Below are 66,306 nucleotides of genomic sequence, written 5' to 3' on the forward strand. Positions count from 1 at the left end.
TCAACAATTTTTGGTTTTGTTGCTTATACCCAGTGTCTTTGCTGGACATTCTGCACACATACCAGGATCACAGTGTTACTGTGCTCGACACACAGGTGTAAAACCTCTTTTATTAGCAGTAACCATAGTGTGCATGCTACATGGCACATACACACACACCCTTGCCCAGGAGAAATAGAGAAGCCCAGCTGCTATGGAAGTCAGCCCCTTAGAAAATAACTGACTTTGAAACAATTAGATAGGAATACAATTGGTTCTAGGGCTTAAGAAAATAAACAAAATAGGTTTATCTACTGCCATTGCAGTTTTAAGATAACATTTTCTCTTCTGGGTATGCAATCAGGAAACAGTGCTGTAGGCCAGAACCTGGAGTGGCCCCAATATCAGTTCATCTCTTGGAACTTTTGTCTGGCAGATGCTGCATGAAAAAATAGAGTTTTGTACCATCTACCTGCAGCACATGCTGCTGTGGGTTCAGTGGGGTGGTTCTGATTTACTGTGACTGGCCAGTGAACAGGACACTGAGCAGGGCAAGTCTCTGCAGCCAGGCGAGGAGCAGGACAGACAGGAACCTAGTGAGGCACATCATTCTCAACAACAGTCTCTAATGCAGAATGAAGTGGCAGAAACAGTACATTATGGGCATTATCATCATTATCTCTTGCTACCTCTAATAGGTTCTTATATCATTTTGCTCATTTTTATAGCTTGCTGGCTCAGAACTGACATTCTTCGTAATTCACTGGAAGAAATGCTTGATTTCAGCTCCTCTTGTTCTAACCATACACAGAATGGATGAAATAGGGATGTGTCTGCTGGAGTAGATCAACCCTTTCTTGCATAATTCTAATGAAGAAATTTCTAAAGTGTGGTATTGTTTACATAAAAAGGGATAAAGTAATATTCTTTTGGGCTAGCCTTTCTTTTTAAATTTCTTTCTGTTGATTAAAAAAACAACAAAAAGGAGAAAACTAGGCAAAGCATGGTCCTCGTGCAGCTGCAAAGATGGATTCAGCAGAAAAAAAGTCTCAGAAGACTATGTAAAATGGTTACACAAATTCCTGAACTACTATCTGTAGGATTTTCCCAGAATATAACTGATAGTCTGCCTCTTTCAAACTGCCTTAGGACATGAAAGAGAATGATACCTCATTACAGAAATGTCATAAATTGTTCCAGTATTTTTATCATCTGAATATGAAAGCTCCTCTATGAGATGGCTAACAACAGGTTAGTCATCTGTGTTATGATAGAAACTCCTCTGGAAACACAAAATAATTTAAAATCACCACTATCCTGCAGTGGTGCCAAGAGCCTGCATGGGGGCAGCTCTGAAGACCAGAAAACGTGTGCTACTTTCTACCTCCTTCTTCAGCAGTTTATTGTTTTTCCCTTGTATCTGCTGACACAAGCAGTGCCCTGGGTTTCTGCACGATCTGCAGGGGTTCACACCCCAAGGAGGAGGCTCTAGAAAGCAGGGAGATCCCAGATTGGGGATGGAGGGAATGGGGGGGAAAGGGGCATTGCAGAGCATGGGTGAGGGAAAGCAGAAACACTGGGCTTGCAGAGTGGGAGCCAGGCTGGAAGAGCCATAAGAGCAGAGAGGCATGGGTGTGCGGTCTTGAGGGAGGAAAGCCAAGTCTGGGCACCTGGAGCAAACATGGGAGCTCAGTGGGAAAACAGGATTCTGCACGAAGTGTCTGAGAGGTAGGAGGTTTGAGAAGAAAGAAAAGGAATCTGCTATGGATATAGGAGAAAGCAAAGATACTGCCACCAGCAACATTCCACTGTGCAAAATAAAACAAAATTTACCTAGTGAGTGTTATTACTGAAAGAGGCAGTTTTGGGTGTCACATCCACTGATGTCTCACACTGTCCAGTCTTCATTAACCTACCCACACTTATTTCTTTTTATACCCCAGTCATACTGGTATTTCTGAGTGTTCTGTTGTACCTGTCCTTATTATACTCAATAAGTATTCTTCAAAAGTATTGTTTGCTCTGTTGTGAGAAAAGAAATAACTCACTGAGGAATGGAGCTGAGTTTTCTACCTTGCCTGCTCTGTATTCTTTTCTAGACTGCATCACTCTTATTTTCTTTTTTTAAGTACAGCCAATTCCTTACAGTGTCTCTCCCTTAGCAATTTTTCTTATGCTGTTTATTACTGACAGTGTTCTTTGCTATATCCCTCTAGTCTTATTTACAGCTGGGCTGGGCCAGTGCTGTTCCAACTGTTCTAGCTGAGGTCATGAGTGACATGACAGACAGCAGTCACACACCCCCTGAAATACCACATACACATACATTGTGTGTTCAGTGTTTGGTTTTGGTAGGAGTTTATGCATCATCTGTACATCTGATTGTGCCTCTTAGACAAGTACAAAGACTTGCACTTGAGAAGGAAGACAGCAGGTTTGGGATTATCCTCATCTGCTGTGGGTGCTTGGTCTAATCTTAGACAGGCTGCCAAGAAACCTCTATTCTCAACACAGACAACATAACCTTTATCTGTAGGAAGTTCTGTTTTGCTGGAGACATAGAAACCTTGTGCGCAGTCCTTATCACAAAGCTTTTGTTAGCTATGTGTAAACTGAACCCCAGCCATCAGAGGTCAGAAGCACGAGGTCCAAAGCCTTGAATTTTATTTGGACTTCTGCAGGTTGGTTTGGGGAAGAGAAAAGATATTATGTTGTGTGGGTTCATGTTTTTTTCTGCAATGTGCTGGAATGGTCAGAGTGCCAACCCTCTCCACACTTCCTATATATTTATCAGAGATAACATCCTGCTACAAAGTGCTTCTTTTATTCTGGGGTTCCTGTATGCAATGAAACAAACAGCAGCAAGGAAGCACAGATATATCTGCCAAATACTGTTTTCTTCTTCAAGTTCTGAAATTTTTTTAATTTGATGAACAAATATAGATGCGATTATTACTTTAAGATCTTTTATTTCATTTGAGAGCTGGACGTTTATGTAAGAATGTATTTAAGATCTGTAGTGGACTCTTTTTTCTGCATGTTTTGGGAAAAGAGGCAGTCAAAACATTTTTTCCTTTTCAGTTCTCCCTATTAAAGTGGATGTTGAAAATTTGGTTTTATGTCTTGTTATTGACAATATATTAAGGTCACACACCATTGGGAGTTTGCTCATGAATACCACATAACTGGGAGAAGCACATTTTTAAACTGGTGTCTTCTTACACCACTGGAATTCTCTTCCAACACTGGAACAAACTTCTGATGAAAGGGAGGCACTTAGGCAGTAGTTAGACAAGAGCTCACAGCTGTACAAAGTAATGGACCTCTGTCCACAGATTTCTCCCAGATACCAGTAAATGCACCAGTCCATGTGTATTTTTCTTGGAGTTACTGATATACTATTTTTCACAAATGAAAATATCTATTAATCCTGTCTGTAAATCAATCAGCTATAATTTTCAGCCTCAACAGCAGTACAATGCGATAGATAAAATACCTTGCCAATCCAATTTCTTGATCACAGCTGACTGTCTTGGACAATGCTGTGAGGAGTAAGAAAACAAAGCATTCCTATTTCATAGTAATGCCATGGCTCTTTAACGACAGTGAAGATTGTTGCTAAGAATCCTCTTTATAACACTGACTTCATACACCTTTATCTTAGGATATGTTTTTCAAGTCATGATTATCTAACTGTGCATTCATTCAAGAACTTTGTCTTCACACGAAAAGATATAGTATCATACAGTTTTAAATAAAATGTAGAACTGCAACCATGTATTTTACTTTTGCTTGCAATGACAGAATACACAGTTATGCTAGCTTTTCAGAGGAAGCACAAATTAAAAATGCATAGTATGAAATGCAGTTCATGTGAACAAATGTCAAAATGGCATACAGTTTCACCACTCAACTAAGTTAAAGAATTAATTTAATATATTAAAATGAAACTACATAAATTACAACAGAGAAAATATTGCAGAATAGCAAATTCAGATTATTATCACCTGCTGTCTTACAGAGATTGCCTAAAAATGAAGGATTATATATTCTTGTTTTTCTCCTACTTCAACTCACCATCCATCCCACTCACGGTTAGAAATCACATTTAGTTTAAGAAAGATATACTGGGGTGGCAGATGTAGTTCACACAAGCCTATGGGTGAGCTGTAATGCAGAGTTGTTAAATCTTAGGAGCAACACTGCGCATTACAACCTCTGCATCACACAGCCCAGCGCCGAGACTGCAGGGATGCTGCAGGGTGAGGGTGCACCAAAGGTACAGCTCTCTTTAAAAGCCCTTCACTGTACTTCAGTAATACAAATTACAGTGAGACAGAAAAGATAGCATAGATTACCCTGTGCCACATTTCCTACAGCTGTGGTTTTTTTAAAGGGTAAGCAGAATCTGAAATCGGTTTTGCTTTTAAAAGATGAGAAAGGGCTAAAGCATCTGCACACATACAGCAGGTAGCTAATTTCAGTCCTTTTCCCTACATATATTTGGGAGAAACTAACGTAATTATTAATAGCAGAATCCTCATCTTGGAAGCTTTTTCCACCACAATTAAGTGTGTAATAACACTATCTCATGGACACTAAATGCACACAGGACATGAGAAGAAGCTAGAGAAAACAGTTCAAATAGGAAAGCACACCGAGTTTAGCAGCTGTTTTTCTCAGCCTGGATCCCATTCAATCCATTAAATAAGGGCATAAATAGTTAAATAATAGCATCTTCTGAAGGTGCTCAGCTTGCTCCAGGGTGACCCAGAACAGGCTACCTAACCAATGGCCATTTACGCCTCCCTCCTGATCCTCTTACTGAAATGTTTCTCCCCACTGATAAAGGCAGTTAAGCATGATTTTCCTTGCACCTGCTTTGGGGACTTGCACAGCTCTGTAACCAGTTCAGCTACACAGGGGAAAGGCTATAAGAAACTTGGGTTTCATAGTTTAAATTTTTTAAGCATTCATTAGGGTCAGGTGAGGTCAGACCTCATCCCAAGAGAGAACAAAAGTGAACAATGATAAGACTGAATGAGATACGAGTATTTAGGAAGAAGAGACTTCGTCCTTGCAAAGGGGAAATGACAGAGACAGAAACTGCTTTCTGCTGGGAAAAAAAAAATGCACTGCATATGCAAAGCTGGAAGATGCCTAGGGGAAAAGACAAAGTTGATATCAGTGTGAGTGGCATCTTGGGGAAAACCCCAGCTGACAGAAGGAGGCTGCATAGAGGGAAGAGTGCTGGGAACTACTAGACGACTGACTGGCACATATGTGCTTTCTGGTGATTAAAATAAGCCATTTAAAAACAGACCTGCCTGAAAAGCAAAAAAGTAAATTACATTATACTGGATGGAACAGCTACCAGATGGTCCAGTTACCAGCAGCTACTAGATTTTGGGTTTGTTTTTTTTAAATGCACACATGCACTCACACGAGCAAACGCTCATGGGCCAAACTGGACTGTAAAAGCCATCTGGCACTGCCTGTGTAAGTTTACTACACTGTGAAACCTCATTCTCTCTGACATTATTTGTGATTAGAAGACTAATTCCAGTTTCAGCCAGGCAACTAGACTGCAATCTGGAGCATAAGAATCAGAGGGCAACAGAAACGAAGGGGGAGCCATAGGGTAGATTTTCAGCTATGAAGAAGCAACTTCCAAAAGGAAAATGAACTTTATTCTCTCAGTTCCTAAAATGAGTAATGGATGGTAAAAATAAAATTGCCTCCATTCTTTGCTAAATCAAATACTGTAAAACACACATATACACCTTTACACGTGGCAGAGGTCCACAATCCTCTTCCAAATAGGATTTGTATTTTTTACAGTCACGTACTGCTTTAGTCACCTAATGTGCATTAGGACATCACAGTATTAGATGAGTTTCTATTCTCTGTTTACTCATCTATAATTCCAGTTCAATTCCATTTCCCTACTCTGGCATATTAAGGGGCCTGTAATCAAATCCAGGTATGTCCTAAAAATAAAGAAGTATCTGCCACCACGCACAAATGACATTTGATATGTCATCACAAAGCATTTATAAAATATGCTTATAGCACTCATCATATTAACACCTCCTATGCACCTTTTTCCTAACTTTTAAGGAAGGTGTTTAAAAATGAGTATTCCTAAAGAATTTCATTCTGATAGTAACTAGGAATTATTTTATAAAACAATCAAGGCAATAAGAAAAAGTTGAACATGCACCTATTGTTGCACTAGAGACAATATCCTTGCCCTGAGATCTAATCTGGCAAATAACTCAATACAGTCAGAATTCAGCTTAGTTTCATTAAATACTCTCCTTGGCTATAATTTTTTTTTTTTTTGGTCATAAAGAAGGAAAAAGAAACGAAATGCAAACAACAAATTTCAGATCTACAAATATGCACCAACAATCAGTATAGAGCTAGTTTTCTACCATATTAAAAGCTACATCTGCATCATATATGTTATGGGTACCTTCCCAGCTGAGGATGTAATACCAGTGCTTCAATAGTGATGCTAGACCAATGTCCAGAGTCCAAGCTGAGATTCAACATACAGTACAAACACAGCCCAAAGTAAATGCTTGGCCCATGTTTATCTTCCAGTCCCCAGAATTCATTCACACAGCTGTGAATTGTTTGAATGTGAAATATCTCTGATCTTCAGAGCATCCTGACAAAGCTTAAAGCACTGCAACCAATGGACAAGCTACTAACACTGCCATGTGCTCCACCTGCGAGGGCAAAGAGGCTCAGGCTTGTTGTATTCATCTATATAGACTTGTCCTTGCTGTACGTCACAAAGAAATTCTAATAACCTAAATTGTGGCTGAGCATTTACACAGGCACTGGATGTAGTTCAGTTTGTTTCCAATATTCTGAGATGGCAGTTTAGAACTCTGATTAGAAGGTTATAAAATTTATGAGTCTTCAATATAAGAAGAAAAATACTTGTGAAGGAGATAGTGGAAGCCTCAAGCTCCCCCCTGTACGTCTACTAACTCTTTGCAACCAATTCAACCCAAAATGTTCCTAGGAGAGTAGCAAGTCAGATAAAATGTTATAAAAGGCCAATTATCACTATATAACTCATTCTTAAATTAATTCAAGTTACAGATAATGCTCTGGTCAAAAAAAAGATGACACTTGCAATGCTTCTTAGCCATTTTCTCCTCAGAAACACTCTAGAAAAGTAAAGCAAACAACTAATGTGAAAGCTAGGATAGCTCACTGGGATTTCCATAATCCCCTTTCCTCTCCTTCCCATCTTAAAAACATTGTTTTCATGCTTGAAAACATCTGCTGAGGAGGCTCATCCACAGAGCTTCAACCCAATTGTCTCCAGAGGTCAGGGTAGGCTCAGTCCTACATCTGATTATTGCCTATATTTTAGAACTGAGATATCAGCTATGTATAATAGACTAACTTTAAAAAGCAGAAATATCAATATTTTGATTACAGCAATTTGATTATAGTCAGGCTGTAGGTATTTCATTTTACAGCAGTAGAAGTACTAAGCTTTCATTATGATAATTCTGTGGAATTTAGAGAGAAAGATCTATTCCCCAAGGATCTGTGAATCCCTCCACCAAATGTTAGAGCAGGCCTCTGAATTCTAAAACCTGAAACCCACTAAGTCTTCACACGTACTTATGATGCCTTTAATGGAATTTCACTGATGGAGGATAGCTCTTCAAAACTTCTTGTTGTAGGACCAGAAGATGACAAAGGTATTTCTTTGCTTGAACTCCTGAGAAGCTGTATACAAAAATGTTCATGAGTCACTGTGAGGGGGCTGGAATTTCTCAGCCCTCTCCCAGTCCCACCACAAAAAAAGTGGGCTGGAGGTCTCACTTCTTCAACTTGTAACAACCCCTCTCATTTAAAAAATACAGCTTGCAGCAGATTTGGCGTATTTTAATGATTTCTGGTTCGTTTGTGCTCATTTTCTGATCACACAAACTAAGAGACATCCCTTTGGATTTTTAAGTTTTTGACAAATCCTTGGGGTGCACTGGTAATCTTTTAGGTAAGCCCAAAAGATCAGATCTGAGCACATTTTCCCAAGGAAGACACAATCATATTTGCCATAGCACAGAATGCTCTGTTCCCATGGTCCTGGAATCCCTGGTTACTCAATGCACGACCTCCTATTTAAAATGCTCCCTCTAAAAGAAAACACATACATTCACAGTCAACCTACCCTTCTGCAGGCATCTCCTTGTCTTTTCTACTTGCAGCTACATGCATTTTCTGGAGGGAAAAGAAAGAGTTAAAAGAAAAGCAGCCTAATCGCCACTCACACATTTGTCAACTTCCCCAAAATAGCTGCAGAATTTAAGCATAGGATGCCATTTTCCTCCCTGACAGGTTAATCCGTTTATTATTCATCCATTTAATGAAAATACCATGTCTCCATGCTAAGAACAAAACAAAACCTCCAACAACATTGGTTCTCTTTAAATCATATTAATAATCTTGCACAATTTGATTTGTCTTTGAATTCCGTTTCATTTTTAACTCCAATTTAGAAGCAGGAAACCTATTCCTTCAGATTTCATATTGCTGCCTCTAGCCACATTTATGGAATGTTTTCTGCAAAATTATCAGCATTTCATTACCTGCTTCTGCAACAGTCATGTATCTACTGTGAAAAGGTCACCCAAAAGTTAATGAACCTCATGCTTATCCAAGCTGCTCTTCTCCAGTGGGACAGAAATTTTCATGAAACTCTGCAAGGCTCATCTTGCAAAGTTTCCTGAATATGCTCTAAAAAAAGAATACTTAGTAAGTCATGGAGAAAATCGGTCTCCTTTTCACAGGCTCCATTAAGCTTTCTGGAAAAACATGGGGCTTAAGCTCTCAATGGCATTACTTCTAAAGGGAAGCTACAGCAGTGTTTTGAACCAGTCACAGAACTATTATGACCATGTGGCTACACAGAACAATCATACTCCTTTTCAGGATTTAATTCTTCTGCAGGACTCCCTGTCTTACCTGGAAGTACCACCTTTAATACAAAAATGTGGGGTTTTTTACAGATTAATCACATTAGTAAACAGGATTCATGATCCATTCAGGTAGCATGCCTAGAACTTTCTAGCCCAGCTCCATCCAACCAGCATGGTTCTCTATGTTTCGTTAATGAAGAGAAGAAACAGGAATGTTTCTTTTAATCAAATATTTGATTATCTCTCTGGTACTTCTTTCTCCAGTACTGATGACTGTTGCCATGGTCTCTGCCTTCCAGTTCCTTCAGGTAGCCTCTACTGCAGCAGTTTTCACTTCAAGACCATACCAAAAGTTTGCTTTTATCAAGGGGTGACATGAGAGAAGTCCAGCACAATCTGTTCTTTCTGAACCTCTTTTATTATATGTCACTTGCCTTGATTAGGTCCCAACACCAGAGAAAAACCTGTGGCCATTTACTGCATGTTCAGTTGGAGCTCACAATACTCTGAAACGTCTTTGTGGAGCCTGACACTGTCTCAAAAGTGAAACACTGCAGTGACTTAGATTTTGAATCTGATCTACTGCTTAGACAGAAGATGAGTCTGAACAAATTGCTGGGAAAAAAAGACGATGAAAGGATGATGATGAGGAGGATGAGGATTATTAAATTTTTTGAAGACAATTTCTCGTATCAAGGATGACATTTAAAAGGAAAACACAAAATTAAGAAAAAAAATAAAAGTCAAAGGCAGTTGTTTTGGAATAGTTTCTGCTTTGCATTACAGGCAAATTGCTCCAATAAGAAGAGGGATGTTTTGTCTTTTACTCTCAGAGGAAATGATTACAGCACTAAATGTCTGTAAGCAACTACAAATAGAACAAGACTTGAGTTTAAGGATTGTTAACTCAACTGAATGCAAATTCTGCTAGACTCTGTGGAGTCTGGATTTCATTCACTGATATCCAGAGTTTCTAGTTCAAGTGAACTGTGATTTCCACCTGCATTGGCCTCTCAGTTCAAACAATGTCATTTGCACAAGAGACTATGTTGACTAATGCTTTCAGTTCACAATTAGGAACTGGTGTTTCCCAGCTGGATGAGGTTATGGAATTGAACAAAAGGTCACCAGAGACTATGTTTACTAATGCTTTCAGCTCACAATTAGGAACTGGTGTTTCCCAGCTGGATGAGGTTATGGAATTGAACAAAAGGTATGTTCTGATAAAAAAACAGATTAGCATCAAGGGAAAATGTAATAGGACTAGATAGATAGATAGATAGATAGATAGATAGATAGATAGATAGATTTTTTTTTAGGGGGGAGGATGGAGAAAGCTGAGTAAATTTGTAGAAGCTATAAAAGCTTCTGGTAGCCACTAGAAAAAGACTAGGCAAATCCAGAATTTAGGTCAAAAAATCCATGGTGTTTCTCATTAGCCCAGAGATGGCAACCTTGTCTATTATATGTCCTGCCAGTGCACCTCTCAGTTATCGGTTATTCTTGGATCTGAATAAAAGAAAAAAAAATCCTTTCCCTATCTTGTCTTTGAAATGTCCAGATTTCATCCTAGTACAAAACAAGAAATTAATTTGGAGTGGAAAAATGGTTCCATCTCCAGCTGCATTACTCTATCTTGTCTTTGAAATGTCCAGAACAAAACAAGAAATTAATTTGGAGTGGAAAAATGGTTCCATCTCCAGCTGCATTACCAGATCCCAATCTCAGCCCTCATGGAGGTCTCCCTGGGGCTTCAGCCAGGGTCACTTATTTCATAGTTTTCCCAACAGTAATATGGGAAAACAGCTCACAGAATGACTGAAGGCTTAAGTGTTGTCTGAAGTACAGCTTGGAAATGACTGGCACTTGCAGATGTCTTAGGGCCAGGACTCAGAGGCACAGCAGGGCTTGTCAAGGTTCAAGGCTCGAGGCATTGCAGAGGTCCATGTGCATGATCACAACCACTCAGGCTGGAAGGGACCTCCAGCAGGCTCCAGACCAACCTCCTTATCAAAGCTGGGTCAGCTGTGAGATCAGACCAGGGGTTTAGCTACTCTCCAAGGACAGAGACTGTAGAACCACTCTAGCCAAAATGTGTATTTAAAATACATGTTGTTCAAGGGCTGCCTCAGAACAGCAGTTATGCCAGGGCTGAATATCCCACTGGTTTTAAGTCAGCAACCCTTCCTACTTATCTGTCTTGACAAGAGTTGTCACCATGGCATCCAAGCACCTGAAACAACTACCTAAGGAACAATACCGAAATTGCAAGGCAGCTCCCAGCACAGCTATAAGAACTCAACGACAACACAATACCCAGTGCATTTGCAGGCTGCCAAGGGCTAACAGGATGCTCTTATTCTCCCTAAACATGGGTGACCCCGCTCCTGCATGAAACCTCCAGGTTCCTGCCTGTGGTGAAAGCCAGCAGCGCTTCCCAGGCTGCCAGCAGATGCTCATTATTCATCACAAGCAGCACAACTGTGGGTGGAGCAATGAGACAGGTCATAAACAAAGCAGGTGAGGCTCTTAAAAAAAGGCAACTCTCTTTGAGAAGTTACACTAGAAAATGTCATGAACTGCACTTTTTCCTTATCTGCTGCTGTAACTACAAACTGCATAAAGCTCTCACCTCAGTCTTTAACTGAACAAAAATAATGTTTCCTACTATGCTTTTGACCACCAGACAGAATGAATCTGTGCAGGTTCATTGGTTCAGGTGGACTGCATGCCTTTAGCATAATTATTTAACTTAACTGTAATATAATTTCCTAATAATCCTCATCAAATTTCCTCAAGCTGCCAAAATACAAACCATATTTAACTAGTAAATCCTAGATATTAACAGTCCAGAGCAAATGGCAGTTAAACAATGAAAAACCTATTTTTTTTCTTGACACTGCCAATAGACAAGCAATCACAATATTTTAGCTTGCTTATATATCTCAGACAGAAAGGCTAAGATCAAAATACCTGTTGTAAAAAGACATACATATGTCTCTCCCCATTTCAAAGAGAAATTCAAATATTCCACAAAGTTAAAGCAAAAAAAAAAAATCAGTATTAAATCATTTTCATAAGAAACTATGACTGCTGTAACATTTTGGTATGCAAAAGAGGTCTCAGAATGGGGCAGGGAGAGGGAACATCAGTACTGAAAGAACCTTAGAGCTGGTTTGAAACACTGCACTTACACAGCAGAGCTCAAGGACTTGCTGACCTTGGGTACACTTACTGGCCAATTGTTCCTCAAGGAAAGGACATGACATTGCTTGGACCTAATACGTGAGGCAAACACTTAACAACAGGCATGGAAAATACCTGCTTCTTTTTTCTCATTCCATTACCTGTTTACAAGATTAATTTAAAATATTAATAAGTAACATTAAGTCTGGATGTTTGAACATGAAGTTTATGAGGTCGGAGTACTGGCATATTAATTAATGTCTGTGGTTCACAGTAAAAGATATGATACACACAACTCGATTTATATTTGAGTTTTGAATTGTGGGAGTTTCTGTCTGTAATTGAGAGCTGGGAATGGGAAAGGAACAACTATGACTTATAAAGCAACAGGCTTTCTAAGTTCTGCTTTTAGACATGCTTTGATGACTAAGTAAGCGTTCAAATGTTAAGAGAGATTTGGAATGAGATCTCGCCCCGCTGCCAGTCAGAACACACGACGCAGAGCAGAGGCAGCACTTTGAACAGAGCTGGGGCTGTGGGGCACAACTTTCCCAAAGTTCTCACCGAAAGTAGAGATTGCCACCTCCTGGCCGAACCCAGGGCAGCGCCGGGGACTCGCAGAGACATCCAGGCTCAGTGGAAATTGTGTATGGGGACCTTATAAATGCCTGAACCACAGAGGCAAGGTTCAAACCAGAGCTCCTAAATACCAGAGCTAATCACTGATGGATAATCCGAAGGAAATCAAGCTACATCGGAGCAGTGCCTCACACTTTATCAGGGAGACTAGGCAGCATTATGTTGTGCTAATTCCTTTCCATACCGTCAAGAGAGAACAAATACTCAAGGAAATACTTGCTTTGTTTTCTTGCTGAAACAAAACAGTCTATTCCAACAAGGCATGCATTGTACACGCTACTAGAAATATGTAAAAATATAAACCCTAAAATATAAATTTTGGTATTGTCTTTTCTTTTTTATTTTCCTTTTCTCCCCCACTCCAATTTTGGGGTTTTTTTTTCATTCAGGGTTGAACTGAAAGCAAAATGTTACATTTCTCCAACCTGAAAACGCAGCCTGATGTGCTCAGGGGCAGCTGCAAGAGGCCACTGGACACTGGACTGGGCCTCATTTGTCTCTGAGAACAGAGCCAAACAACACAAAGTAAAAGCATATATGGAGAGAGATTACTTTCATATTGCCCCAAAAGACCTTGTGTGGTCTAGCACCATGTTGTCAGCAGCCAAGCTCTGCATTAAACCCCAGCACAGGAACCATGCTGAATTCCAACTGGCCAAAGGAGTCCCTCCCTTTCTCCCCCAACTCAGGAGCAGCTGGAGAGCTGCCCTGCAGGAGGGGTCTGGGGGTGCTGGCCAACATCATCTCAGTGTGAGCCAGCAATGGCCCTGGCAGCCCCGAGGGCAAACCCCACCCTGGGGTGCATCAAACACAGCACAAGAGCCGGGTAAAACAGGTCACTGTCCTGCTGTGCTCAGCTCTGGGGTGGCCTCACCTGAGCCCTGTGTGCTCTGCTGGGCCCACAGTTCAAGAAGGACGTTCAGGTTTCTGAATGCGTCCAGAGGAGGGGAACAAAGCTGCTGAGAGGGCTGGAAGGAATGTCCTGTGAGGAGTGGCTGAGGACTCAGACTCAAGGCTTGTCTAGTTTGGAGAAAAGGAGGCTGAAGAGTGACCTCATTGCTCTCTGCAGCTTCCTAAGGAGGGGAGATGGAGAAGGAGATGCCAGTCTCTTCTCCCTGGTATCCAGTGACATAGAGTGTGGGAATGGCTCAAAGCTGGGCCAGGGGAGGTTCTCACTGGACATTAGCCAGCATTTCTTTACCAAGAGGGTGACCAAACACTGGAAAAGGCTTTCCAGAGTGTTGGTCAATGCCAAAAGCATGTCAGGGTTTAAACAGCCTTTGGACAGTGCCCTAAACAACATGTTTATAAACTTTTGTTCAGCCCTGAACTGGTAAAACTGCTGGAAAAGAGTTTTTTTGTTGATCCCTTCCAACTGTAGTATGCTATTCTAGTCTAGTCTATTCTATTCAAAACTGTATGTTAAACAAAACAAGGAGCTCCCAAATTGTCAGAAAATAATTTATTATTGTGAAAAAAATGTTGCTGCAATAATGCTGAAAGTGAAAAGAGCTGTCTGTGCTGCAGGTGCAAGCATATATACTGAACCTGCTAGTCTCTCACTGCTAACTTGTATTCATGACTTCTAAGCGAGTTACTTACTTTGTAATTTCATTATTTCATATAGGTAGGTATTGGCCATTCTCCTGCCCTCCTTCCTAGCCAACAGATTATCACCCACTAAAGAAGATGTTGAAGTCTGTCTCAGAGTTGCCATTTTGCAGTAAGTGGCACATAGATCCCAAACTGGCTATTATATGTGTGTTGTTGATGAGGGCATAAGAATCCTGCCTGCTTCAGACTCTTGCCAAAACGCCTAAGTCACACACCAACGCACAAAGTGATTTGTTGTAAAGGTGAATTTAGGGCTGAGGAAAGTTGGAGGAGCTCAGTAGATTACTGCTTATCTCTTCTTACAGAGAACATGGAAACACCTTCCTCAACAACAAATTTAAGTTTTCTGGATATTGGAGGGAATGTGCCCTGTGGTATAAACGTTGGAGAGCTTCTTTCACTGAAGACATGGTTCGAATATATGTAGCTATTGAGTTACACAGGTGTCCTCCATGGAAGACTTTGACACAGCATCTTGGAGAAGACACAAGGAGAAAAAACTAAGAGAACTGTCATCCTGCAAAAAAACATGTGGAGACCATTGCTACAGACTGGAAGAAATTGAATTATATAGTCCTTGTTTGGGAAATAAAGACATTAGATTAAAAAAAAACAACTAAGCCTGTATATCAGCAGAAGAAATAAATATTGGCAATAAATAGACCTGCAAATACTTTTGGTAGAGACAATAGTATGCCTGAACTGTCTAAAGTTTGTTACTTTAAGTCAAACTGCATGAACTGTGAAAAGAGGGCTAAATGAGAAAGCACAAGGAAATAAACAATTGGAAAGTTTTAATGAGTTTTTCAGTCCTTTAAAAAACATGAAAGACCGCTGGAGATTTACAAATTAACAAAGGCAAGATAGAAAAGGAAATCAGGTGCATGTTAGCAGAGATAAGAGCAGCATGCAGCCAAATAGCAAATACTTAAAGAAAATTTTCACCTCATTATGTTTAAACCTCCAAGAGAAACTTTGCTCTTTTACACTATCACAATATAAAGGCTAAAAGTAAAATTGTGCTTTGAGACTTTAAACAGATCATGACTCCCTAGCAATTTTAATTAGGATGCTTCTGTTTATACAAATGTGTCTTTGGGGAGCTCATATGAAGAATAGAATAAGCCTAGATGAATAAATGGAATAAATTTGGTATCCATAACTTAAATTTCCTTTGTCTGCCCAGGAGCAAAAGGACCCAAAAATGCATAAAATTAATTTTTAAATTAGCAAAATCCCTGTTCATTTAATACACTATTTGCATTTTCCTAGCTTGCTCATATGCTAGTGCAAACAGACATCTTAAATAGCATTGCAAGTACACACAGAGCAGTGTCTCAGCAGAATGTAATTGTGAGAAGCAAATTGTAGCTGCACTTAAACAGGGGTTTAAAATTATAGGGGGTGGGGGGAGAGAAAAAAAGGAGATGGAGGGAGAGAGGGAGGGAGGGAGGGAGGGAGGTGGGGAGGAAGGTAAATGAAATCCTTAGCAGGCTCTCTTTGCTATTTTGTAACAGGATGAGAATCTTGATATTAGCTTTTTAGAGGAAACAGATATTGGAGGCCCTCCCTTCCCTATTCACTCTGCCTGGTTTAATAGCAGAAGAGTAATCTATAATATACAATCCCAGGAGAATCTAGAAATACTTCCACCTGTCCAAGAGTTTTGGATTACTTGTCTAATAAATTATTTTAATCCTTCCCTCAGGCAAAGTGAGAAATTTGGCATATGGCAAATCTGTCCTTCCCTCCTCTGCCACATAAAGGTAAACTCCCACTCTGATTTACATGCAGCACTCTACCACTACAATTAATGAAATTGTGTCAGAAAAAGTCAAGGCATAATCTAGTGCTACAGATGTTTTTCAGGAATGGTAGATTTCACAAACTTTCACCATTACCAGCTTTTATTGGGTTCTGAAAGTTCATGTATCTTTCTCCTGACTCCCTTTCTCTTTTGAGATACTTTATCGCAGGCTTGTAAAGAAAGTTCTGTTATGCTGCATAGGATTTTAGTTTATGAGGAGTGATCATATTTTTTATAATCTTGTCTCTTCAGACTCTTCAACAAGAGATAAATCACAATTTTGGCTAAAACAAGCATGTACAGAAGGACATTTTAATTAGAAATAAAATAAAATAAAATAAAATAAAATAAAATAAAATAAAATCCAAATTTTGCTACGGAGATCTTTGTATCAGTTCTTAAATAAAACTGATATTAACAATCACTCAGTATTCAAAGTTGAAAAAAAATACCTTCCAAGCTCATACCAGAAGAGGCACAAAATCATGATATAGAGAGTTGTTCTATTCATATGAATAGACAGATTTTGGGACAATCTAACAGACTGATTTGGAGGCAGCAGTCCTAAGAAGATCCTTTCCTCTTTAGCTTTCTCAATGGCTAAATGTTCTTGCTTCATGTTCTTGCTCCTTTTTATTTTAGAAATCAAGGAAAACTAAAGTATTCTTAAAAAGCTACTGCTTTTTTTCATTTATGTAAATACAATCAAAATTCTGGAACATTTCAGACTGTTTTTCTCACAAGAGAAATCAAACAGTCCTGGGAAAGGAATTCAGACTTATGGAGAATAAAAGAAACAAGTTTTCATCTATTCTCCACACCCAGAATGAGAAAACTGTCACCACTGATCATTTACTTTGATGCCAGCTGTCCTGGCAGGACTAGAACATTTTGTTATCAGTGATAAACACTGCAAAACATCCCACTGCATGTATCACCTGAGGGTAGCAGAGCAGTCTGAGGTCCAGTGAGAGTTGTCCTCGTTTCTCAGGTTAGACACCTCAGCTAGCAGCCTCTGAACCTGACACACACGTTTTCAGCAAGCCAAAGACCACCTTGTCCCCCTGCAGCATGCAGAAGCATTCCCTTCCCTCTACCAAAGCACCCACATTTCTAACTCCAAAAGCACCTACATTTCTACCAAAAGCACCTACATTTCTAACTCCAAAATAAATCTACTGAAGTGCAACTCTGCTCTCTTAAGAATTCATTTTACTAAACAAGCTCTATGACATTAACAAAGCCAGTCAGGTGATGATCACTAACACACAGCAATAAAGACAACAGGACAAAATCTCTAAAGGACCTGTTTGTGATACCCAAGGCTCAGAAAAGGCTGCACACAGAGCAGTCCTGCCCTCTCCTCTCAGAAGGGGCTACAGCCAAGCTGGCTGGATCCAGCAGCTCTGTGACAGCAGAGCTGTTTCAGCCACCCATCTCTCTTCCAGCCAGCATATCTATAAAACAGGGAAAAAAGGATCTTGCAAAGTTGTCTTCTTCCTTTACAGCCTCGCTAGCTCCTTTTTACTGAGCAAAAATGTATTTTTACTAATCCCACTGCTGAAGCAAACATGACACTTCTCCATTTCAGGAAGGTTTAAAATCTTGCTAAGAGCAAATGAAAGCTAAAATCCCAAGACATTCAGGAGAATAAATTTTAAAAATGCTCTCTTCCTACTGTACAATCAAAATTGGGATGCGTGAATGTTGGGGCTTAGCATTGGTAATACTGTTAATACTTTTTCTTGACTTTCTATTCTCCTCTGGTTAAACAAATTAAATAGGAAACCTTGCATTTCTCACACTCCCCAGCGTGCGTCTGGAATTGTTTCCCCTTGTCTGACTCCTATATCAGTTCCTATTCAGAAAGCAGCTGGTCTCTGAATAGATTCTGAGCTGGTTATCTCCACACACAATATATCATAGTCGATCCAAGCTTCAATTATATTTTTTCCCCAGGAAACAATTATTTTACTATTTGTCAGTCTTTCTCCAACCCCTGCCCCATAACTTTTGAAACGGTTGGCCAATTTTAATGAAACCTGGCAAAAAAGCACAAATCTTAAAGACATTACATTCATATCATCTTTGTGCAAATCAATAGGTGAGGAGGAAAGATTTTGAGCAAGCATTATTATTTCTGCTGTTTCACTGAAGGTTTTTTTTTCCTCACATTTTCCACATTCTTCAGAACAAGTCCCAAGGGCTGTCCTTGAAGTGCAATAGCTTGGGGGTACTCCTCTGGGTAGGCAGTAAATCTCAACTCCCATTCAGATACTCCACCTGCATTTACAGTGTGTCAGCCTCAGATGGGCAACACGCTCCTTTCTCTCTGTCCCTGTGGCAGAGAGACAAGCAAGGATGGCAGGCGTGTGCTGGGGGCTCCAGTGGGACCTGCAGCAGACTGGCAAGGGGTGCACCTTGACTGCACGTGAGCCACTGCCCCAGTGTGCAGCCAGACCCAGCAAGGTGGGGTTTCACCTGCAGCCCTTCACCCGGCCCCTTTACACACCCCACCTTAGCAGTGACAGCGTTCCCTGAGTGCTCAGCAGCACCAGGAACCAAGCATGGCAGCAACAGCAACAGTGACCCACCTCCTTCCCTGCCTCCACCCCACCTCTCCTAGAAGAACGCTGTTGATGTGTAACTCAACCATTCCTATTCCTCCAGACCCCTGGCACTCCCAAGATAACAAGACAAAAGCCCAAATTATTGGTTTTTATTTTTTGTTATTTTCCTAAATGACACTTTAAAATTTTTCCACAGAAAATATTATTTTTGAACTACATACAATAACTTATTTTTACTTGAGGATTACAACCAAGGTTGCAGAAATGATGGCATGAGCAGTTTTGAGCACCCTATTATTTAGTAGCAAAGTCCTGCTTTGATCCATCCCCCTGCTGACTTCAATGGAACTACACCAGGTATAAATTAAAGCAAAATTCAGTCCATCAGCTCTACTTTAAGCTTCATGCATTCCATTTAAGCAATGCCTCCACCTTGATTTCACCTTGCTGTAGTCAGCAAAGAATGCTGATATAAAATGTGTCACGCTGTTGTGTATCCATTCACTCTGCTTTCATGTTTAAGCTGTACCATTTTACCTTACCATTAAAATTACATTTAGGCAAAAGTGAAAGAGTGTAGAAAGAACGTGTAATCTCTTGTGCTCTCTCTGGAGAACAAGTTTCCATTAAGTTTTCTCTGTCTCCCTGTACACACATAGCAAAAACATGTACTTTCCAGTCAAAAACAAGCACCAAAGTAAAAACTCTATTAAAAGGAGCACAGTAACTCCTTCTAACATTTTTCACCAGAACAGAGAAATAAAGTGGTATTTCTCCAGCATGCAGGAACCTACATTTCAAAAAAGAAAATAAGAAAGGCAAGGAAAAAGAGAAAAAAAAAAGATATGCTGAGATCATCAATCACATTAGCAGGAATTAGATGTCCGACTCCCTAGATGCCAATAACAATCCAAACAATATTACATCCATTAGTCATTGTTTGCCTGTGAAGAGGTAAGGAAGCTGTAGTGTGCCTGTCCCTTCCCTCAGTGCCATGAAAGTGAACAACACAAACGTTGCATCACCAGCCACAGGCATGGCCACACACATGGGCTTTCCTCTCACAGGCAGGTCAAGGCTCCATCTGCCCTTGAAGATTCCTCGGTTACAACAACAACAACAACAAAAAATCAAGTAACGCTGTGTATGAAAGTTATTTGTGACAGTAATCTTTTTCTGCTCTCAAATGTCACCCTCTAAACAGGCTCTATTCATCTCACAAAACTTGGGCATCCAGAAACTCAATTTCTTGGCTTTGACAGAGACATAAAATAAGACAAATGGAGAAGAGGCATACCTCTACCTTCAAAATAATGTACTTTAAAAAGCATTATGTGTGAGTTTGGTGTCACACTGAAGTTATGAAATTAGAAAAAATAATCCTAACTTTTCAGATACTTACTTCAGTTACTTACTCAGATCTGTAACTTTAAATGCTTCTACCATGTTAAGATAAATAAAATAAAATGAGTTAATGTCTCTGCATAAATAAATAAAAAGCATTAAAAATGCAGGTTGATGAAATGTGACTTATAAGACTTCTCAACTTTTTCTCAAACTTTAATCAGACAATCTTCCCAGAAAATACAACCAGTTATCTATTTAACTTGCTAATTTGAGGAGCCACCAAATGACCATCTCTGCTGAACTTAAGCATTAATAACAACAATTACCTTGCTCTCCCTGCTGGGAGAACCAGGGGCTCATGGTAGTTTTAGTTTTGCTCAAGGAATCTGTTTAGAAGTGACCATAAAGTTCTAGAGATGTCAGTGCAAGATCATTACAGCTTACTCCAAATTAAACATTTCCTTTCATCACTTTAAAATGTGCTGTCTAGTCACTGTTTTCATTTCTGCACTTGCCAAAGGCTTGCCTGTGGAAAACACTTAGGACAGGCAGCCTCCCATTGAAGCAAAATACATTAATTGTTCTACAGATAATTCACTTAAGCCACAAGCTTCACATTTTACACAGGATCTAACTGCCAGCCAAATAAAATATATATATACCTGTTCAAACAAATAAAAACATGACTAACACCTGGAAGAAAACATGGTTACAAAGCCAGAAAGAGCACTTCAAGCACTATTAAATAACAATTTATCCAAATGTTCTTATTTACATACCAAAAAAGAAAGGATGACAGAATCATATCCTCCATTTATGGCAGTCCAATAACATTTTATCTACTGCAACTATTCCCATGTAAGGATATGGACATCACTCCAGTCACTCACAGCTGAAGGTACAGTCCGTGCCTTGGCTACATTTCAGTCTGCAACTACAGCATTTCATGCTGCAGCTTAGCTGAAGCCACATATGCTGTTACTGATGAAGCATAAAACCTCAGCAATGCTGGCACCATTTCTCTGCTGCTCCAAAACTCAGTGGACTAGACTGTGATTACTAGTGCTGCTCCTAGGCATAATTTTGCCTTTTTTTTAGAAAAATCCCGCAACAGTAAGCACCAGAAAATCTGAGGCTTTCTCTAACTAGAGACATTCATAAAAGTATACTGTTTATGCACAGGGAGAAACAAAAATGAAATATGCATCAGGCAATGCACATTCATACAACAAATCAATTCAGCATCCACAGTTCTGGGGTTTATCGTGCCATAACAAACATACCAATAAGCTACACACTAAAAGATAATAAACCTCAGAGAATGGATGGTAACACAGATGGTGCAAGGCACAGACATGCTGCCACATATGTAGAGGAAGAAGTGAGCAATTCACCCAGGACAGATCTCTTGTTGGTGTTGGGCAGCTTTAGAGTTTTTACTATCCAAGAATCAGGCATTTCAGTTATTCCTCTTGAAAAGCCTTGATTTTTACTACAGAACTCAAAATGTTACTAAAGAACTCCCCTTTCTGTGTACTCTTGTCTGTAAAAGACTACAGTGGTTAAAGAGGAACATCACCTTTGTATGCTCAGTACTGACTGCAGTACTTTATCTCTGCAGAGCACAGAATTTTGCAACAGAGTTCATCACAGAGGAAGGGCATCTCCTACCACTACCAAATTTGTTCAGATTAATCCTCGACTCCCATGCAAAGTGAAGGACTTTCACCTTCTTTTTTTACTTTCTTAATCCAGCTGTCATCTGGATTTCAGATACTTCATAAATTTAGATTCATTATCAGCATACACAGCATGAACAAAGTTTTTGAGGAAAAAAACTGTACAAAGTGTTTCACTGAAAAAATGAAACCAGAAAACATCAACTAACCTGTCAAGTTCAGTCACTTTTATCAATTATGGTATGAACTGAACTCAAGAGAGTTTAAGTCTATGAACACTCATAGAATCAGTTGGACACGTTGGCCACTCAGAATTTGATGCTTGTGGTAGGCATCCAGAGAATAAGATTTCTGCAACATTGTCTAAAAAGGAAAGTGAGCTATTTCCAGTGCTTTAATTTTAATTATGCTACTACAAGTAACAGTATTTCCAAATTCATCATAGTTATTCATAATTTTATTCCTATTTCTGCTTCAGGTGAAAATCATGCCATTTGTGCCCCCAGTTAGACAAAAATGAGACAAAAATATGTTACTCTGAAATCACAAGTTGCATGGCTTGCTGAAATGACAGCAATGGCCAAAATGGGCCTGCCCAGCCCTGGAATCATTCTCATATTCAGGGACAAAAAGCAAGCCTAAAGCTAGAAAGAGAAAAAAACACCTTCCCAGTCCCCAGCAGCCCAGAGCAGGCACATTCTGAGCCACAAGCACCTTCCCTGAATTTTGTGACTTGTGCTTTCACCTACTTGTCCAGCCTGCAGCCATGTAACAATTTGTTCCTACAATATCATATACATCTCCTTTCTCTTTGTCTCGTATCTTCGTATTTCCTCAGCAATTTAAATACTGCCTGAAGTTTAGGAACTGCATCTGGAACTACATCTGCTGTCTACTTCATTTAGAAGATATTAGGAAACTTTTAAATATATGTCAAAAATATTTAAAAGTTAGACTGTCCTAAAAGAGAATGCAAAAGCAACTTTGGCCATAACCAGTTGGTAAACATGTATAGCAGGGGCCACAGGTTAAATTGTATCACACAGCACCAGGTCCAGATGCCTCAAACAATTCCAGGGATGGTGGTTCCACCACTTTGCTGGGCAACCCATTGCAATGCCTGACCACCAAAATAGTGAAAAATATGTTTTCTAATATCTAATCTGAACCTCAGCACATTGGACAGTTGGGACCGTAACACTGACACATAAAAACAATGGTTAAGCAGGTAACCAGGAAACAAGAAATTGGTTGAAAACATTTCTTTTACAAGAACACATGAGAATGCACTGGTATGTAAAGGCAGCAAGCTCAAATTCAAGTTAAGCATCATTTTCCAGCCGTTTCCTTCAGGGGCGCGGCGGCAGCGGCCCCTGAGGCCAGACGGGGCGGGAGGGGAGGCAGTGCCCATTGTCAGCCAGGAACAGCCCCCAGGTATCCCGATCCCGGTCCCGGTCCCGGTGCGTTGCCGGTGACCCCGCGCGGCCCCGCCCGTCCCGAGGGCCGGTCCCGGTCCCGATCCCGATCCCGGTCCCGGTCCCGGTCCCGGTCCGTTGCCGGTGACCCCGCGCGGCCCCGCCCCGCGCGGCCCCGCCCCGCCCCTGCGGGAGGAAGCGCGCGGCGCCGCCCGCACCGTGATGGCGGCGGGCGGGCTGCGCGCGGCCCCGCCAGTGCTCGTCCCGCGCCCATGGCGCCGCTCTCGGCGGCGGCGCCTCCGCCTCCCCCCGCGCCGCTTCCTCCCGCCGTCCCCTTCCGCTTCCGGGGTCAGCGCCGCCGCTGCTCGCTGAGCAGCCCCGTCCCGGGGCCCGGCCGGCACCGCCGGCAGCAGCCGCCGCCCCGCCGCCCCCATGGCCACCAACCCCCCGCCCCCTCAGCAGCCGCCGCCGCTGCCGGGGACCGCGGCCGGCGCGGGGGGCGGCACGGCCGAACCCGAGCTGGTCTCCATGATCGTTAACCACCTCAAGAGCCAGGGGCTCTTCGACCAGTTCCGCCGCGACTGCTTGGCCGACGTGGACACCAAGGTGCGGGCGGGCGGGAGCGGAGGCACGGCGGGCTCCCAGCGCTCTGGCCGGTGGGGACGGGCCCGGCCCGGGGCAGCGCGCTCGGCGGAGCGGAGCGGAGCGGCCGGCAGCCGGAGCCCCGCGTTCGGCGGGGAGCGCTTGCTGGCCGGCCGTGCAGGCTCGGCTGTAGCTCCTGGTTCGCGCAGGGTCCGGCCGGGCTGCGTTCAGCGCGCTGCCAGCGCCGCGGGGCAGCGGCTGCGCCTGCACTGCACCGGGGGTCCGGCGGGGCTCCCTGTGTACCAGCCTGGCCGCCGGCAGGATAACAGCCGCTCACATGATCCTTCCAGACCAACAGTCTCTGCTGTTGCTTTCTAGCCGGCCTACCAGAATCTGAGACAGCGCGTTGACAACTTTGTTTCCAACCATTTGGCAACTCATACCTGGAGTCCTCATCTCAACAAGAACCAGCTGAGGAATAACATTAGGCAGCAGGTTCTCAAGTAAGTGACAGCTCGGGGGTTTCTCTGAACATGCCCCTGTTCTGTGATAGGTGACAAAGGGTCTGGGTCAATGTAAAGTAAGTTGCTTTCTTCAGAGAAACCTCTGAAGAAGTTGGGTTGTTTTCCCTTCACAGTGTTTCAAATGTAATACTACTGGAGGTAGAAATTCATCATCAGTATTAGTCAGAATAAGAGTGCAGAAGTTCTTTGATCTGATCCAAGTTTATGCGGCGGGGGGAAACCTCGAGTTTGAATTGGGATGTAACCCCCTAGCTAAAGCTACCTTTTTTTTTAAGAGAGATATTAGTAAAATTGCAATTATCATTTGTAGAGCTGAGGAGAAACATTTCACCAACTAAACTCTGCAACGTATAAAGCTAAAGTCACAAAATAGAAAAACGGATTTAAATCTAGCTGGACACAGAAGAGGTTTTAATAACTGGTGTTGTGTTAAAATTATGTCAGACACTTTAACATGTATTACGTTATTTCATGAAGGTTCCTCCAGTCTTTCTTCTCAAATTTTAGACTCACAAGAAACATTGGGAAATTTCTATAAAGTACCATGAGTTTGGCCATTAAATTAGGTCAAAACACAGATTTGGGAGCAAACTTGTGCTGTGGTGGAGGACTGTTTGGTTTGTAGGGAGGGGGGCAGCCATTCTTTCTCGTTAAAGAAGCAATGACGACAAGACATAGCATGTGTCACACAGGGATGCAACATAGACTACAGGGGTCTAAAGAGATAAGCCTCATAGCTGTGTGGTTTTTTTCTGTTTTATTTTACTGAAGATTAAATGTGTTCTCTAAAGCTGCAGAACTTGCCACCTAACACTGGGCAGAAAGTAACTTAGGGTAGTGATGAGTGGTTTAGTAGTTATTTATGCCTCGTGCTATCTATATTTTATTTTGCTATGGTAATTGCTAATACAAGGTTTCCTCTAATTTTTTTTCCAAAATATGGTTTTTGCAGTTTGATAGCAATTGTAAGTGTAATCACTAATGATGTAACAACAGGCTGCTTAATGTATTAATTCCATGTGCCTGGATTGTTTTGTTTCTCTTTTTCTTATGGGTACGGCACAGGCTAAATGCATAGCTGTGGGAATGCTCAGAAAACATTGGTGTTTCATTGGAGCACATCTAAATTATCATATTTCATTAATATGTTCTTAAAAACTAATTTTTCATACTAATTTACATAACTTTGTTCCAGGTCTGGAATGTTGGAATCGGGAATTGACAGAATTATTTCTCAGGTTGTGGACCCAAAGATCAACCACACATTCAGACCTCAGGTGGAAAAAGCTGTCCATGAATTTTTAGCCACATTGAATCACAAAGAGGAGGCAGGCCCCAGTACAACTCCAAGTGAGGAGAAAGCAGATGCTTCTGTTACAGTACAAGGTATTCTACTATTTCTCTGAGCAGTCTATTAACAAAAGAATGGGTTTTAAGAAAGCAGAATCATTGACTAGGTTTTCTGCTACCATAACACTGTTAGTATCAGTTATTAGCAAGCTGAGCTCCAAGCAGCATGCCAGAGCACTTGTCTCTTACTCTGTGTGTAAAGGTAGAAAGCACAAGAGATGTCACGCTGTCATGACCATGTCACTCTCACTTCTGCTTGAGATTACAAGGAATCATTTTATGGTGGGGAGAAAAGCTGGTCTCAGTATTATAGGATCAGATAAGACATAGAGCTGTAAGAGAAGAATGATGCAATTTTATTGACTGTCAGTAGAGATTAAAGAATTCTTTAACAGGCAGTTACAGTTGCTGTGTGTCGTAAAATTGGGATGGCTAAGGTCCTAATATTACCTGTATCAACTCCTAAACACTCCTGCAGGTGATTGTCCATTCTTTTCTGTTCTAAGAGACTCCACAGCCATCTATCTATTTGTAACCTTTATTTAAATCCAAGCCTTTTTCCTGTGAGGCCCATTTCCTTGAAAATGGGTTAACAAGCCAGCTGCAGTTCTCAGTGCTAGTCTAATTAATGCTTAGTTGTCCATCTTCAGAGCTGGTTCTAAAATTATAGAAAAGTGATAAGGTATTTGTGATAGTCCTGTTGTTACTTAGTCAATATGCTAAGTCAATTTTTCATGACATGGAGATATTGGAGGTGTGAGCTACCGACTTTCTCTTGTAGTGTATATACATAGAATATATATTATATGTGTAGTATTTTAGCCAGGGTCATCATCCTACTTAGGATGTTGGTAAAATTGAGCAAGAGCTGTGTTCAGATGTCCCTCCCATTGACAATCCTCATTTCTCTAGGCAGAGCTCAGGAACAGTGGTGTGTTACAGAGCTGAATGGATCTCTGGTAATCATATGGTGCTTGCTGCAGGAGTGTCTTGGAGATTTTTGTTTGTTTCTTTTTTTTTTTAGCCAAAATCTCTCAAGGCAAAATTAGTCAAATATTTTAGTTAGGTATATGTATTTTGTAGAGGGTGCTTGTTCTGTGTCTTTTCACATGTTTAACCTTCTATCAGAACAGAATTATGGAAACTAGGGTGAAGTAAACCTTTCCATAATTCTAACAGAATTATGGAAACTAGGGTGAAGTAAAACTCTGTTCTTTCTTACTATTCAAGGTGTCTCTGCTACAACTCCAAGTGCTAATGTAGCTAGTGATGCAATGTCCATTTTGGAAACAATAACTTCTCTTAATCAAGAAGCAAGTGCTGCCAGGGCTTCAACAGAGACCTCCAATCCCAAGAACAATGACAAAGTTTCTAAAAAACTCTCATCTCAACAGAGTGTGGATGGTAGCACTGATAAAGAGAGAAATGCAGAGGACTTGTCAGACAAAGAGAAAGCAGTTTGTGACCCTTCTGGAGAAGGGGCTGAAGCACTTGCAAAGTGTGAAGATTTAAATGAGCTTCCCTGCCAAAGTGAAGAAATAAAAAATTCAGCAAAGGATACTAATACGTTTACAAGTAAAGATATTCCACAGGAAAGTGAAGATGTAAAGAGTAAATTATTGGATAAATCTGACAAGAAACCAGAGGGCAGCGAAAAAAGTGAAAGAAGAAAAGAAAAGAAGGAAAAGCTTGACAAGAAATCTGATCATTCAAAGAAAAGTGATGATACTGCAAAGTCAAAAGAAGAAAAGCAAGCAAAAGAGTCAGAACAAATTAAACACTTAGTTCCAGAAAAAAATAGCAATAAACATAAAGCAAATGAAACCACTAAAGAAGGTATGGTGTGGGCAATGCTCTTCAAAATATGGATAAGGAGTGAGGTTTTTAAGTTAATTCAGGAGTTGAATCAGTATATTTGGAATGTAAGTTTTCTGCTAGTTCTGGCAAACTGGTCTGCTAATGACATTTGGATTTGATCCATCTCTCTTAGCTGAGGTACCTGAATTAGGAGTCAGATGACCTTTGATTTCTCAGGTATGTGATTGGTCATCTTAATCTGGCAAGTTCTCTCAACAATTTCAGTCCTCATTTAAAGTTTATAGTTCTACCTCAGACTGATTTTTTGTTTTGAATAAACCTGACTTAGCCTGGTTATTTCATTACAGTGTTATAATTCTGTTTTCTTATTTCTAATTCTTAACATAGTTTTGTTTTCAGTGACAAAATTGATGTTTTGGTAGGAAAACTTTAAGAGACTCAGTGTGCTGCCTTACAGCTCTTTGTTTTTACTTTTTCCTTTGCAAGAAAATATGTTAATAGATTCAGATATGGATGTACTCAGTGACATCACGGTCAGCTCCGTCCATACCAGTGACCTTTCTTCCTTTGAAGAAGAGAGTGAAGAGGAGCCTGTAATTTCTGACAGTACTGAAGAGGGGGAGATCACATCAGGTATAAAATAATTATATTGTTAACTGGAAATAAGGGGTGTGTAATGCTTTTGTTGGGTGTAGCCTGTCATAAATTTGAGGATTTGCAATATTGTACCTACCTATGAGAGAGGCTTTGAATGTGAACTGGATAATAATTGTGCAGTTGCAAAAGTTAAGGAGTGGACTTACTTTTTGAATATTTTTATTAATATAATATAGTATATTCTAAACATTGTAAATCTTTTTTTTATGCTACAGTATTACATAGGTGACAAAAGCACTTAATGGTGAATGTCACTGTTCTGTGGGGTTTCTTTCCCTCCAGCTGCCATGAACTTGGAATAACACCTGGAGTGCTTTGTGATCCCAGGGTAGTGGTTGTAGCTGACTTTGTAGATCAGATCGGGTTTAGAGATTTAGGATTCAGGAGCTTGGCCACAGTAGAAAGGACAGGAATGGATCTAGCTTTAAAAGTTCAGAAACACCAAGTTTTTTCACTGACTGTGTTGCCTTTTTGTGTTCTCCCTCTGTAGTACAGAGTTCAGACTCTGATTTCTGCAGTTAATAAAACTTTCCACTTTATAGTGCAGAAGGCCTTAGTACCTGAATGAGTTCTCTCTAGTATGCTCACAGCCTACCTTTTCTGCTCTAAAAATATAATTTAGAAGCACTGAATCACTTGTGTATTCTCTGGCTTTGGTCTTACTTTGAAACATGACAGATTGTGTTCAGTTATGACTAAATGTTTATGAAATTAAAGCAAGCCTTATGTAACGTGTGATGAATACAAATAATTTGTACAGTATTGCACTATTTCTAGTAACACTGATAAAACTGGAATAGATTTATTTATTTTTACTTGATTAATAACCAACAGTGTGTTTTCTGTATGTATTTCAGTAAGCCAACTAGTTTTTATGTACTGTAGTGTTTTCTTTGGTGTGGGAGGAATTAGATTTTATTACATAGCAGAAATTATATTGACTTCTCATGCATAGCTAGCTCCTAAATACTGTGTGTAAAGGGGCAGTGGGATTAGAGGCAAGAGGGAAAAGCCCAGTTGTCATGTCCTGGTTTATTCATGGGCTTGTCATGCAGTTTTTTGGCTGAATGATGTACACAAACACATCAATGCACTTTTGATTTTTTCATAATGTAGTGATATTTTGATACTAAAAGGATTTAACTGCTTCTGGTTTTAGAGTACATAATGGTGGATACGTTTTGAGTAGCTTTGCCTTCTCAAAAGTTATGTTGAAAGCACTGCCCAAATTTATCATTATATCTCTACGCTCAACAACCTTTCCTTAGATGAAGAGGAGAAGAGCAGCCAGAGTAAGACGAAGCCCCACGCGAACGAGCTGAGTGATGGGAAAGCCAAGCCCGTTCGGCACGCTTACGTTCGCAAGCCTTTCCTGTACTCCAAGTACTTCAGCGACTCTGACGATGAGCGAACCGTAGAGCAGCGCCGGCAGTCCATTGTGAGTCCGGGTTTCACCACTGCTCACACTCTGGCCCCAAAACTTTTTAAAGCAGAAACTCCACTGCTGGTTTGGTGGTGGTTTGTGCAGGCAGAGTCTTCAGTTTCTTCTCCCTTCAGGGTTTTTTTTAAATCTTGTACTGCAGCTGCCCTTTCTTCAGGTTTCCATCAGTATGGCATGATCTGCTTTCCAGCACAGCGCTTTGTTCTGCTGGTTATAGTTTAAAGGCTCCTGGCAGTGAAAGCAATGACAGAGTTTTCCATCTCCTTCCCCTCCCCCCAAAATACTGTGACAATTTGGATGAAAAAAGTAACCCATATCTACCTGCAGCCTGCCTTCAGCAGGGTTTTTTGGTAGATCAGGCTTGTGTAGAGTACTGCAGGCTACTTCATTACCCCAACTCTTTACAAATTTAGTCCTTGCTGACCATGAAATCAGTAGTTTGTAGCAAGTCTGCAACTGCTGAGAATGGAAACAGAGATTTAAGCCTGTGCACTCTGTTCTGTGGTAGAAGGACCAGCACAGAGAAGAGGGAGCAGCAGTTATTTTAGATTTTTTGTTAGCCAGATACATATATTTATAATAAATATGTATATATTGTATGTACATACTGATAAAACATATGTTCTTTGAGAAGGTTGTGTGGCTTCAGTCTGCAGTGTTGAGCTGCAAGGAAATTCTGGAACTCAGCTAATTTAACTGCACAAAAATATGCGAGGATTCCATTAGCTTTTATATGATTTATGTATTAGTTTTCCTTAAGCTACAGTGTTCTGCTTTCTATGGGGTGTAGACATATTTGTAGTCAAAGAATGCTCTTTGACCTAATAATAAATTGTTTTCCTTGGTTTTGTATCTCTAGGCCAAAGAAAAAGAAGAGAGACTCCTCAGAAGACGAATTAACAGAGAGAGACTTGAAGAAAAACGTAAACAGAAGGCTGCAGAAAAGACAAAATCCCTAAAAACTGGAAATCAGAATGCTAAAGGTATGAGAAGAAAAGTTGTGAGTAGCCCACACCACCCTGTTTTCTTACCCTCTGTAGGAAAAAAACATTCAGCTTTGAATAATGGTCATACAGGGCTATAGCCATTTCCTTCCCTTAATAATCCAACATATCAACAGTGATGTAACAGAATAATAATACAAAGAATTAATACAGAATTTCTTCTTCACTTTTTCAAATATCCATTACACTGCTTTAGCTTAATTAACACCTAAGTGCTATTCTCTGCTACACCTTAGTACTCTCTGTACTGCTTTCTGTCATGTTTGTAGCTGAAACACTTATATAATGATATGTATGTATTTTGCCATTTGTGTATTATTTTAGGAAAAAGTGGCTTGCAATCAGAAGAACCTTCATCAAAGAGTCTAGAGTCAAAAACGACTGGTACCAGCATTAAGGATGTGCTTAAAGAGCAGAAAATTTTGGAAAAAAAGGTGGCCCTTAGCAGAAAAAGAAAAAGAGATTCAAGGTATTTATGTGTTTGCTCCAAAGAACTTAATGTTTTGTATCCTTTTTGCAGATTGGAATGGTTCTTTTCAACTTTGTTCTTAGCCTTATCCATTTAAACAGTTTTTTCTTAAAATATTTGCATAGTATTGTTACTAACAAGCGTGAAATTCCGGCATAAAAATTACAGCTGATTAAATATGTTGCAACTCAGACTGCAGTAGCAGTCTTTGTGGTTTTTCACAGAATGGTAATAAAGGCATGAGGATGGAGAGTTTTTACATGTTTGTGCATCTAATAGGCAAGTCAAGTTGTATTCATCTTTAGATAGATGTTTCATGTAGATACGTGCCTTTGTACTTAAGTGTCTACATATAGGTAAATATGGGGCAAGGAGAACTTTTACCCATTTTACAGGGACAACAACAATAATAATGTCATACTAATACCACTTAAAAGCACGGGTATTCAGGGTGTTTTTGAAGCTGATATATATAATTTTAGAAGAGAAAAAAACCTGGATGCTTTGGTTAGTCAGAAGTTTGGTGATCATGCTCTCTTTCTGTATTTTTAGTGGGCATTTCTCTCTTGCATTCGAAGCAGAAAGTTCACAAAGTAGTGTTAGGCTGGTACCAATTAATTCTTTGTTAAATTGTCCAAATACCTGTTATAGGCATGCTGAAGATAGCTGCAGAAAGAAAAATGAGCCATCTGAAGAAGATTCTAAAGAAATGCAAAAGACAAATGAGGTAGGTGTCTCTTAAGTATAAATCTTACAATCTTAATTCTGATAGTACTCTTTTGTATGTCCACACCAAACTGCATATCATGGCATTCGTTCTCACTCATAAGTTTTTCCCTGCCTGTTCCTTCGGTTGTATTAGTGATCTGACATCACTGTAGTAATGTTTTCTGAATTCCAGAAGCCACTGAAATGTGGTCTGTGTATTCAGTGCTGGTGCATGTTGTAATAGAAACCTGAGATGCAGTTTGAGCCCTAACCTGTGAAGCATGCTGGGTTTTTAAAAAGAGCAGTGTCTTTTATATGCAAAGACTTGAGCTTGATCTGTTTTAACTTCTCACTGAAAAGTTAAAAGGAAACTGACTGTGCTCCAAACACAAAAGGAAAGACAATTTTTATGGTGAGAATTTTATGAATAACATTTTTTAAATTAAAAAAGGTGGGAATAGAAGTTCAGGTAGAAGTCTAGATGTATATTTTTTTAGGTTTTGGTGTGTTGTTTAGTTTCAGATTTTTAGTTACAATTTTGTTTTACCAGACAGCATAATAGCTATTTAAAGTAGCTTACAGAGTACTTGAAATTGTGATTATCTATTCAAAAACCTTTTAAAGTCATTTTAGAAAAATTACCTTATGAAGAAAAAATCATAAAGTTTAGACAGCTTAAGGGTAAGTTCTTCTGCTTTTGATTTTTCTACTATAGCAGATAGCTGAAAAGAAAATGGCAATTTTAATTTTCTGGCTAAAATTAATTTTTATTACCATGTTAAGAGTATTCCCTAGTGTATTAAGTTTTTTTTCAAGAATTTGTGCTTGCCAAGTATGCTCAGGCGCATAAGTGAGGGAACTGTGTAATGTGTACTTATATATATTAAAAAAATCTCTTTTGTAGACCTGTGAAAAAAATTCTTCCAAAGAATTGAAACACAATCATGGAAAAAATGAAATCTGTAAACAACTTAGAAGACTTTCAGAATTGGGGCATTCAGCTGAGGAAAGCAAAAGTGATTCTAAAGCAGAAAAAGAACATAAAAGAAAAACTTCCACTTCTCTTCAGACTGAAGGAGCTCAGCAGGACAGCGAAACAAAGGATGCAAAAAAACAACTGGATAAAGCAGAAGTCAATACTGAAGAACCACAGAAGCAGAAATCCATATCTAAGAATGAAAAACACCCCAGAAAAGATACTGACACGGAAATTCAGCATATGAGAAATTCTGCCAAAAAAGAAGCCAAGTCTTACAGAGATAAAAATGAAAAGGAAAGAACTGCTTTAGAAGATAAACTTCCTTTAAAGCACAAATATAAAGGAGATGGTATTCACAAGTCAGGTGAAGATGCTGAACTTCATTCATTTGAGCGAAGTTTGAAAGGAGAGGATGGTGGCCAGAAACATAACCAACAAATAAAGGCTTCCTCAGATGACAAATGTGAAAGAAAAAGTAAACACCGAAGTGAACGGAAAGTATCAGTAACAGGGAAAGATGGTAAAAACCCTTCTGAATCAACCTTAAAAGCTGAGGAATTGCTGCGGAAAGAGAACAAAAAGGACAGACATCTCTCAACAGACAAACCAAGAGCAGAATGCAAGACCAAAAGGTCTTTGAGTGATTCTAAGCCACAGAAGGATTCCCTAAGTGCCTCAAAGCAACCTGGTTCAGCATCACACAGAAGAAGTGAAAGCTACTCAGAAGATAAACATGAAATAGAATCAACTAACTCTGATAGTAATGTAAAACTTGAAGATGGTGTTCATAAAGATAGACGAAGATCTAAGAGCCTTGCAGAAGACAAGATTTTATTGAAGTCCAAGTCAAAGAGTCACAGTAAACAGTTCAAAGCATCTGAAACAGAATTACAGGAATTAACAAAACAAGACACTGGACAGAAATTGGACAAAGATAAGAGCATGGAAGACAATGATTCAGATAAACAGCACAAATCCAGGAATGAAGATAAACGTTTGGAGGAGAGTGGTGCTGAGTTTCAGCTTGCAAGTGGCCCACAGTCAACTCAGGGATCACAAAAAGACTTTAGTCACAGAGTTAAGTTACATTCTGGAGAAAAAGGGGCAGTAAAAGAGAAATACAGAGGTGATAAAGATTTAAGTAATTCCAAACTAGAAAGAAGGTTCTCTGCTGAAGGTCATAAAAGCAGAAACTTAAAGCACAGCAACAAGGAAATAAAGAAGAAGGAAGAGAGCATCAAATTGGAAGATAAAGATACTAAAGAAATGGATGGTGGGCATGAAAGGTTATCTAATGTCACAATGGCAGTGGATAAAAAACAAAGCAAGAAGGTATCCTGTGAAAATAGGAAAGGCAGTATATCAAACCAAGATTTGCTTAAGGAGGAAAAGCAATCAACTGGCACAACTGAAAGCAGCCAGGTTCCAGCCCCTCAAAAGGCAGCTATGAATAATGATGACTTGCATGCTGGTCATGAGGAAGAGCTGATTGAAGTTGATTTGAAAAAAACAAAAGCACAGGAAGCATCTAACGCTGATGGAAAAAACATTCAAAACTCTCTCCAAGCCACAGATGCCAAGTGTGCAGTAAAACAAAAAGGATCTCGTTCTATCTCAAATAAGGAGTTAAAACACAGCTTGGCAGGTCCTGAAGCTCGTGAATCACAGTTTCTGCCTGCAGCTGAAAAAACTGTTGAACAAGAAGATACTTCTAATAAACAAGTTGGTGCCTTAGACCCTCTGTCCAAAAAAGCTTCCATGACTCAAGGTCCCAGTAAACAAGGGGCTTATAAAACAGGTATTATGTGTGAAACAAGTGGTAGAACCTTAAAGAATGCATCCACTAAGGATCAGGCTTCAAAAGATAGCAGAAGACCAAAGAATTTAAAAACTGTGATAAATTCTAATTCAGATGATGTTCCTTTAGCAATTAATTCTTCAAGAGAAGATGCTGCTGATGCAAAGTCCATGGATATGGATATCTCAGATTCTACAGATTCTTTAGGTACAATGTCTAAAGAATGTCACAATTCAGATGGGACTTCCTCATTAGAAGATGCTTTCCCTTTGAAGAATGATACAGAACAGGTTGTATACATGGAGCAAGACCATGCAGTGCCAAGTTCTGTCATGAAAGCTGATGGTGACAACACCAGTGTGGCAAACAGTATGGAAAAAGTTAATGAGATGTCCCGGCCTGATGAACAGGCAGTGGAAGGCAGTACAGCTGGGTTACGTAGGCGAGAAGATTGCAATGAAGCAGCAAAGTCAGAAAGCTCTCAAAATAGGAAGTTGAGAAGAAAAGAGGAAAACTTGATGTCTGGCATAACTGAAGATCATGGAAACGTAACAACAAAAGAACTTACCCCAAGAAGAAAAGGAAGAGAGTGCTTGAATATAGATCCTTCCACAAAGGGAGAAAGCACAATGACGGGTAGTGTGGAAAAGAACAAGGTGCATAACACAGATGATATGATCCAGTCTTCCTCTGTTTTAGTGCCTGAAAGAGGTCCTGAAGAAAGTTTCAAAGGCTCTGTTATAGCCAATGGGCAAGAAGAAACTAATGTGGTTAGCATGGAAGACAAAAATGAAAGCAATGCTGTAGGTACCAGTGCAGCAAGTAGTAAACTTAGTTTGTTGTATAGCAGCCTACAAAAAACTCCTGCCAGTGTGATAGGAACTAGCACAGAAAAGATCACTGAGAGCACTGCAATGGCAACTAGTACAGGAGGAGAAGGAGCTGAGGGTACATCACAATCTGGAAAGGACGGTGATGCTACAACGACTTGCTCAGAAGAAAGTGAGGTGACAGTAATATGCACAAGCATAGAAGCTGATGAAGGTTTCACAACAGGCATATGGGTAAAACCTAGTGAGGGCTGCAGTTTTGTCACAGGAGCAGATATTGGTGACTGTACTGTTGCAGCAGCGGAAGAAGGTGGTGGCAGTGTTGTCACTGAAGGATTAGCAGAAAGTGAAAGCTTCCTAACAAGTACAGAAGGAGAAGAAAATGGTGACTGTACCATGGTTGATGCAGAAGAAGGGGGTAAGGATTCAGTGAACCCAAGTGGAGTAGAAATTGAAGACAGTGTAAACAGTGCTGGGACAGAAGAAAAAGATGATGCTGTGACTAGTGCAGGCTCCGAAGAAAAGCAAAAGACCTCAGCTTGTGTAGATACAGGCAAATTTGAAAGTTCTGTGTCCTGCTTAGGTGAAATGGAGAGTGATGGAGCTGTAACTAGTGCAGGGACAGAAACAGGTGAAGGGTCAACCAGTGGTGATAATTCAGGTGAATTTAGGGGCAATGTGACGGCTGGCCAAGTAAAAGAACATGAAAGTACTGTGACTTGCACAGGTGCAGAAGAAAGAGGTCATAACTTCATCATCTGCTCTGTGACTGGTACAGATACCCAAGGAGAAAACACTGTAACTGGTGCCTGTGTTGCAGTGGTCACAGACAACAGTGCCACAGCTGGAACTAGTGGTGACAAATCTGAGGATACTGTAACTGGTGAAAGTGCGGTGACCAGCACAGGCATAACCCCAGAAGATGATGCTGAAATTTCAGCAGTGTGCACAGGGCTAGAAGACAGCAACGAGGGATTTGTAGTTTGTTTAGAAACTGAAAAATGTGAAAGTCTAATGGACAGTACAAGGGCAAAGGAAGAAGCCAGTATCACTACAGTCAGTGTAGGTCTGTGTGATGATGAAGGTTTTGTGACTAGTACAGGCTCAAAAGAAGAGGATGAAGAAGGTGAGGACATTGTGACCAGTACAGGAAGAGGAAATGAAGAAAATGAGCATGCTTCTACTTGTACAGGAGTGGAAAGTGAAAATGCACTCATTTGTATAGGTGCAGAAGAAGGTGAAAGTTCCATTATCTGCATAGTTGCTGAACAAATGGAAGCTGAGTCAGGAGTGGCTGGCACAGATCTAAATAAGCTTACTGTCGACAGCATGACAAGTGCAGAGAAAGAAGCTAATTTTGGCACAGACTGCAGAAATGATAAAGGCATTGTTGAAAGCAGCGTGACCAGTGCAAGTGCTGCAGATGAGGGTGCCTTAGCTGCACAGACAGGAAAACGTGAAGATACCTTGCTTCCCTCAGATTCTGGGGAATGTGAGGGTCCCATGACTAGTGCCATGGCAGTGCAAGATGAGACACAGTTTGCTGCTGAAGACAAGCATGAAAATGCCAGGACTTCCTTTGACAGCAGAGGACTTGATGCCTCTATAAGCAGTGCAGTTCCAAAGAAGGATGAGACTTCTCTTACTCCTGCTGACAGAGAAGTAAAGGTAAAAGGTGATGCCATCTCTACCAGCACAGTGGAAGATGCTCCTTTACATTCAGCCACAGATGCTGAAGAAGGTCCACTTGCTGTTGCAAGGGTAAATGAAAGTGGGGAAAACTCTATGATCTTAATAGACACCGAAGACACAGTGCCTATGCCAAGCACAGCTACAGAGTTCAAAGAGTGTGTGAATACTTACAGCAGTAAGCAGGAGAAAGATGAGTGCGCTATGATTTCCACCAGTATTGTGGAGGAATTTGAGGCTCCAATGTCAAGTGCAGCTATTGAATATGATGGTCAGCTCCCCTCTGTGAAAACAGAAGAAATAAATGAAGATACTATGGTTTCCGTAGATATGGAGGTATATGAGGTTCCCATGCCTAGTGAATCCAGCACAGGAGGAGATGAAAATGGTGATGATGGAAGTCACCCAACTGCTAGTGGGAAGGAAGAAAAGGATGAGTGTGCTATGATTTCCACAAGTGTTGTGGAAGAACAAGTAATCCTAATGTCAAGTGAAGTCACAGAAGAGGTGATTCAGCAGATGTCAGACACGGAGTCAAAGAATGAAACACTAATGATCTCTACAAGTACAGCAGAATGTTTTGAAGCTCCTATGTCTAGTGTAGCTGTGCAAGATGAAAACAAACTCACTGCTTCAGAAACAGAGGGAAGATACGAAGCTGCTATGATTACTACAAGCATGACAGAAGAATGTGAGATAGTCCTGATCAGTGCAGCACCACAAGCTGAAAGTCAGCTCATCGTAGCAGGAGATGAAGGTGCATCAAATGCATCAGAGGAATGTAGGGTGGTGGAGACCACTGCAACTGTAGATGAACAATTTGGACTAACTGCTTTCAATGCAGATGGGAAAAGCAAAGGTTCTGTGATTTTTGTGGGAGAATGTGGAGCTCCTGTGCTAAGAGTTGCAACTGACAGTGAAGATCAACACACTGCTTCAAACATAGAAGATAAAGAGGAGGGGGCAGTGATCACTCTGAGCACAATGGAAGAGTGTGATAGTCTCTTCACTTTCACAGTCATAGAAGAAAGTCCACTTGCTGCTGAGAGTACAGAAGTAAAAGACAAAAGTGAAAAAATGTTTAATACTGCTAACCAGATTGAATGCATCCTTTCAACTACAGACCCAGAAAAAAGCACAAATTCTTTGCTTGTTATTGGTAGAGAGAATGAGACACGTGAGAGTGGGGTGAGGACAGAATCAGCAGCATCTCAGGCCACAGGAGAGAGTGAAATCACAGAAACTGATGAAAATGCAGTGAACCTCATGAGTGTAGATGAAGCCCTTTGCGTGGAGATTAGTACAGAGACTGCTGAGAGTCCTTCTCCTGAGGCAGGTGAGGACGATGAGCAAGCAGAAGATGTTTTGCAGGAGGATGTTACATCAGAACTCTCCAGTACGGTTTCAGAAGCAGCAAAAGAGAGTGATGCTGTGAAGAATGTAAACTATAAATTAAATTCAAATGTACTTCTAGAAAGTGACTTACCTGAAATAAGGACTCCCCTGCCTAAGACACAGGGTCTTCCCTTAGTTTCTGCAGATGAAGTGACTGTAAACACCAACCATGGTGAAGTAACAGTAGAAGCAGAACTAGGGAAGAAAAGGGACCTCACATCGTTGCATGTAGAAAAGCTGTATGACAATGATGGCAAAACCAATTTGGTCAAAACAGGTGATACTGGCATTGAAGTTACTTCTCAGAAAAGTAATGCAACCTTTAATTCAGGTGAGGATTTCTTTTTTTTAATTCTTCATAAGTTGTCATAAACTGATGCATTTTGCCATTATAGTTAGAAATAACTTGTACTGTTGAAATATATATACCTCACTTCTTTGTTGGTTGCAGAATGGCTGTTAATACACTTAAGAACTGGTGACAAATAAATAAGCATGTGATTCAGGGTGAGCAAGACCAGCTGAATGCAATTACCTTAGTTGTGTTGGAAAACAAATACTAGAGTGCAAGAAATTGCTAAAATACATTGACTTAACTTTATATATTGGCTGACAACTTTATTTGCAAGGGGTAGTTATTGTGGAGGTACACATGGATTTTGTTATTAATGTGTTAGAAATTCAAAAAGTGTTTTAGGAAAGAGAATGCATTTCATTTTGACGTATGTTCATCATTATAGAAGGGTAACTCGTTGATAATTTTTAAGCTTGAGATTGGCCATCTTTAATCATAACTTCAGATTTTCTCTGGGTTGTTATTTAGTGGTCATGTTCAGATTCACTATATTACACTTAATTTTATCTTATGAATACACTTGAAATGGTTCTGCTTTGTGTTACAAAGGAATCAGCCAGTTATCGTAAATAAGTTTCTTAAGTGAGCAATAGATGTCTATTTTAAATAGAAAATGGCATTATTTTCTATATTCATACTCTGTATCCAGATCTATTTTTCTATGCTAACAATTGAAGTGAATCTGCATGGTTGCTGGTTCCTAAAATACAGAGTAATGAACATCCCACTATTTTTGACCTTACATCTCTTTAACCCTCTGAAGTAGCTGATGTGCCGATTTTTCTGAACGTTAATGAATTCTGGAGATGCTGTAATGAAGTCAAAGTTGTGACTTCATTATAAATTTTGGAAAAATTAAACTGTAGAAAAATCTGTTTATGCCACAGGAAGTGGAATGATGCTGGTCAAGTACTGTTTTTTTAAATCTTTTCCTTCTCATGTCTGTCCTTGCTGTAATTAAAAAAAATGTATAATGTAGGTTTAGGTCCAGTTTATTAAAAGCTGGCTTTATTCTCCAGTTTTAATGACATTTGGGTTGAGAAAGCTGTCTCTGCAGATTTTGGGATTTTAGGAGTTTTTCTAGGAAAGGTGCTGGTTTAGTAAGCTTGAAAAATGTTATTTTCTGTTTATACAAGAGGCATAGGAGCTGTGAAAGTGTAAAACACTACACAGTAAAGTATTCCTATCTTGGTCCTTGCCTCAATCCTTGTTGTCCATTAACGTAGCTTTTATAAATGGCAATGGTACTTATTCTGTGGACTGCAACCATAATTTAATCACTTAGCATGCATCATTGGTGAATTATCATGTTCTAACTATTTCTTTTTGTTTAGTAAAAGCTGTCTAAACAGGGTTCTGAAATAGGTTTCCAAAAATGCTGTAAAACTCATATGACTGTGCTGTTGCCTGTTTTTAAGATGTTATCAGTATACAGTTGTTCCCCCGGGGAATGAAATGGGAAGGAGGTTTATGATTTTCTGAAACTGTGTTGATGCTGACAGGAACTACTGAGTTTTCAGTCTCTGTAGAAATTGAACATTTTCTGTGGTTATGGTTCTAGAGCTGACAGATTTAGACCTAATTGTCACTTAAAGCAAAATATGTCCTTAGTACTAACTCTTAGCTCTGCATTTATTAATACAGAGGTCGTTTGCTGTTTGGAATTTGATCTAAAAAATCTGTTGATGGTTTCTTTTTGAAGGAAAAGCAAGAAGTAAAAATCAAAGTTAGAATTCATAAATAAGAAAGAAAAAAAAGCGCCAAAGTCAGAATTCATAAGTAAGCTATGGTAAATCCTGATACCCCATATTTTCCAAGCCTTTTGTATTTAAGGAGAACATAGCAGTACTTGTGTTCTTGCAGATGCCAGGTTTGGGTTTTATTCAGCTGGTTTGCTGTAAACAGACTGGCTGTTGTTTCTTTTGTCCTCAAGAAGGGTTTAAATTTATGTGCCATATTCATGAGGTAGTACTCAGAAATACCATTCTGCTGTAGCATGAGATAAATGCACAATGTATTCTGATAATTTTGACATATTTGTATTCCATTAGGCAATAATGCAGCCTTACCAAAGTTGACAGAAGAACTAGAAAGTACCTTGAGAACTGACAAGGTATTTATGTTATTTTGAAAATTTTTACTGCACTGTTTCTTGCTTATTCATACATCTTGCTAGGGTTTCTTCCTGTGCCTTTTGATTTTTGTGCAGCAAAAATGGAGATTTAAAAATTTAAACTGGAGAACTACGAAAGAGTAATTCTTCAGATTATTCATCTGTAGTTTTCTAAGCAGCTGGCTTTTAAATTGTGGGCTGTCCATGTTATTTTGTGTTAGGAATAATTCCCTCCTTCAGCCTTACTCCTTCTGTGACTGAGACATTGAAGTTTGTTTTTTAAAAAATCTGTCATACTGGGTGCATGTGCCTGATAGTGCCTGCAAAATAGTCACCCACACCCCAGCTCTTAGAGCTGGTAAATGTTGCTTTATTCCTTTAAACCAGTAAACAAACCTACACTGCTGTTCATTGTGTTGCATCTCTTCCTGGCCAGTCTTCAGAGTCACGTGTGTGTGTGTGAGCAGCACTTGCTGCTGCTGTGTTCTGATAACTGCAGCCCCTTATCTGCTGTCACAGAAGAGTGGGGCACCCTGGATAATCCAGGGTGTTTGGGCTCATGGGCTTGTGTAAGACCACAGCTGAGTCTGTGTGTCTGGGCTGTGTTCCATGCTAGGCAGGATTCCACATGGTTTAATTCTTCATTCAGATGCAGGAGCGCATTTGTGTATCTTGCCAAGCTCTGAGAAGAAGTTTTTGAGGGATACCATGGTTCACAGATTCAGGTGGACTTCTGGAGAGTGGAAGTCAGCTTCAGTCTTGTGGGAATTATTGATAATTCCACTAAACAGCTGCACTGTTTACCAGCATAACATGGTTCTGGAGTCAGTATAGTGATCATGTGGAATTGTAGCTGAGTTTACAATGTTCAGATCAGACTTAATACACTTAGCTCCATATAGCATTATTTATGCAGTGGTAACTTTGAGCTGATCTGCAATTTCTTTTTTTTTTTTAAAAAAAGCAAGGAAACGTAAAAAATCCACCCAAAACATAAGCTGAAGGGAGATCATTGTACCTTGTTATACACAGCAGATCCTTTTTTTTTCCTTGTATAGATGAACATTTCTAGGCTATTGGTTTTGTTTGGAACTCAAAGTAGGTGTTGTACCTTGAATTCCTGAAATCTGCTTTCTTAAGCTAATCTCTGTTACTAATGTTAACTCTAAGTTCAAATCTAAATCCTGTACTGTTGAACTTAGCTCTGTTCCTTCTTAATATATCTACTGATGTTGTAGAAAGCTTTTGAAGACTTTTATAGTTCATGATAAGACAATGTTCATTATGACACACAAGAGTGGAGTGACACATATTTGTTCTGAATATCTGCAATATTTGTTTCTTTTGATTTTGTACTTAGTCACAACAGTCTGAAAGTGCAAGAAGTGAAGAAGGATGTGTGGATCTTCAGACTAAAGAATTGCAAAAAGGTGATTTTTATGCTTGACAGCAACTGAATTTCTTACTGAAGGAACTATTACTTGTGATGGGAGGGGTGCAGATTTGTTATAAGTTTGGAATTGAAGAAAGCCTTCAAATCTTTCACTGTGTCTAGGAGTTCAGGGGGTCTTGAATTTGGTTTGTGGGAAAGGAGGGTCAGACTTTTCTTCCAACATGATATGCTGAAAGTAGGAAAGGATTTTATAATTTGAGATTAAAAAAAAAAAGTCAACTGCTAATATTCTACTTATAATCAATAAATAAAGAAAAACATTTTTCAGGAAAGATAAATTTCCCCAAGGAATGGCTTTCTTCCTTATAGGTTTAGAACATCCTGGTTTTAGGGTGCTGTGACAGGCCTTGTGAGGATATGAAAATAGTAAGTACTATAGGACAAGTTGCAGAGACTTTACAGAAAATTTCTGTTGTGTTTTTTTTACTTCATGCTCTCCAAACGATTAACATAATTGTGGCCATTCAGGCAGATTTGAAGAGCAGTTATAAGCAGGTAATCATCTAGTTAGAAACCTCAGTCAAGGCATATAAAGGAATTGAAGAAAGCCTTCAGAAATCTTTCACTGTGTCTAGGAGTTCAGGGGGCCTTGAATTTGGTTTGTGGGAAAGGAGGGTCAGACTTTTCTTCCAACATGATATGCTGAAAGTAGGAAAGGATTTTATAATTTGAGATTAAAAAAAAAAAGTCAACTGCTAATATTCTACTTATAATCAATAAATAAAGAAAAACATTTTTCAGGAAAGATAAATTTCCCCAAGGAATGGCTTTCTTCCTTATAGGTTTAGAACATCCTGGTTTTAGGGTGCTGTGACAGGCCTTGTGAGGATATGAAAATAGTAAGTACTATAGGACAAGTTGCAGAGACTTTACAGAAAATTTCTGTTGTGTTTTTTTTACTTCATGCTCTCCAAACGATTAACATAATTGTGGCCATTCAGGCAGATTTGAAGAGCAGTTATAAGCAGGTAATCATCTAGTTAGAAACCTCAGTCAACTTGGATCTGTGCTCAGTGATTCCTTTTCCATGTACTTAAACTAATATTCAGTAGGACCAAAACTAAAAAAGAATCCATTCTTCCCAAACCTAAATTATGCATTGCAGTTGTTTGGCTTTCCTGTTAAAGCAGAAACAAACGCCTGCTTTGTGCCCATCTTGATGGATTTTGTGCTCCAGATGCATTACAAAGATGTTTACAACACTACCAGATGAGAGCTAATCCTCAGTTATTGGAATAGCAAGCAGAACTAAGGTGAATCCCAAGAGGTACCAGTGTTACTGCTGCTTATATTGTCCAGGAAGGTTAAAGATGCATTTCCTCTAACAGAAAGTTGCAGCTGAAGGCCTACATGCTGTGAAGGGGCACACTGTTAAGCTCCTTTGTAAATTCTTAGACATACCAAATAGAAAAGAAAAACAGCAGTAAGGTGAGATATGAGCATGAGTATAAAACTTTGGAATTCTTTTTTTTTATTCTCAGGGTAGGTCAGATTCATATACCTGGTTATAGGGTGGTGTGTATTTGGCTGAGTGATACGAGACATGCTCTGCTCACAAGAAAGCAAATGTAAACCCTGAAAATTGGTTAGAAGAATGTAGACTTCAGAACAGCAGATCTAAAATTTGAACAGGTTTTTCTGTATGGTGAAGCTTCTTTGAAGTGCCTTTAAAACTCTGCCACTTCCCATCACTCAGTCACCCAGACAGACAGTACTTAAAATTTTAAATGTGCAGATTGAACTAGCTGAGATAATCTTGTTTCTTGTAAAATGTTTAACAAAAGTCCATTTGTTGTGTAAATCATGTTGGATATGACATACTGAAGACTAATGCTTTGTAGATCTTGGTAGAGAGGTTTTTTTCTCCCCCACAATAATCTCTCTTATATGTATATATGCCTGCATATATACATACAGCTCAACATACGTAAAAGGAAGTTGTTTAAAAGACAAATGTGTGTCCTGTCATGAGTATGAACAGCAGACACAGTAGTTTAGTAGTCCAAGATTCTTTGGAATGTAAACAAATCATTGCTGTTTGAGTGGGTAGGAACTAGCTCTTAATATGACACTGCTTTAAAAATTGAAAGATGTGCAGCTCAGCAGTGTAGCTGTGGAAGAATCGTTGCTGAAACACTGAGATATAAGAACCCAGCTACAAAATACATAAAGTTCTATGTAGAAAAAAAAAGTGGGTTTCCTTGATTTTAGGTTTATGTTTTTAAGGGAGAGTTGCTTGGAATGTTTCAGCAGCTTTTTTTTAATCAAGGTATTAATTTGGTGCTTTTGTGAATCAGATTTTAAGAACACTTGATAGAGCAGCTTCTTTATAATTCTCTTTGTGTATTTAAAGGTATGGAATTATTTCAAAACTCCAGACCACTCATCAACTCTAATAATTATTTTCCCTATTTTTGTGGTATGGAAGGCTGAGGCTGTACTTCATCAGAGTGTAGTGGAGTTTAGCAATTGGACAATTTCCTTACGTGCATTCTGTCAGCTCCAGGTTTTAGTAGTACAATTAAGCAAACTTCAGTTCTGTGGAATTAGAATGTAGCTTAATCACATTCTACTTCATCCCATGATGCAGAATCTAAGATTGTGATGGTTGAAATTCTGATTCAGATGGTAGAACTATATTTGAAATTTCAAAGTCACCATAAGTTTGAAAGATGACAGCCCCTTCATTGCCTGTATTTCAAGCATAAAGTCATTCTCAGTTATCCTGTGCTGAGGAATTCATATTCTTGTTTCATTTTGTGGGTATATTGTTAAAGAGAAGATTGGCTGTCTGGATGTCTCTTACTTCTGACATTGAAAGTAAGTTTTATGTAGTTTCAGGTTCTCTGGAATCCTTTCAGGGAGGTGAAGTAGAGGATACTATGATTCTTTTCGTTTGCTTAGCTTTTCTGATTGTGTTAAAATTATTTTTAATAGATATGCTGCAGAGGAATATTCCTTTAGAAAAAGAAACTTCTCATGTAAGTACTTGATTTTTAAATTTATTGTCTAAATCTGTGCTGCTTTTCTCATACTTGAATTTACTTATATTTACATTAAATATTCTCTAAGGAAAATATTATTTTTGTATATGAGAGAGACTATGTTTATTGAGACTCTGCAGCTGTGTAGGTTGATGTCTAATTATTCTTTCAAATCTGCCAGTAAATAAATCTTGCATTGTTATTCCATAGTCTGTGACTATTTCAAGACTGTTAACTGGCAGAAAAGAGAATCTTGACTGATCTCCATGAGACTAGAAAAAAAAATAGGGATTATTCTTGGAGGTTTTGATCACAATTAGAAACCTATTTTAATGCAGTCTGCTGTCTTTCACAAGATTTTATAAGAGGCATAAATGGGAAACTTGCAAATGTAAAGTATCTCTTTTGGAGCAAAAATAAGGCATTTAATACAGGTAGCAGGCTGAAATTGTGTTTGTGGTTAATTAAAATTGGGTAGTAAATATTACTGTATTGAAATGCTGGTTGGCCACATTTCTGATGCTAGTGAGAGAATTCTATTGTTCCTGTGTGTAGGAGAATGTTCTTTAAATCCAGAAATATTCAATGTGATTTACTGTGATGAAGTACTTTTAAAACATGTAGTAGGGTGCTTAATTCTGAGACTTTTTTCAATAACAGTATCAGTCAAAAATTCTGAAAATACTACAGGTTTGAAGTTTTTTGATCGTGCTGTTCTGTAGTAGGAATGTTACTTCACTTCTAGGAATAAATTCCTTTGTAATATCTGCTTTCCATTTTAATGTATGTTGTGCTTGGAAGTAGCAAGTAGGGAAAAGTTTCTCCCTTCTGTGTTTATAAACTTCATAGAAAAAAGTAAGTTATCTTTCTTTGTGTTTTGTGTGTAGGTGGAAAACTTGGCTACCCAGATAACTGAAGAACATAGATCTAGAGGAATTAAATGTAAATCTTCAGAAACAATGGATGAAAAAAAATGTAAGTGATATAGAAGTACAGGAATTTGTGCAAAGCTTTTCAATGTAAAACCATGTTCTACTGTGTCTAGGCCATAAAATGGTATTTTTGAGAAAATTCTAGAGTAGGGGAAATTCCAAACTCCAAACCAATTTTATAGTCCCAAAACAATTTCTAATATCTCAGTTAATATATTTTAATAAAAATATTAAAACAAATTTAATTACTGCACAGAAGAGCATTATAGTAGTTTTTTCAGTCATAGGTAAAGAAACGAATTTTATTTAGTCTGTAAAATAATTACTAATTTTATCCTTTTAGAATAAAAGATAAGGAAGCTGATCATCAGGAAAATCTAAACTTTGTGGAGATGGATGCTTCCTTTTCTTAGGTGGAAAGAAATAAATTTTAGTGTAGCCTTTTAGTTGTCTGGAAGCAAAAAGTGAGAAAAAATTCAGTCCATTGAATGGCATGAACATTTCTAAATTAAATTTAGATGCAGTTAACATCAAAATAAGTTGGCCATTTTGTTGTTATAATAATTACAAAACTGACAGTATAATAGCTCTTCAAGTTCTGGATTCAACTTCTTATGTCTTTCAGCATCAGAACAATTTAGAAAAAAGTTAGTATCATTAATAATAGCATTTTTTCATAAGAGGTTTTGTTCCTCTTCTAAGAATTGTGATCTGATGAAGTGAGTGACTGAAAGTCATGTATTCATTAGTGTCCCACACAGCATTAACTGTTTTCCTTGTCTCTGGGTGAGTTGAAGTTGAGGTTGGTGTTTTACTTCTACCAAATTTCAATTTTGAGCTGATCTTTAAAAGCAAACAAACAAAACAAACACATCTGTAACATACAAGAAACGTGTCATTCTCTTCTGTTATTGTGTTGTCTTCCCTTTTCAAAGAATGGTTAGAATAACTTTCTGTTCCTATTTTTGGTAGTAAGAGGCTGCTTTTCAGACTTTGGAATCTCAGTAATAGTGAGATGGTATACAAGTGACACAAAAATATGACAAATGCAGGAGACACCTTTTTTAACACTTTAATTGTTACTTGCTTTTGCAGGCAAACAGCAGATTGCTCAGGATGTGCTAAAAGATGATGAACAAAGTCAGCGTTCCAAAATGAAACCTGGTAACATCAAGGTATTTTCAAGAACTCTTAATGTTCTGCAATTGTAAATAAGATGAAAATCTTAGTCATAATTTCTTTAGCATTTTATATTGGGAGGTGTTTCCATAATTAAGCTACTTTTGCATTGTCTTGAGTACAAAAGAACTGACTAGCAAATGATGCTTTTCAGTGGGGGAGACAATTAAAAAAAAAAGGCAGGGGTCTGTGTTGACTCTTTGAGGTGTGGAAGACTGAGAGGAATGAGTTGCACAACACTTGGGAGCTTGGGATCTCACGGAGCGTTGTTGGATGCCAGCTCTCCAGCCAGTTCAGTGTCCACATGGGCATTCTGATCTGAGCTCTTCAGGAGGGTAATTGCACTTTACCTGAGTTCTGCTAAATCAAAACAGGAATTAGGACAAGATAGATGTTACTTTTAGGAGTATATGCATTACATTTGGGACTCCCATCCACTGATTTGTGATTAAGCTCAGCATCAAAGTTTTTAAGAGACAGTACAAAACTCATCCACTGATTTGTGATTAAGCTTCTCAGCATCAAAGTTTTTAAGAGACAGTACAAAACCTTGATTAGTAAAATAACTACTCATGTATTGGGGTGGGGTGGTTTTTTTTAGTGTAACTGGCAATGATTTTTAATGTGTAGTAAAACATCTTTCCTCTCTTGTTTCAAAATAATGTAGGAAGTGATTTCAGGTGATGCAGCAGAAGTGTCCAAAGAAACTGATGTAACACAAACACCTCCTAGAAGTACTGCAGAAGAAAAAGGTAATTAAATGCCCATTATGGCAGATTTTCTGAACCCGTATTGAATGTTCATTGCTTTTCATTTGATTTTTGAGAGAAAATGATAAATTGATCCCAGCAAATATACTTGCATATATTCTCAGGTTGATTTCTGCTCTGTTACTGCTCGCAATTAATGCATTAATCTTAGTTTCTTTAACGGTGAGAAGTTTTGATGTTTTTGCTGTTACCACCCACTGGCTCCATTATTGCTTCAGTATGTATCCTGGTTAGGAAAGATAATGGGAAATAAACAGGTAGGTGGGGAAAATAGAATAATCAGCATTATGTGATATGAACATCTACCTCTGACTACAAGCAAGGGCTGTCCTACATAAAAATCCATGACATATGACATAACCATCAAATCAGTTTTGTTTGTTTCTGTAAACAACCAGAAAAGAGTGCATGTTGCACTGTTGTAATTGAGTTAATTGCACTAAAATAAATAATAAAGATGGTATGTCCACATAATTAATGTGGCTTTGATGTTACTTCAGTCTGTCTTTGTGGGAGCAGTCTGAGAATGTTCCCTGTTATTAGTTTGACCTATTAATAGTTTTGTTTCTCATGCAAGCACGTTGACAAGTCTGAATCTGTTCTGCAATGTGCTTGTATCCTCAGCTTCCTGTTTCATGGAACATGCGAGAAAATGGAATAGGGGCTTGTATTTGTCCTACCAGTTTATAGTGTGTCACAAGTGTGAGCTTTTGTTCTTACCTTAAAATAGAAGACCTCCCTAACTCATGTGGCATTAGTGGGAAGCATTATGGCAGACCAAGACACTGTTGATACAAGGCAAACAGTGTTGATTTCTGATGAGTGTTTTTAGGGAATTTTGGGCTAAAGAATTAAATAACGTTTTCAGTGTGGAGGTTGTGGCTTTTATTATTTCTTTTGCCTAATAAAACAAAGGTATGCAATTTATTTTTTTTTTCTTTTGTATATGTGAAGATGAATTTAACTTGGAACAGGAAGTGTCTGAAAAGAAAAAGCACAGTCCAGAATCAAATGAAAATTCTCCAGAGGTGAGTGGTCTTATTCATGTTAACTCACTGAGATAGTGCAGGTTCACAGTACTCTGTCTTTGCAGTACATAACTATTTTGTATTTTGTTGACAGCCATATTAAAGTTGTCTTCAAAAAGTACCAAGGACTTACGTAGCTCTGTCAAAAAGGACAAACCCACAGACCATAAGACATCAATGTCTCATTATGGAAGTAGAATTAACTCCCTTCCTAGGCTTAATAGTGCTTACAAAATGTATAGAAAGCACTTATATAAGAGCTGTATTGTGTAGAAATGGTACTTTCTGAAAACTTTGTAATTGATGTGGACAGTTTAGTCATTAACAAATACAACTTGTCTTTAAAAAATACTGTCAACAGTTTCTGAAGTCTTTGTTATCTCCTAGGCATGTACTTGAGATATTCTACAGTATGGGTTATAAACAAATGTATCAACAGTTTCTGAAGTCTTTATGTTATTTCCTAGGCATGTACTTGAGATATTCTACAGTATGGGTTATAAACAAATGTGTGATCCCTTGAGATTAAAATTGATGCTGGCCTCTAGAAGTAGACACTGATATTAGAAAGGTGTTGGTAACGAATCATTTGGGGTTTTTTTCCTCAAATTTGGAGGTAGAAGGACATTTAAAGAATACATTTTGATATTTGTTCACTCAAGGTTTGAGTCTCTAAGAACCATTCTGGGGGAGATACTGCTAAGCTTCAGTAAATGCTGAATGAGTCATTTAAACTTTCCTTGTTTATAAGAGAAAGTCTTATTGGGGATGTTGCAATCTGAGCATCTGACTTTGTTACTTAAAAGTTCTCTTTCAAAGCTTAAAACTTCAAAGGGGCCCTTTTTTGCTAAAGATCCTGTTTATATAGAGAATATCAGCAATCTGTGTATTGGGATAATTAGAATATTAACTGAAGCACTTGCTCAACGTACAGGATGTAGCCTGTGCTATATGGCTCTAGGAAAAGGGGCTCATGGGATGTAAAGTCTGGAGTTCCTGTATGGGGTAATCCAGCAGCATTTGTGAGAGCAAGTGATAGATTTTGGGGCTAATGGAGCAGAAGGCACTGTGTTCTTAGACATGCTTTGTGCCTGAGTCAAACCACTGAGAATTTTGTATAACTGAGAGTTGTCTTGTTTCTTTTCACCTATATTAGTTGATTTCGTAACAGGCAGTGTCTCTTGCTATTAAACTTGCTTCATCTTTTTTTTAACTGGAAAGTACTACTTCTGCCACTGTCACATTATGAATTCAGTTAGCAGTCTTTGTATTGTATTGCTCAAATGCCAATTGTCAGTTACAGTAAGTAAAATATTTTTGTCCTTTATTTTTAATAGGAAAATCAGCCTGTAGTAGTGAAACGCAAAAGGGGACGGCCTCGTAAATACCCTCTTGAAGCAGTACAGCCTGGTGGTAAGTAGTTCATAATATATGTGTGGAAAAAGAAGGATAATAGTGACATTCAAGTTCTGAACTCATATTTCTTCCCTCAGGTGGGGAGTCAAAAGCTGATATGAGCACTGGGAATGTAAGTGCCTTTATTTTGTTTGGGTGCATTTAAACATGGTATTTCAAGAGCCATTTATCTGTTTAACAGTTAACAGCATTTCAGAAACATCTTATGGAAAACTTGATATTTGAGTTCAGTCTCAGCAAACAAAACTTATTCATGGTATCTCTTAATATAGCTGAAATTTTTAAGCAACATATAGTGTTAATTCAGAACATAGCACATTACCTATCAGCTTCACACTTAGTTCACTTAATACAAATCTAAGTGTTATTCTAGCTAACAATACCTGTGTGCAGGGTGAATTTTTGGTGGTGTGCATATGTGACTTCTAATTCATGCTGAGAGTAATTTTGGCCTGAAGGGCAAGGGTGACTTTATTTTAGAAATTAGGGGTTTTTTTCCCTCTACTGAATATATCATAATAATAGCACATAGAATCTTTTCATAGCTGTAAAATAAAATATTATGTAAAGCAGTTGTATTACATCTCATGCGAGCGATACAGACATACTGCTAGGTAACCTAGGAGCTCATGAAACATGTCTGTCTTCTAAAGCTCAGTGGTAGTTTTATTTCCTAACCCCTGTGAAGGATATTCACAGCTAAGAAGGTGGTCTGTTGGTATTGTTTCTGCAGTCCAGTTGGATTACAGCACACAGCAGTGATGGGTCAGCCATGTTTGTGGAGTACATGTTTGTGGATTTATTCTGGTTAAAGACTTCTGTCTAGGCAATACCTCTATTTCAGAATCAACATTATTGCATAGAAAAGGGTGGATTTTAAAAGTGAAGTAGTGTTGAAGCACAGGTTTTCTTCCTGATTGCCTAGTGAGTGACCAACTGGCATGGCTGTTGGAAATCTTGGGAATTTACCTAGTTTATGGATAAAAGGAATTATTGTCTCTGCTTGTTCTGTCCTCATATTTCAGACAGCCCTTTGAGTCCTGTCCCTTCTTACAGGTTGGCTGGAATTCTGTTTCAGAATTCCGAGTCTTTCCTGATTGATTTCTTTTTCAATGTTAATTTAATGAAATGTAATTTGAACTGGTGTGGATTTTGGTATTTGTTTTTTCTGTTTTGGTGTTGTGGGTTAGTTTTAGTTTGGTTAGGTTTTTGGGGTGTTTTTTTGTCCAATTAAGGATTAAAATTAATTTTTAAATCGCCCTCAGAAATAGCTGTACTTTAGCACCCTCAGTACTGAAACAGAATCATCTTGATCTGGTTCAAGTGTTTTAAGGTCTTGTACTTCCTAGTGGTGAGTGAGGGGTTGGTGTGAGCTGGCTCAGGGAGGAGTGATACCCCCTCCACCTGAGACAGGAGGGCATGACAGTTTCCCCAGGGCTGCTTTGGGAACACATTGCTACTTTAGAGGAACCATAGGCATCCTGCTGTGGTTATTCAGTGGTGAAAGCACTGAAGGTTTTGGACAGTCATCATAGTACATTCTGTAATTATATATAGCTTTTTCTGCATGCTGAGTAAATAAACAATTTGTGGTGACTTGTAGGTCTAAAGTGACTGTACTAACTTCTTTGTTGATAATTAAATACTTGGAAATGTGTTTGACTAAAACTGCTTTTATCTGGTGTGTCTTTTTTTGCAATGACTTTTAGTGTCAGGTTACTGAAGGTGCTGTGATTTGTTTATGGGCTGATTTGACTTGTTTCAGTTTTTTTATCAAAGTGGAAAAATGCATCCTACTCTTAAACTACAGTACAAACTTTGTGTGTTCATTAGTGTTCCTGTTTTCTAGATTTACAGATTCATTCTAAATTGAACGTGGAAAAGTTTCTGTGATAATGTAATGCAATGCTGGATTTTCGTGATTTTCTTTAAATTAAAAAACACACTTTTTTTTAATTTCAGCTGCAGTCTTCTACCTTTGCAAGTAGAGGGAAAACACCTCAAACAGGTAAGCAAATTTTACCTGCCTCAACATATAAAATGAAAGATGGAAGAAACAGAAGAGGGTTTTCGCAAAAATCACATGGGTCCTTCTTCATCCTGACATCATCTCTGGCAATCAGCATTATTCATGAATGAAAGCATCTGAGGAAGGAGATGAAGTGACGACTTGTCCCTGATTGCTACCAAGTTTTTAGTTCCAAAAAAGGACAGCTTGCTAAGAATTTAGTTCAAAGATGCAGCAGCACTGCTCAGTGCTGAATAATGCATTGCAGAATGTACCAAATTATTGAGTAGGCTGAGTACCTGGCAGAGCTTCAGGTGCCCCATCAGACTGGCTCTTAGTGATTGCTTTCCATTTCTGCATGGTGTCTTTCATACAGCTATTATCAATCACACTTTCTACGTTACATTTCAAATTTTATTCAGTTAATTGTTGTGTCCGTGGATATGTATCTGAAGATTTTAGGGGTATCTTGAGGGGATATTTCTTTCCCTTTTCACAACTACTGTAAGATCTTTGGAACAAGGTTGCTTAGCTTGACTCAAAAATGTACTTTAATTGCTTCAAACTAAAATAGAATTAAGTGAAGTACTTTTCTATTTCTCTTTCCTAATGTTTCTTGTGTATAGAGTCTGAACTGCACTGGTTGTTTACAGGTGTCTTTTTAATTATGGCCATTCATTAAAAAAACTTTTTAAAGCCATTTCAGGAAGCAGGCGGACTGAAAAGTAGGTTAAAAATTGTTTGTAAATAAATGCAAACAAACACGCAAAAAATCTGAGAAACCAAACCTTCAAAACAAATCTTCTGGTCTTTCCAAAACCTTAGGTTTCTACAGATATACTGATCCAGCTGCACTGAACATACGGGCTTTTTCCTATTTTCTCCACATTTGTTAAAATGTCAGCTTTAATCCGTATGCTTCAGAATTGTCTCTGGAGGGTTAGCTCGTTGTGTGGTACTTGACTTCTGTGAACTGCAAAGAGAACAGACAAGAATGTGAGAATGAAATTCTGATTTGCTTTTTGTTCAAAAGGACAGACACCTGACTCTGTACTTAAAGTTTGTGTGTTATGTAACATTTCTGTTTTCCAGATAAAAGGCTGTTGATATCACAGCAATGTTCAGAGGAGTATATAAAGGAGAATGTACTGTTAAATTTTTCATCCTGTATTAGTATTCATGGGCATAAAGAGGTTGAGAACCCCTGGTGACAAAGAGGAAGCCAAGTTGAATCCCTCTGTACAGTTGACTTACTCTGATACTTTCTGGGTGTTCTGCATAAGGATTTGCAGTGGGGACAGACCCACATATGGAGTGGGATGCAGAGTTTTATTTCTTGTTGCTACAGTACATGCAATTAAGAGACAGATGTTTTCTGAAGATATCATCTTCCCATAACACTAACACTTAACACTGAATTTGAAACTAATTACTTAGCACTAATCAACACTTGCTGCTCTAAAATTAGTACGATTTTTAGATACTATGTCTTACTATTTTTATACTTACTTTTAGGCAAAAGTGTTACATTTTCATATCTTACAGAGGGTTATCTCTAAAGACATGTCATGAACATATATTTTTCTTCAGTCAAAAACCCCTTTGCTACAAATTTGCCAAAGTGAACCAGAATTATGAAGTATCTCTTTTGAACACAGTAGAACTAATACATGCTGATTTTATTATGTATGTGTTTATGTTGTGTGTAGAGCTCAATACAGTGGACAGTCTTATGTTTTATTTCACTTTTTTTTAACACTTAAATATCCTTCTGTTATACTTCATTTGCTTTTGGAAAAAAAAAATTTCCCCATAACCTTACAAAGGAGTGCCAGAAAGCTGGTGTGTGAGTTTTAGAATATGTTTCTGCTCTTTGAGATCTATTTTAGATCCTTTGCATTGGCATTCTTTAGTTTGTTTTCTCAGCCTAATTGTTGATGGTTTTAGAGTTTGTGTCCTGCATTATTTAGCTTTCAGAAATTAGACAGCAATTTTATGATGGGGTAAAATACATAAAAACTTGCTTTTATTTATGTTGCTTCTCTTTTCTATTGCAAAGGATTTATATCCTTGCAGTGTTAGAGAGAATTCTGTTTGACAGAGTTCAAAAGCTCTGTAAAATAATCTCCCTCATCAGAATTGGGGTGGTAACCATGGGAAGAAGCCAAGTTGAGACTTGTGATGTAGAGTTAAAAATCTGTTTTAACATGTACAGGCAAACCTGTAAAAATTACTGAGTGGGAAGGAAGAAGTATTTCAGCAAAGGAAGTCACGTAATTTGCATACTAGAAAGTTTTTATATACTGTCTTTATGAGCTTCATCTTGGTATGAGTACAGTTAAGCACTAGAACAGATCACCTGAAAGGAACCATGTTCTTGGAGACTTTCAGAATTGGACTGAACAAGATCTAGTACAAGATTAGATCAATTAATTTAGCCATGCTTTGAACAGGAGATTGGACTAGGTGACCTCTACAGGCCCCTTCTAAGCCAAATTTTTCTGTGATTCTGTAATTGGTTGACATTAATTAAAGGGGGTAAGTAGCTTCTGCTTTTCCATTAAAACAGAACAGTATATGCAACAAAGCAGTAAATACTGTCAGTCATATAAAGCCTTAGTACTTAAAAAAAAACTTTAATCATTGTCCCAGTCTCTGTATGTAACAAATTACAACAAGCTATTTTGTAAATTAGAAAGAGACTTGAAATGTTTTTAGAGCTCCTGTGATGCTTACACAAAGTTAAGAGAGTATGAAAGAATTCCCTTTTAAATTGATAGGTGAAAGATTTGAAGTTCAGGATCAAGTTTTGTTCTTTCCTTTTTTTTTAGGTACAGACATATCTAATAAGAAAGAAACAACAAATGTAAGTGTGATTTGTAAATTTACAAGCAGCATGTAATGAAAAATGTCTGTCTTCTGTGTAAAATAAATAGTTCTTGACTTACGTGGTTCCATTTTGTTTTTTCAGGAGGATGAAGCTGAGAAGGCAGAAATGGTTGTGCGTAAAAGGGGAAGAAAGCCCAAGCGTTCTATGATCCAATCAGAGGAAACGGGTAAAAGCATGAGAAGCTGTGCTACTCCTAACAAAATAAGAAAATACTGCTGTGCCTTCTGTTTACTAATAGCAACAAGATAAGCTTTATTCAATTTTCCTTTCTTGAGGAAAAATCATTGAGTTACAGCTAGTGTAAATATTATGTAAATATGTGTAAATTGCTGTAATCTCATGTCAGAATTGCTACATCCCAGATGCTTCTATAAAGCCTCATGAATTTTCTATGAATTCTGTCTAGGAGCTGTGTAAGTAAACTGTGGTGAATGTGTTAGCAAGATTAAGTCAAACAAGTGTGAATTAAAAATGTTGAAATATGAAGGAAATGGAAAATTACTTAACTGAAAATGGTACTTGTGACTAGAATACCTTTTCTAAATTAAGTGTTCATGTCCTTTTGGAAGCCTTTTGGAAAATTATAGCATATGTGTAAAATTTTCAATGGACAGAAACACTGGAGCCAGAGAAGAAACGTCGGAAATTAACGTCTTCTGAAGATGAGCTAAAAGAGCAAGAGGAAGGTGAGGAAGAGGATGGTGAGGAAGATGATGACGCACATTCTGGGGCCACAACTAGATCAGCCACAAGATTAGAGGCTCAAAGGTAACTGTGTAGACACTCCAATACCAAGCCTTTTTCTACCTTGTTTTTGGTTGTTGTGGGGTTTGTTGCAGGGAAGAGCTTGTGACTTCCTCTTTTTGCCTTTCTCTGTTTGTTTGTTTTAAATTGATAAGAGCTTCCCAAATAATTTTGATTCTAATTCTAGTACCAGTCTTCAAGGAATGAAGAGACAAAAGGTGAGGTTAAGGGAAATTGTTAGGGTCTCAAAAGGCATACTTGAATATGTAACAAGGTAAGAATTGATCCTGTTGGCACTCTTCGTCCTAGTGAGACCTCAGAATTTAAGTCTAAGGACACTTGGTTCTGATGGGTAAAATGGGACATCAGAGTTGATTGTACAATTCACCATTTGGTATTTGGTGTTGGAACAAGGTGAAAATACCATTATCCCTGTCTGTTTCTTTAAGTACACTGTCACAGTTAAATATATGAATCTGCAGTACTGGAGGATTTTATTTCTAGTATGGTGATCTGCAAGCTTGGAAAGCAATCTTGCTGTGAAAGACAAGTGTAGGTAGCAAGAGTTCTATTTTCAGGAAGCCATTCTTCATGGGCCTTAGCACTGGTCTGCCTTTTTGCAGGCATATTGAATTCTAGCAGAGCTCATCCTCTTGATCTTATTGTGGAAACAATGAAACATGGCAGCTTTGGGAAGTTTTGATGTGTGTTGCTGTCTTTCAGAAGAGAATTGGAGTCCGGGCATTTTTTTATGTTGGTGATGGGATTACTTTCAATTGACCATATCTACTTCCCTCTTAAGGATATTATGTTATATTGTATAAATTATGTGTTAGCCTTTGGGCAGTACTTGAAGCACAGTTGCCAGAGTGCTCTTGAACTGATAATTTCAGAACTGAATCTGAAAGTAGTTACATTCATTTATGTAAAAACTGAAGGCTTACCACTACCACTTAGTAAACAACAGTTTTGTTTTGGCAAAAGCAAAGGGACTTCCTTTAGTCTCATATAATGGTTAACTCTAAAATTGTAATAAAGATTTAGGTGTTTGTGGGTTTATTCTGCTTGCTTGTGGAAACATCTACTTTTGCATAAATTTGGGGTTGTGTCTCAGGTTTCCAATGCTACCTTTCTGGCTCTGATTGCAACAAAGCATCTCTACCTTAAGGTGCTGCATCCAGTCTGCATTTTATAAATAGCATTTGGGAAGAATTCTTTGGAAGAGGATGCTTCTTCGTATTCAGCATTGCTGGATTTCTTTGACTTAAGTAATCTGTCTTCTAAACTATTAAATTAATCACCAATAACCAGATTTTCATGTTTCTGAACTTGTGGATACCAAAGCTTACATGAGTGAATTCAGACTACAGGATATTCTTTTAAACAAAGACACTTATGTACAAAAAATATTGCAAGATTTGGAATGGATTGGTTTGGTTTTGGTTGTCTTTGTAAATACCAAATATTGTCTGTTAAGCAGTCTTTTGATTTTACATTTGATACAAAAATACCCAGCTTGGCTTTGCAGTGTCTTGACGCAGGCAAATACGTTTTTTTCACTGTTTCTTTTGGCAACTTTGATTTACTTGTTGAAAATACTGTGCAGTCTTGATTATCTGCACTTGGAACACAAGAAGAAATTGACTTGGTAAAAGTATTTTGTCATATATAAATTCATTGTTCTTTTGTATTACAGAAAACAGACCAGCAAGCCAACCACACGTGCAACTTCTAAAGGCAGCAGTCCAAGTTCAGTTTCTCCTAGAAAACGACAGAAACTAGCAGCTAAGAAAAGATCTCCAAGTGATACAAAAATTAATAAATCTCCTCCATTGACACAGTAAGTATTAAAGTTGAATCTACTTTGAGGATTTGTTCTGGAAGCCACTACAGTGATCCTTTCCTTGTATGCAACATACCGCTTCAAAATCTGAACAGCAGACTAGTTTTGTTCTGTTCTCATGTGAATTATAAAAGCTTTTAAAGGATTTTCTTCTGTTTACATTTTTCTTTTTCTTCCTTTATTTGACATTTGGAAGACTAGATTTTTTTTTTCTTCTGTCCTTGGAAACCTCTTGGGAGAATGTGAAAATGCTGTTTATAGAGTATTTTAACTTCAGCTGTGATTCTTTCCTGGGTGGGGGGTAAGAGCATCGGTAGTTCAGGTTAAAGCTAAATATGGTGGCATGATTTTAATGCTTCAAAGATCTAAGATCAGCTGATAAAAAGAGGAGAAACTCTGAGAGACCTTATACCGAGTTTTGAATATATTTCCCTTTCCTGGTGTACTTTTTAATTTGTAAAGGTGAGATCATAGTGCAGTATCCCAAGGGAATAAGTAACAAATGTGATGCACAGTTGCTCTGTATCTTGTAGTTTACCTGTAAAATGTATTGTATGCCAAACACATGTAGCTGTCATCCTTTCTGAAGTGTGTCAGTGTCTTCAGGCTGAACCTGGAGAGCATGTGCATTGAGCACTGATGGCTATCACAGTACACCTCAGCTCCATTATTTTATGTGGTTGTGAATGGCCAAGAGTTTCAGGCCATTTACAGTTAGTTGCAGCTGAAATGTGGTGAGTATATGGATGGGTGTGTGAATGCACAGGGTAAGGGTACCTGGTGTCTGCCCTTTACTCCCTCTTGTGTATGCTGGGCTTGAAACACTGTTGCTGCTATTCTGTCTTTGTGAGACAGGGGACAGGGTAATGAAGCCCATTATGTTTTATTACAAATCTTTCCAGAGAAAGAGAAGGAAGAAGAATAATTCTAGCACCAAAGTCTACATAGGGAGCACTCTCCAACATACAGAATTAGTACCCTATATCTTATTAAGAAGTGGGTTTTAGTAGTGAGCTTTTATATTATATATCAGAGATGAACGGTTTAGTTCAGCCCTCTGAATGGAATTGTGCCTGACCACTCTTCATTGTGGAAATAATTATTAATATGCTTTTCAGGTTAAAGGTGCAGTCTGCCAAGCGTAAAAGGGAGGACAGCCCAACAGTGGTCCGGAGAAAAGGCCAGCAGAAAGCAGAGGAGACGCCACTAAAGAAAGCAAAACGATAATCTTTACCAGCCAGTACTGTTCTTGGAAGAGTCAAAAGGAAAACAAACATCTGTGCTTCTATTTTTTTTAAAGCAAAGGGATTTGCACGTGCTTGTTTCAGAGCTCTAAGTTAAACAATGCAGTACTTTTAAGTTACATTTTAAACAGCTTTATAAACTATTGTTTATACAGAATATTATGTACATTTATTTCAGATGAAAAATAAGTTTACTTTGTATCTGAATGAAAAACAAAGTAGTTATATATTTTATCACTGACTTGGAAAGTTGGAGTTTCCCAATGTGACATGCTAATGCAGATGCTTCCAGCCCATAAGGCACCCATGTGCCTACTAATACTTTGTACATAAACTTGTAAAAATAGGTTGTATTTTACTCTGTGTATGAATCTGATCAATGATGGACATTTTATTTATTATATGGAAAGCATTGGTCTGTAAACTTTAGTATATATCTTAGGGTTTTTTAATTATATATTTTACATTCTATGCAGATGTCAGTAGGAAACTTCCCCTCTGCTCCCCCAGGGCTGTCTAAAATCTGAAGTTCTCTAAAATACGCTCAGACAGTTGGTAAAATATTTTTCTCGCATGCATTAAAGTAGTTTAGCATAGTGAAAGGGACTTGGCTCCTTTCTGTTCACATTTGTGGCAAAGTACGGCATTTAAAATGTAATCTTACTAGATTATATTTTCACTTGGAAATTTACTACCAACTTCAAGAAATAAATAGTACTAGGTTAGATTTATTCACACTCAACCAATACCACCCTGAAATGAAAGTTTTATTTTGCAACTAAACACATGTTCTTTCAGTATTTATCTTTTTCAACAAAGAGGGACCCATTGAAATCAAATGTCACTTCTCCTAACTATAGAGCTTCAGCATTTTATGTTACATTTTATACACAGGTATTAAAAATAGAAGCTGGTATTATTGCCAGAATCTTTTTTTAATGTATATTAACTCTGGTAAGAGCAAATGTTCAAGTGAAGTTGTATATAAAGTTAAACTTTTCTTATGATCAAATGTGTCTCTTGTTATGATGTGATGAATTGCCAAACAATCTGAGATTATTTTAAGTGTTTTGTTGATATTCTGGTTTATAATTAAAAAATATTTTGGGGGTTGGATTTTACTTTTTTTTTCGTTATTTCTCTTTTTTTTTGTGAGGTTTTTTTTTTTGAACTTGTTGTAAGGCAGATGTTTCGGTCAGATATTCTGCTAGGTTTCTTACTGAGATTTTTGTATAAAAATATAAAATGTTTGCCAAAAATCTTGAGTTGCCATATTTTATTTTCCTTTAATTGTTTTACTGGGGAACTTGTCTTTACAAATGTGTCTGGTTGGAGTCATGTCTATAAACTTTACCTGGTTAGTGTCTTTAAAAAATGTTCACAGGTGCTTCTATTTTAGATATGTAAACAGCAGGGATAGTCTGTTTGCCTGCCTTGGAACACTATAAAAGTGCTCACATAATACATTTCTAAGTAAATTAGTCTGAAAGAAGAAAATATCTTAGCCCTGAAATATCTTAAACTTTTTACTTTCTACCTTAACTCTGCTGCCATTTTAGTACATGCCTTGCTAGCATAGTGAAGGATATATTCCTGTATGTTACTAATACTGATGTTTATGCACAGCTGTAGGATAACTTGAATCTTTCCTTTTTTCCATTTTTTTCCCTTTGCCCCCTGCAGTATGCATAGACCAAAGTTGTATATTTTGTCTCAGCCTTTTTTCTGTAAGGCTAAACAGGCTGAACTTTTTTTTCCATGGGTGCTTTCCAGACTTTAGGTGGGATTTGGAGTCCTTCCCTGCACCTGTTCCATTTGTTTCCTTACACCTGGATTCAGTAGTGAAGTTGCTCAGGGGATTCCTAAAGAAGCCTTGGCACTGCACTGTACATTATTATCATTTATTCTCTCTGCTGGTAGTACCTGTCCTGCTCCAGGACAGTTCATATTTGCCTCTTTCACAGGCAGAGCTCTTCTGATGGATTATAATGATTGACAAGCACTGACTCGTGTCAGATCCTTTTGACTGGCTCTTGTCTGATATCTCAGAGATAAACAGAGCTCTGAAGATCAGTGTCAGGCTCTCAAAGCTAAGCTAAGAGGTGGCCTACTGTCTGTCCCCCTAGTGAGTAACATCTGGGAACATCTCATGTATGGAATGTATCTTTGATCATTGATTAAATTATTCTGTAATATGAAAGTATTAAAGGAATTGTCTTTCCGCAGGACAGCCACTTTTTTAGAGAGGGTAAAAACTGCCAATTCCACAGACTTTCAGCTTATGCACATTATCTTTCCGCAGGACAGCCACTTTTACTTAAAGAGAGGGTAAAAACTGCCAATTCCACAGACTTTCAGCTTATGCGCATTTCACTCACTGCCTCCTTTTTTCTTGTCAACAAAATAGACATTTATGCTAGGCCACATCACTGTCAATCCCTACTGGGAATTTTTTTTTGCTTAGTAGTTTCAAAGTGTCATCTAAATTACTATTGCACTTTACAGGAACAGTACTGGCATGCTGTAGTTAAGCAGAACTTGAGAGGTTCAGGTTGGCCATAAGGAAGGGTTTATTGACTGAAAGGGTAGTTAAGCCTTGGAGCAGGCTGCCCAGGGAGCTGGTGGAGTCACTGTCCCTGGAATTGTTCCAAGGCACTGTGCTATGGTTGAGTTCACATGGCAGCATTTGATCAAGGGTTGGACTCAATGATCTTGGAGATCTTTTCTAACCCTTGTGGTTCTATGGTTGAATGTTCACAGCTTCCAACTCTTTTGTACCTTCTGTCTCCCTGAGCACAAGACAGGGAGGGGAAGAATAATCCGTTTTCCTTGGGTGCATGCAGCAGGAATCCCATTAAGGCAGAGTAGTAGAGAGGAGTTAGGCAGAAGAAGTCTGACACTGGTTATGTGGATGATTATGACTGGATTTATTGCTGACACAGTATCTAAGTATTGCCAATGTAAGACAAGCAGTTCTAAAGGGTTTATATATAAGCAGGAAGAGCTAGAAGTGTTTACTCTTTGACTTTGCAGAATCCACAATTATAATACAAGCACCTCTGGAGCTACTTTAGAGTTTTAGCTCCTTATGTGACAGTTCCTCCTGCAATTCTCACCTGGTTTTCATCTTGGGATGAATCATATTGCCCATCAAAGACAGCTGCAAAGTGGGAGAGGGAGGAAGTGAGGAAGACTACGTTTTGCCACAGTCACACACATCCATCTTCAGAAGTGAGGTTTATACTCCAGCTTGAATTTTGACATATGTATAAAGCAGTGACACTTTCCTAGTCCATGCAAATTTAGGAGAAAAATCCTGTCCTGCACTGTGATGAAACAGAATGTCCTGAAAGCATTTTGTGGAGACATTTGCTCAGGGCTGTTTGGTGCAATAACATGGCTAGGCTTCAATCCCAGTAAATTTCTAAACCACTTGGCTGTTTTTTTTGTTTTAGTGGCTGTTTGTTCTTCCAGTTCCTTCTCTTGGGACAACTTCATTTCTCTGAATATTGAAGTACTGAGTGTGCAGTGATGTGCTGGTGGAAGACTGAGTTCAACTCCTCCCAGAGTTTTACAGAACAGGACCTTGAGTCCTGCTTGCCATACCTCAGCTGCCTGTGTTACCAGCTAGCTGTTGGCTTGTTCTCAGGATCTCTTCATATTTCTGATGCATTCTCCTTAAAGCCTATTTACACCTCTTAATTCTCTTCAACTTGAAATACTATGGTGTTATGTACTATATAGATTTTAAATCACATTAATAGAATTTTTTTGGTTGTTTTTCTTTGTGGTGGGTTTTTAAATCAGCTAGAGGGTCACCAGTTACAAGTTTGCAGTTTTCATTTTTAGGTGGGGTCTGGCCTACTTTTAAGTCTTGCAACTGGTAAAATTTCCCTCTAGAGCCTGATCCAAAGTCAGTAGGTGCGCTTAGCAGTTGGGACAAGGTTTTTGCTGATGTTGGCAGATCTGAGTGCCTCAGTTTTCTATTCCAACAGCTTCTCTAGTAACACATCTACTTCTCTCTTAAGGGAGGCACGGGTTAATCTGTGACTTCCATCCCAAATACACATCTACTGTTTCTTCTCTCCCAACCAATGTTCCAAAACTAACCTATACAGAACAATCTCTGGTCTCGATCCCTCAAAGGCTGGATAAGGTCCTGAGCTGCTTTAATCTCTCCAGAAACTCAGTAGAAAATTGTCACATACCACTTGGCAGCCAAGAGCAGCAGGTGCTGCTGGTCATAGTGACAATCAGCAGATGTCCACTGTGAATAAGTCCAACACCAGCTGGGGTGTCTACACCTAAAAGTGGTCTAAGTCTGATGCCTGTATCAGGTTCAGCATTAGGAAAGGTCATTTGCCACCACAGACTTTCAGCAGTCCCTTGCTCTTGGAAAGGTAGTGGCGGCTCTGCAGCTCTGGTCTGAAGAGAGAGAGCTGTCCTGAATCTGGGATGCACTGAGTGCCTTTACAGATCCTTCCACAGCAGCATTTAATTTCCTTGAAGTGGTATCTGTTCATATTGTAAAGAGTGAAAGTAACTGGTATACCTTTATTCTCTTCCCAGTAAAATTTTCAGTTTTAAGGTTTAATGGGACCATCTTGACAAAAGTAACTGCACATTCATGCAAGCATACACCTACTCCAGACTCTTGATAACTCCAGTATCCTCATAATTGCCTGCTCATTCATTTTGTATAGAGCTCAGAAGACTCATACCTTCAATTTCAACAGCCTCCCATCTATTTCATTTGCTTGTAGCTTCAGTTTGGACGAAATTGCCCATGTCAGACTTCTGCAGGTCTTGGCAACTTCTTAAAGACACTGTGCTCACTTCTTCCAGTATATTCCTTGTCCCAGCTATGTACGTCACACTCCATTGCTTCCATCAGCTCCTCAGAAAGTTAGGGCCTGTTTCAAACAAGGTGGGGTTTTTTTCTACTAAAACATGAAAGTTTAAACACCAAGGAAATTCTATCTCCATTCTAGTCTCTGTTTCAAGATGTTTCACCAAATTCCTTGAAAGGGTATTTCTCATTTAAACCCGCTTCCTCTTTCAAATCTCAGCTTTTTAGTTATCCTTGCTGGCTTTGTGAATAAAGTCCAAAAGGAAAACATAATAAAAATAAATGTCTTGCTGGGAGTCCCTGGATAGCTGTATTTAAAGCTAGGAACATAACACTCTTGCCAAACAACCGGGGAATGAAAATATGATTTGAAATGGCCGTAACTTAGTAGGGCACGAATAGATTTTTGGCACTGACTGTCAGAGGGGTGGGGTTGCATGGTCAGGCTGTGACTGCAAGACATTTTTCACCTTCCCTTTTCTGCCCCTTTGCCAGTGCCTTTCTCCATGCCAGTGTTGACTTGTACAGTCACAGACTGCTGGATCAGGGAGCTTGAAATTACCTTTGCAAAACAAAACTGCAGATTAGTTTTTAGTGTTATCATTTTATTAAACCAGCTGCTGATGAAACTGGGCAAATACTGCTGCCTGCACAAAGGAGATATCATGTGGCAGAGGGCGGCTGTGAAATCACCTTCCCGTTGTGCCATGGATTTGAGTGCCCTTACATTGATCATCCAGGGGCACCATTAGCTCTCCCATTTATGGTACTTCTCTATCAATAATTGGTGTATAAATGAACGGTGAGGTAATTTGTGGGCTTTATCCTTTCTAGTGACAAAACAGAGTCCCTCTTGAAAGAAGAATAGATTATGCATCACCAAGGATAAGATTTTTTTATTTTGTGTATTTGTTTAGGGTTGGCAACAAATTATACTCACTAATTGAAAGGTGTGTATCTCTACCCTCACCATCACCTCATATCAGCAAGCTCAGGTCCCTTCAAATGTAGGAAAGCTGTCTCAGAGCCCTGGTTGCTGATGTCACCAAATACACTGAAAATGTCTATGCTTTCCATTGAGGAAACATAAACCTTTCTGTCAGTTCAGTTTGGATATCAAGTACCTGCTGCAGTCCTGGTGAGCTCCATTTGGGGTTTTTCCTTGTGGAAGGACAATGCTTACATGTGGCTCCAGCTAAGCCATACACAAAGTGCAGCTCTTATTCAGTTTAACTAGCTGGTAGGAATATGGCTAAAGTGGAAAAAGCTCTACAAAATATTTCAGAATAATTTGGACCCTCTCAAACCACATGAATAGACCAAAATTGAGCCATATTTTTAAACACAACTCCTTTGCTGATCACAGAGCTGGACAGCACAGGCACAGGCTGTACCTCTGGATGGGTACTGAGGATGTAACTGAGAATGAATAACACAGCAGTATCAAAGCTATCAGTCCTACTGTCAACTGGAGAACTCAGCCCTCCAATGATGTCTTTTTCTTTTCTAGATTTCATTGTAACATGTCACACATGCTGTGCGATGATTTATATAAGTCAACATACATTAAAATGTATGAATAAAGAGGAGTACATGAAAGAAAAATGCTCTGTGATCACATTCATGATACTCCAGCATCAGTTCCAGTATATAAACTTGAAAATGTTAAAATTAAATAGTCATTCCCGCTTTGGTGCCCAAAGCAAGCAGAGATTTGGAATGTGACTTTTCTTTCAGACAATGATAGGTTCACTCTGCTCCTTTTACATAAACAAGAGCTAAGGATTGCTCAGTAATATAGTGCTTATTTAACTCTATTTATCCAGGATTTTTCATGCTAAGTAAATAGGCAATATAAGGCCACTTTAAAAAGAAAAATAAAACTCATGATAAAACTTCTTTCAACTAATTTTGAACTTAGAACTCTATGTGGCCCTCAATGACAGGAAATATCCTCTTGGGGAAGCCCTTATCAAAGTCAAATGGTAGTCATCCATTCCCAGCAAGATGCCACCTCCTTTTCTGGATCAGAGGAGGGCCTGGGGACAGAGACTGGCATGAAAG

At 38.8% G+C, this 66,306-nt stretch overlaps 1 protein-coding gene across 4 annotated transcripts; it reads left to right on the forward strand.

The window, feature by feature from the left end:
- Positions 1-23,426: 23,426 nt before the first annotated feature.
- Positions 23,427-60,652, forward strand: BOD1L1 (biorientation of chromosomes in cell division 1 like 1). 4 transcript variants are annotated; one of them, XM_039699162.1, is made up of 25 exons: positions 23,427-23,796; positions 24,151-24,275; positions 25,492-25,682; positions 26,877-27,482; positions 27,951-28,097; positions 29,390-29,559; positions 30,422-30,545; positions 30,891-31,035; positions 31,687-31,762; positions 32,648-38,765; positions 40,841-40,902; positions 42,263-42,332; positions 45,293-45,336; positions 46,227-46,314; positions 47,367-47,446; positions 48,118-48,202; positions 49,175-49,248; positions 50,586-50,661; positions 50,742-50,776; positions 52,627-52,672; positions 55,504-55,538; positions 55,644-55,728; positions 56,177-56,330; positions 58,003-58,146; positions 59,268-60,652. In XM_039699162.1, exons 1-25 carry the CDS (start codon positions 23,623-23,625, stop codon positions 59,374-59,376), a joined length of 9,063 nt encoding a protein of 3,020 aa, XP_039555096.1. In that variant the 5' UTR covers positions 23,427-23,622; the 3' UTR covers positions 59,377-60,652. The 4 variants fall into 4 exon arrangements, 3 of the variants coding, with proteins under 3 accessions (XP_039555096.1, XP_039555098.1, XP_039555097.1); XM_039699164.1 differs by having other exon boundaries at positions 32,648-38,375; XM_039699163.1 differs by lacking the exons at positions 40,841-40,902; positions 42,263-42,332.
- The last annotated feature ends 5,654 nt before the right edge of the window (positions 60,653-66,306 follow it).

Source organism: Passer montanus, unplaced genomic scaffold (assembly GCF_014805655.1).
Source record: "Passer montanus isolate IOZ18808 unplaced genomic scaffold, ASM1480565v1 scaffold13, whole genome shotgun sequence".
Taxonomy (NCBI): domain Eukaryota; kingdom Metazoa; phylum Chordata; class Aves; order Passeriformes; family Passeridae; genus Passer; species Passer montanus.

What these genes read in the sequence shown, in the direction of transcription:
- BOD1L1 (XM_039699162.1), top strand. Translation starts at nt 23,623, where the DNA reads ATGGCCACCAACCCCCCGCCCCCTCAGCAGCCGCCGCCGCTGCCGGGG. An exon ending in AAGTACTGCAGAAGAAAAAG is followed by an intron (nt 48,203 to 49,174) that starts GTAATTAAATGC and finishes GTATATGTGAAG; the next exon opens with ATGAATTTAACTTGGAACAG. An exon ending in CTGATATGAGCACTGGGAAT is followed by an intron (nt 50,777 to 52,626) that starts GTAAGTGCCTTT and finishes TTTTAATTTCAG; the next exon opens with CTGCAGTCTTCTACCTTTGC.